This window comes from Gossypium arboreum, chromosome 4, assembly GCF_025698485.1.
Source record: "Gossypium arboreum isolate Shixiya-1 chromosome 4, ASM2569848v2, whole genome shotgun sequence".
Classification (NCBI taxonomy): Eukaryota; Viridiplantae; Streptophyta; class Magnoliopsida; order Malvales; family Malvaceae; genus Gossypium; species Gossypium arboreum.
Genome location: NC_069073.1, coordinates 101,108,892 through 101,180,980, shown reverse-complemented (window position 1 = coordinate 101,180,980; position 72,089 = coordinate 101,108,892). Strand labels below are relative to the sequence as shown.

General features: G+C 33.7%; 3 protein-coding genes across 4 annotated transcripts; 1 reads left to right on the top strand and 2 right to left on the bottom strand.

Annotated features, from left to right (window-relative positions):
• Positions 1 to 7,571: 7,571 nt before the first annotated feature.
• Positions 7,572 to 8,609, bottom strand: LOC108488163 (uncharacterized). Its single transcript, XM_017792461.1, has 2 exons — positions 8,179 to 8,609; positions 7,572 to 8,031 (listed from the first exon to the last, which is right to left on the bottom strand). The coding sequence occupies exons 1-2, from the start codon at positions 8,607 to 8,609 to the stop codon at positions 7,572 to 7,574; spliced, it is 891 nt and encodes a 296-aa protein (XP_017647950.1).
• A 12,495-nt stretch (positions 8,610 to 21,104) lies between these two features.
• On the bottom strand, positions 21,105 to 22,599 carry LOC108488404 (uncharacterized). Of its 2 annotated transcripts, none has more exons than XM_017792685.2 (2): positions 22,231 to 22,599; positions 21,105 to 21,924 (listed from the first exon to the last, which is right to left on the bottom strand). In XM_017792685.2, exons 1-2 carry the CDS (start codon positions 22,466 to 22,468, stop codon positions 21,656 to 21,658), a joined length of 507 nt encoding a protein of 168 aa, XP_017648174.1. In that variant the 5' UTR covers positions 22,469 to 22,599; the 3' UTR covers positions 21,105 to 21,655. The 2 variants fall into 2 exon arrangements, with proteins under 2 accessions (XP_017648174.1, XP_017648175.1); XM_017792686.2 differs by having other exon boundaries at positions 22,306 to 22,592.
• Positions 22,600 to 44,898: 22,299 nt separating this feature from the next.
• Positions 44,899 to 47,187, top strand: LOC108489309 (60S ribosomal protein L4). Its single transcript, XM_017793757.2, has 2 exons — positions 44,899 to 46,147; positions 46,852 to 47,187. The coding sequence occupies exons 1-2, from the start codon at positions 45,044 to 45,046 to the stop codon at positions 46,963 to 46,965; spliced, it is 1,218 nt and encodes a 405-aa protein (XP_017649246.1). The 5' UTR covers positions 44,899 to 45,043; the 3' UTR covers positions 46,966 to 47,187.
• The last annotated feature ends 24,902 nt before the right edge of the window (positions 47,188 to 72,089 follow it).

Below are 72,089 nucleotides of genomic sequence, written 5' to 3'. Positions count from 1 at the left end.
AGGGACCGCGCCTGTGGAAAGTAGACCTGAGACATTGAGACAGGGAGATGAGGCTCGGGATGCCTTTCTCCAAATGATGAACAATTGGTATACTGAATTTATTCGAGCAAATCCAAATGCTCAACCTCCCCCACCCCCTCCTATACCTCAGACGATTCCTGTAGCTGCTCAAGGCATAAATTTGGTAAGAATGAACAAGCCTCCAGTTGACAAGATTCGAAAACAAGGGGCTGAAGAGTTTAGAGCAAAGATCGATGATGATCCTGAGAAAGCAGAATTCTGGCTTGAAAATTCTACCCGTGTATTTGATGAGCTCTCATGTACACCCGAGGAGTGCTTAAAGTGTGTTGTATCACTTTTGAGAGATTCGGCCTACCACTGGTGGAAGACTTTGGTAGCAGTGGTGCCAAAAGAAAGAGTTACTTGGGATTTCTTCCAGGAAGAATTTAGAAAGAAATACATAAGTCAGCGATTTATTGATAAAAAACGGAAGGAGTTCCTTGAATTGAAGCAGGGCAAGATGTCTGTGGCAGAGTATGAACGCCAATTTGTGAGACTCAGCAAGTATGCCCAGGAATGTGTGTCCACCGAGGCCATTATGTGCAGAAGGTTTGAAGATGGGCTAAATGAGGACATTAAAGTGCTTGTAAGAATTTTGGAGTTGAAAGAATTTGTAGTATTGGTTGATCGAGCTCTTAAAACCGAAGAATTGAACAAAGAAAGAAAAAAAGCTGCTATTGAGGCTCGAGATGCCAGAAAAAGGCCAATAAGCAAGCCATTTCAATCTCAATCAAAGAGGTCCAAAGAGACAAACCCTCGAATGACAGTTTCAACTGGGGATTCACACAGAGATCGTGGTAAAGCATATTCGGGGTCTAAAGCTCAAGCTACTTCGGTGGCAAGTGTGGGTAATGTGGGACCTAGAAAGCCCGAGTGTCAGCAATGTGGCAGGCAACATTATGGTGAGTGTTGGGGAACCGAGCGAGCTTGTTTCAGGTGCGGTTCTCTCGAGCATTTTATTAGAGACTGCCCGGAGAAAGTTAAAGAAGAAAGATTTCAGAGTGCTAGACAGAATACCACCGCTAGTAGAGATAGACCACCGAGAAATACTAGAGGTGGGACTAGCAGTAAAACTGCGATGAAAGATTCAACGGCAAGATCAGAAGCTAGGGCACCTGCTAAAGCTTATGCTATACGTGCCCGAGAAGATGCATCATCTCCCGATGTCATTACTGGTACATTTTCTCTTTATGATACTATTGTTATTGCATTGATTGATCCGGGTCCACTCATTCCTATATTTGCATGAATTTAGTATCTAATAAAAGTTGCTGTTGAGTTTATGAGTTTACGATTAAAGTGTCTAACCCTTAGGCCAATATGTGCTAGTTGACAAGGTTTGCAAGAATTGCCCATTAATGATTTAAGGTCACTGCTTTTCCGCTAATTTGATCTCATTACCATTTGATGAGTTTGACATTATCTTGGGAATGGACCGTTGACATTGTATGATGCCAAGGTAGATTGTAAACAAAAAACACTAGAGTTGAAATGTGAAAATAGAGAATTATGTGGGTTGAAACAGATGAATCAAATAAATTGCCTATGGTGATTTCGCACATGTCTGCATGCAAATACATGAGGAAAGAGTGTGAAGCTTATCCGCTTATGTAATGAATCTTGAGTTGCCTCAATCAAGTTTGAATCGATCGATAGTCTGTGAGTTTCGGATGTATTTCGGAGGAATTGCCTAGGTTGCCTCCGAACGAGAGAGATAGAGTTTGCCATTGATTTGTTGTCGGTCGCACCGATCTCGATTACTCCATATAGAATGGCTCAATGAATTAAAAGAATTGAAGGCTCGGTTGTAGGAGTTAATGACAAAGGGATTTGTGAGACCGAGTTTCTCTCCTGGGTGCTCTGTATTGTTCAGAAGAAGAAGGATGGTTCAATGAGACTTTGCATTGATTACCGTCAGCTTAATAAGGTGACTATAAAGAACAAGTACTCATTGCCGAGGATTGATGATTTATTCGATTAGTTAAAGGGGGCCATAGTGTTTTCAAAGATCGATTTGAGGTCTGGTTACTACCAGTTGAGAGTTAAGGAGTTGGATGTGCCGAAAACCGCCTTTAGGACAAGGTATGGACATTATGAGTTTCTTGTGATGCCTTTCGGCTTAACAAATGCTCCAGCTATATTTATGGACTTAATGAATCGGATCTTTCGGCCATATTTGGATAAGTTTGTAGTAGTGTTTATAGATGACATTCTAATTTATTCTCAGGATGAGTCTGAACATGCCGAACACTTGAGAACCATATTGTAGATCTTTAGAGAAAAAAAACTGTTTGCTAAGTTTAGTAAAAGTGAGTTCTGGCTTCGTGAAGTCGGATTTTTGGCACATATAGTCTCAGGTGATGGTATTCAGATGGATCCAAGCAAGATTTCTGCGATCGTTGATTGGAAACCGCCAAAGAATGTATCCGAGGTTACAAGCTTTTTAGGCTTAGCCGGGTATTATAGACGTTTTGTTGAGGGATTTTTGATGATTGCCTCTCCTATGACTAAGTTGTTGCAAAAGAATGTTAAGTTTGAATGGACTGATAAATGTCGGAGAGTTTTGAAAAGTTGAAAGCACGATTGACTGAAGCACCAATTTTAGTACAAATTTTGAGCCAGGAAAGGAGTTCGTAATTTATAGTGATACATTATTGACAGGCCTTGGATGTGTGTTGATGCAAGAGGGTAAAGTGGTAGCTTATGCTTCGAGACAGTTAAAACCGCATGAGAAGAACTATCCTACACATGATTTGGAATTGGCCGCTATTGTCTTTGCCTTGAAGATTTGGCGACATTATTTGTATGGTGAAAAATGCCGAATTTTTACTGATCACAAAAGTTTGAAGTATTTGATGAATCAAAAGGATTTGAATCTGCGACAGAGGAGATGGCTTGAAATATTAAAGGATTATGATCTAGTGATTGATTATCATCGGGGAAAAGCAAATGTAGTTGCTGACGCCTTGAGCAGGAAATTTCTTTTTACTTTGAGAGCCATGAATACGGGGTTAGCATTGTCTGATGATGGGTCAATCTTAGCAGAAATGAGGGCTAAACCGTTATTTCTCCAGTTGATTTGTGATGCTCAAAAGAACGATAGTGAGTTGCGAACCAAGAGAACTCAATGCGAATCAGGTTACGACTCAAATTTTCGAGTTGGACCAGATGACTGTTTGATGTTTCGAGACAGGATATGTGTACTGAAAAACGATGAATTGATTGAAAAATATTACATGAGGCGCAAAGGTGGCATTTATCGTTCACCCGGTGGCACAAAATGTATAATGATTTAAAAAGTTGTATTGGTGGCGGTATGAAAAGGGACATTTCGAATTTGTAACCAAGTGTTTGATCATCAACAAGTAAAAGTGAACATCAAGTGCCTTGAGGATTACTTCAACCGTAATGGTGCCCGAGTGGAAATGGGACAAGATTACCATGGATTTTGTAACCGGTTTGCCTTTAACTCCTAAAAGAAAGATCTTTATCTGGGTAGTGGTTGATAGATTAACAAAGTCACCCACTTTATACCAAGACGTACCGATTACTCACTTGATAAATTAGCCGAATTATATATTGCTGAAATTGTGAGGTTGCACGGAGTACCTATGTCTATAATATCAGATAGAGATCCGAGATTTACCACGAGATTTTGGAAAAAGTTACAAGAAGCTTTGGGTACAAAATTGAACTTCAGTACCGCGTTTCATCCACAAACAGATGGTCAGTTGGAAAGAGTAATCGAGGTACTCGAGGATATGCTTAGATGCTGTGTCTTAGAATTTGCAGGTAGTTGGGAGAAATATCTATCTTTGATTGAATTTGCCTACAATAACAGTTATCAGTCAAGTATACAAATGGCACCGTACAAAGCCTTGTATGGTCATAAGTGTCGGACTCCTTTATATTGGACCGAACTTAGTAAGAAACAGATTCATGGAGTTGATCTAGTTAAAGAAACCGAAGAGAAATAAAAGTAATTCGGGATTGCTTGAAAGCTGCTTCAGATCGACAAAAGTCATATGCAGATTTAAAAAGAAAAGAGATTGAATTTCAGGTGGGTGATAAAGTGTTCTTGAAGGTGTCACCATGGAAAAAGATTCTGAGATTTAGCCGAAAAGGCAAGTTGAGTTCGCATTTTATTGGGCCGTACGAGATTACTGAGAGGATTGGACCAGTGGCATATCGGTTGGCCTTACCAGCAGAGTTAGAAAGAATTCATAATGTGTTTCATGTATCAATGTTGCGACGTTATCATTCTGATCCTTCACATGTGATTTCTCCAACAGAAATTGAGATTCGACCGGATATGACCTATGAGGAGGAACCAATAAAGATTTTGGCTCGAGAAATTAAACAGTTAAGAAATAAAAGTATAGTCTTAGTGAAAGTATTGTGGCACAGACATGGGATAGAAGAGGATACGTGGGAACTCGAGGAAGCTATGAGGAAACAGTACCCGAACCTCTTTACCGGTAAGATTTTTGGGGACGAAAATCTCTAAAGGGAGGGAGAATTGTGACAACCCGAATTAGGGCCTAATCAGAATAGTGGTTTCGTGACCGCAAATCTGAGATAGAAATAATTGTTTTATAATTATTTTGGGGTTTATGATATGATTTCATGATTTCGTGAAAATTTCGTGATGAAATTACATGCATTTCGCTTAAGTTGAGATTAGGGACTAAATCGAATAAATTGTAAAACTTGTGTTTTAGAAGTTTTTAGTATGAAATTGCTTTGGGATATTAACTAGGAGGTCTTAAATAGCAATTTGACCCATTCTTAAGTTATGGACAAAAGTTGGACATGGAGGGAATTTTTTTGAAAGTTTAGTAGTAAGGGCATTTTGGTCATTTGTATATTACATGAAATAAAATGGGAAAAATAACACAGAATTGGTTATCATCTTCATTAGTTGCTGCTGAAAATTGATCTCCTCCATAGCTAGGGTTTCTTCAACTTTCAAGCTTCATAGTAAGTGATTTCAAGCCCCGTTTTTAATGTTCTTCACATTTTGAAATCCTCGTAGCTCGGTTTACTTATTTCTACCATTAGTTCGAGTTAGGGTTTATGTTTAAAACTTTACCCATGAATGATAGGCATGTATTTTTTGTTTGATGGTAGAATATGAATGTTTGAAGTTAGGAGAACGATCTTTTCTAAGCGATTTTAACGAAACGAGCAAAAGCAAGATAATCGATAAAAATACCTATTGTTCATAACTATGTGTTAGAGTGAGAATTTGATGTTGCCATTGAAGAGAAAAATGATCAGTAGGTCATTAAACATAAGAATAAGGGCTGAAATTAAATTTCCGAGCCTTGGGGCAAAATCATAATTTTGTAAAGTTAGGGGCAAAATGTAATTTTGTATAATGTGATTTTGGATTAAAATAAATAGTTCGAGTGTTAAATGAGCTAAATATGTTGTTATAGATCAAGAAAGGCGTGGAATCGACCTCGAGCGGGGAAGGAGAAAGTTTTGGACTAAATTGCAAAATTCCCATATTTTGCACCGAGGTAAGTTTGTATGTAAATAATACATTAATTTCATTTACATTCTTATATTTCAGCCTATTATATATATATTAGCTGATGTTGAAGTATAAATCGACTATTGGAAGAATGGAAATAAGTAATAGAGAGAGATCCGGTTGAACATTGGAAAAATCGAATAAAATAGAGGGCGTAGCTAGGTCACATGTATGGTGCCGAGTGCACATCATGTGTACAAGAAGGCTACGAGATACTATATAGTAGCTAGGTCACATGTGTGATACGGGATGTATCCCATGTAGACAAGAGAGCTACGTGAAAGATAAATGTAGCTAGGTCGCATGTGTGATTCCAAGTGAAGGACACCATGTAGACAAGAGACCTACAAGAAAAATCGGCTAGGTCGCATGAGTGGTACTAAGTGTTCACCATGTGTACAAGAGAGCCGAATTAAATGAAATATGATGGTGGGGCTATGTGCTGAAACCATCAAGTATCGAGGATTAATCCGAATTGTTCAACGGGATGGTTTTGTGGTGACATTGTAGTCATGGACCTACACTGGTGATGCATGAAATGTGGTGAAAATGATTTGTGGTATATATATATGTAAGTTAAAATGAGGTTAGTATAAAGAATGTGTGAAAGAGTGAAATTAGCATTAAAACTGTTTTGGACAGTAGCAGTGACGTGATTCTGAAAATTCACCAAAAATATAAGGAATTTAATTAGAGGTTGAATGAGATGTGAAATTAAAGCTTAATGAGTCTATTTTCATATAAAATAAACAGATCAAGCAAAGGAGTTCTATATTTTGAGATATTTACAATTGTGTGAGACTTATTCAGGATGACTATGTGATCCCCTGTTTCAACTTTGAAAAATCATTAAAAATTGTACAAAACAAATTAAGAAATATAGTTTATATTCTTAAATTCCTAATTTAGTCTAGTTTTAAATGAAATAGGTTTCATAGTTATTTGAATTGTGTAATCAGAGAAATTCAATTCGTAATGAACAGAGGTCAGATTAGTTGAGCTGTGTAACAGGGGAAACTTTAACTAATAAACTGTACTAATTGGCCAAACCAAAAATTCTAGAAAAAAATTTGTATGAATTTTTATGAGTCTAGATTCAGGGAAATTTTACGGATTTGAATTTTGAGTTTCGTAACTCAAGTTATGATTTATTTAGTGATCATGACGCAGGAGGGACAGCTTGATCAAATTGGAGTAAACAGTAAAATTAAAAATATGATATAATTGAGTTATGTTGTAAACATATTAGATTCCTTATTTGTTATTTATATACTTACTTACTAAGCTATAAGCTTACTTTCTTTTCTCTCCTTTGTCTTATAGTGTCATCCACTAGCAAAGGAGTCGAGATCGAGAAGATCCGCCGCACTATCAATACTCTTGGTATCTGAACTCAACATTTTGAAATATGGCATGTATAGCGCATAAGTTATTTTGTTACGTGTCATAATTGTCTAGGTTTAAATTACTACTTATAGTATCAAACTAATCATTTTGTACGAAGCCTTTGAAGTTTGTTTGTATTGTTAATGGCATATGTTATAATGATCCATGATCAAATTTCACGCCATATTTTTGTTGGGTTTTATTTAATAGTATATACTATAATTTGTTAATACCTCGTACCCTGTTCCAGCGACGGATACGGGTAAGGGGTGTTACAAATGTCTTCCTTCTTGTTGTGACTACGACCCATAATGTATTGAGCATTCATATCTGGAAAATCCAACTCCAAAGTTTCAAAAAAAGATATCACATTTTTCAACAATTCATCCCATCCATCATATCTCAACTTTTGAATTAAATCTTTCGTTGTCAAAACTAAACTCATGGCATTTAATATATCTTGAGAATGACACTGCAGAGCTTGACAAAGGTTATCAGTAATCCCTAAAACTTCCTTCTTCACATGCAAAATAAAAATAAACTCAAAAGAACTCAATCTATTATATGTGTTATGAACATCTCATCGCTAAGAATAGTTAGAAGCGGCATTTTTTAGATTTTCAAGAACTGTGCTAGTAGCATTGTACATCTTCAGTAAACTAGTAACTGAATTTAAATGGAAACTCCATCGAGTCTCACCAGGACGTTGTAAAGTGCCAATCTGATTCATTCCTATTCCAGTTGCTAACTCATTGATGGATACCAAACGAGATATTTCAGCTGCTTGGGCTTTTTGTATTTCATCGTGTCGTTTGGAAGAAGTCGAAGCAATATTAACAATATCAGACAAGTCTTTAAAGAATTGATGCACTTCAACCACTTCTCTAGCTGCTGCAACCAATGCTAACTGAAGACGATGAGCAAAACAGTGAACATAATAAGCATATCGACAATCATTCAAAATCAAAGCTTGCAAGCTGTTAAATTCCCAACGCATATTGCTTGCTCCATCATATCCTTGACCTCGGATATTTTGTATGTCAAAACTATGTTGCAAGAGAACATTAAAAATCACATTCTTCAAAGTCAATGATGCAGTATCTTTAACATGGACTATATCAAAAAATCATTCTTTTACCTGTCCTTATTTATCAACAAATCTCAAAATAATTTCCATTTGCTCTTTTTTTGACTCGTTTCTCGCTTCATCCACAATAATGCTGAACTTTCTATCACTAATTTCTTCACGAATTACATTACGAACTCTACTAGCATAAATTTGCAATATCTCTTTTTGTATTGTTGAAGAAGTATAACTAGCATTTTGTGGAGCACTTTTCAAAACATTTTCAACTTTCTCGTCATACGATGCTAATAGTGATAACAATTCAAGAAATTTCCCACGATTTTTTGATCCCGAGCTTTCATCATGATCTCTAAAAGCACACCCTTGAAATGACAACCATCGAACAACATCTATACTAGTTTTCAGACGTAGACGATTAGCTGAAATTTTTTGTGTAGCTTGTCTATCAAGTGATACTTTAATATGTTGAGCTTGATTCATTAAATCTACATAAGCTCGTTGTGCATTGTTATGCAGTGAATTCGGATCTTTTCCCATATGTGTCAAAAAAGCACAATTGCATCCATCGTGTACCTTTTTCCAATTACTAAAGCAATTATGAGTAAATGTAGTTGATCCAAAATGACTATTTGGATTGCTATTAAAAAGAAAACAAGGCAAACAAAATACTGCATCTTCAGAAGGTGAATATTCTAACCAGGGAAATTGTTTAAACCATGATGGTTGAAAATAACGAGGATGCTTTTTTGAATTGGAAGTAGGATATTCTGAAAGAATAGGTTGATAAGGTCCAACCTTAATATAAGCTCTTCGAATTTCATCACGCATATTAACCGGATACTCATATATTTGCTTACGTAACCCAGGTTCACGTTCTAAGTTAGACAAATCAAGCGCCTCATCTTCAACTCTAGGAATTTTAGAAGGACGAGCATCAGAGCTTAAAGGAACAAAGTGGTACCTCAATTTGTGACGCTTTGTCCACACGGGTAGAGACACCGGTGTGTGTCTCAGCCGTGTGCTACACACGATCATGTTACATGGCCGTGTGTCCCCTGAGGTGCCCTTAGAATTAAAGTCAGTATACCCTATAGTTTTGACACGGCCTAGACATACAGCCGTGTCTATTGGCCGTGTGTGGCGCGCGAGCTGGCACATGGGCGTGTGGTCGGCCATGTGACCCAAGTCAGTAACCCCCTTAGATTTCACACGGCCTGGCACACGGGCATATCCTCAGCCGTGTGGTGCAAGTTAGTATGTATACCCTGTTTTCACACGGTCTGTGACACGGGCTTGTCTGGTAGCCATGTGAGGCACACGGTCTGTTCACACGGGCGTGTGACCCTTATATCTTTGAAAAATTTTTATGTTTTTCAAAGTTTGTGAACGTTATCGGTTTAGTCCTAAACCCCTTCTAAGCATGTTTTAAGGTCCCATAGGACCTTACAGGGGACAATGTGATTGATATGAATAGATTTTGGTTATGAATGTATGAATGTATGTGAATTGTGTGTGATTTTTGGTAATGCCTCGTAACCTTATTCCAACGTTGGATATGGGTTAGGGGTGTTACAGCTATCATGGTTGATGGCCAATCCAAAGCTATTGTGAGGTATTTTTCTATTACATTCTTAAACATCTGTATCCGAATCTCCATTATGAGATTCACCTAATATGGAAATTAGTAATTTACATAGGGGATAAAGAGAGGGAAAAGTTAAATCAGATGTGGCTAGGAAGATAAAGTTGGTGTAAATTATTGAAATATATGAAACCCATATATTTTGGGATATATTTTAAAGTTATTTAGGTAGATAAATCTTATCTAGGTAGATAAATCTTAGAATAAATCATTTGAGATATTCTAGGAATAATTTATTTTATCCTTTAGTAGTTTATTAAAATAAGGAATTATTTTCCTTGTATTTTAGTAGTTTATTAGAATAAGGAATTATTTTCCCAATTAGGTTATGACTCTTTTTCTCTATTTAAATTCAGTCGTTTAGTTAATAAAAAACAGAATAGTTTTATTAAATGCTCTCTTGAAAACTTTCATGGCATATGAGCTAGGTTATCTTTAGTAGCATCATGGTTAAAATAGCATCCATTAGAGATAAGAAATCTAGCAATCAAACAGATGAAAAAAGTTTTACCGTTGAAACAACTAATGAAAATTATGAAGGCCAAAGTTCTCTAGAAGGGTCTCCATTCACTAAGGAACAACTAGAGCATCTACACAACTTTTTCAATCACCACAATTTCGGATGAATTCTTATGTTCCCAACTCATCCAATAATCATTTTTCCTCCTTTTCCCAATCAGGTACTGGTTTTCTATTTTTTTCAGTGCCAAGCCTTGTAAAACAAACATGTAAATCATTGATTCTGGAGCTAATGATCACATGACTAGTATTCATTTTCTTTTTTCAACTTACACACCCTGTGCAGGAAACAAAAAAAATCAAAGTAGCAAATGGGTCGTTCTCAGCAATAGCTGGAAAAGGCAATGTTAAAATTTCGCCTTCCTTGGTTTTACATGATGCTTTATATGTGCCAAATCTAGCTTGTAATATCATATCAGTCAGTAAATTATCCCAGTCCTCGAATTGTCATGTTATATTTGACTCCTCTATGTGTAAATTTCAGGACATAGTCTCGGAGAGGATGATTGTAATGGCCTAAATTCAAGGTTATCGGAACAGTGGTTTCGTAACCACAAATTTGATTTAAAGAGAAATTTATTTCAAAATTTTTTCATGAAAATTGATATGATAGGAAAATCGTATGAAAATATTGATAGAAAAATTTTATCGATTTAGTGGTTAGTTAGAAAAAGAAATTATTGAAGAAATTGGGTAAAAACAAGGTATCGGGACCTCTATCTCGTAAAACCAAGTCGAAAATAATTTTATAAATATTTATGAAATGTTAGTAATGTGGTATTAAAATTTCTTTAGGAAATTTTAATGTTTGGGTAGTCAATTAAATGAAAAGGACTAAATTGCAATAAGTGTAAATGTTGCTAGAATGATTAAATAGCTTAAGCGTCTAATGAGAAAGGATTTAAAAGGAAATTAGACCCAAAATTTATTTGGGCTGGACGGCAAGGGCATGAAATCAGCAGGAAAATTGATAAATTAAGGGCAAAATTGGAATATTGCAAAATTAACTAAATAAAACTAGGACTAAATAGGAAATATCTAGATTTCTCTTCATTTCTCTTCAATTCCAGCAGCTAAAAACGCCATAGGAGGGTTCTCTAAGCTTTTATTCCATAATTTTTGCACCAAGTGAGTTAATCCCTGCCTTTTTCTTGTAATTTTTGTGTTTCTAAGACTTTTACAACTAGGTCCTACTATTAAATTCATTAGTTTTTGATTTCATGGATGAAATTGAAAGTCACCATAGTTTAGTGTTGTAATTTTATGATGAAATAGAATGAAATTAAAGCTTTAATTTGTTTATTAGATGATTTTATTAGGTAATTTTAATAGAAATTGATTTTTAGGACCTAATTGTGAAAATGTTTGGAATTAAAGTCTATTGCTTAAATTTTGATTACTAAAGGTTGTTAACTAGTTTAAAGTGATAGAATAAAATATTAATTGAGAAAAATCAGCTCAATAGAGAGGCTAATTGAGTAGGGACGAAATTATCATTTATTAAAAGCTTAGGGGAAAAATAGTAATAAACAGCTTGCATAAAAACAGTTTGGACAGCAGCAGTAGACTAATTTTGAAAAATCACCATAACTTTTAGGAATCGAATTAGAAGATGAAAAAAATATGGAATTAAATCTTATTGAGTCTAGTTTCTCATAGAATAAATAGTGTAAGTAATGGATTTGTAAATTTTGAGATATAACGAATTTTGTGAGACAAGGTCAAAATGAATTTGAGTTCCCCTATTCTAACTTTGAAAAATCATAAAAAAATCGAATAAGAATAATTATGGGCTTAAATTAATATTTCTAGAATCATGAATGAGTCTATTTTTAATAGAAACAAACAAGAACATCATTAGAATCATGTATGAAGAGATAATTAATTTTTAGTGAAGAGAGGTCAGAACTATTGGACAGCAGAACAGGGGTGAATTTAAAGAATAAAATGTACTTATTGGCTAAACCAAAAATTCTGAAAATTTTATGGTAAGAATATATATGAGTCTAGTTTCAGGGAAAATTAACTGATCTTAATTTGGAGTTCTGTAGCTCGAGTTATAAATAATTTAGTGACTATGACTCAAATAGACAGCTTTGAATAAACTATAAATAATAATAGTTGAATTATAGAGAATGTTGCATATGAACATGAAATGTATTAAATTGATAATTAAATTTATTTATTTAGATCCAGAAGATTCAAATACGAAGCTAGATCGAGGAAAGGAAAAAGTTCGGGATTAGTAGTTTTTTTTTTGTTTACAAACAAGTATCAAGGTAAGTTCATGTAACTTGAATTATATTCTTAAATGCTTGAAATGTATGTTACTGATGTGAATATGATTTGAAAGTTCATTGTATGAAAATTTATGAAACATTGATATATTTGATAAAAAGGGGAAGAAATCCCGGTTGAATGAAAAGAAATTTCGATGGATCTCTGAAAAGGAATTGACGGTAAAAAGGATCTAGCCTGGACGGGTGATCCTATCTTGATATAGCCCTCCCGAAGAATATGTGTAAAATGGATTTAGCCCGGACGGGTAATCCGAATTAGGGTCTGAATTTAGCCTAGACTGGTAATTCAGATCCAAGCTCATTAGAGTAATTGTTGTTGCGGGATTTCGCTGGACTGTAATCCCACAATACTCTATGAGTTTATATTGCGAGGATTTAGCTCGACTGGTAATCCATTTGCAAGGTTGAGGTTCATGAGTGTGCTCTCTGAAATGGAAATGTGTGCACATGAATATGAATTGACGGACCCGGAATTGTACACTAAAAGTGTACCTCTAAAAAATCCATCGAAATTTCGATAAATTCAACGAGATAATTATGGAAAAATAACAAGGAAATAGAAATCATGGTATTGATGAGCTCATCAATCATGGTATATATTATTGGTACATGGAAATTATTGTACTAACTTGAATGTTGAGTTTGTGCATATTAGGGTAATAATGCATTAAATGGATATATGAATGTTTATTGTATTGTATTGAAAATATTAGGTAAGTATAATTCTTGTTACATGAGCTTACTAAGCACAAAATGCTTACCCTGTTTCCTTTTTCCTTGTTTTGTAATGTTAAGAGCTCGAAGGTCGGATTTGGTCGGAGACACATCACACTATCAACCTCAGGATTTCGGTATATAAAGAAACTTTATTTTGGAAATCAATGGCATGTATAAGCTAATAAAGTAAATGATTCTGTGAAATGAAGGTAGATTAGTCATTGGTATAGCTAAGAAATCTTGGTTTTGGGTATGTGATGACGTTATTTTATAAATATGCATGAATTTATCTTGAAAATATGTTGAATTGGATTGGTTGATGTGGATTGTTTTTGGTTTAAAATTTCAGGGAAGGTTAGATATCTATAAAGGGGTTGTATTGAGTTAAAAAAAAATTAATTCGTAAACTCCGGTAATACTTCGTACCTTATTCCGGCAATGAATACGGGTAGGGGTATTACAATGATTGGCAATGCTAAAGAATCTGGTGGAATTTACTTTCTTGACGACGACTATCTAAGTCAACCAACAACTACTTTATGTTTAAATTCTGCTCCTAGTTTTGATAAGGTTATGATTTGGCATTATAGGCTTGGACATCCTAATTTTTACTATTTAAGATATTTGTTACCTGATCTATTTAAAAATAAAACTCCTTCTTCGTATCACTATGAATTTTGTGAATTGGCTAAACATCATCGGTCATTCTTCCCACCTCAAAAATATAAAGCTTCCAAACCTTTTTTTGTTAATTCATAGTGAAGTTTAGGGACCTTCGAGAGTCTCAACTTTTTCTGGAAAATGTTGGTTTATAATATTTATTGATGATCATACTTGCATTTGTTAGGTGTTTTTATTAAAAGATAAGTCTGAAGTTAAAAATATGTTTCAGTCTTTTTATGCTATGGTGAAAACAAAATTTGGTGTGAGAATAGAAGTACTTCGAAGTGACAATGGTGGGAATTTTTTTAATGACCAATTAGGGTTTTCTTAACCAAACATGGTATAGTCTATCGAAGATCTTGTACAAATACACCACAACAAAATGGGGTTGCAGAAAGAAAAAACTGACATCTTTTGGAAGTAACTAGAGCCTTGATGTTCACTAGTTAGGTATCACATTATCTTTGGGGCGAAGCCTTGTTAACAGCTACATATCTTATTAATAGAATGCTTAGTAAAACTCTAAACTATAGAACTCCTTTCCATCTTTTTAAAGATAACTTTCCTAACTCTAAATTGATCACAGATTTATCCTTCCGAGTTTTTGGGTGTAGTGTTTTTTTTCATCTTCACAACCAAGGTAAACTAGATCCTAGAGCGAAAAAAATGCATCTTTGTTGGCTATGCTTCAAATAAAAAGGGTTACAAATGTTATGATCCAATTTATAAGAAGATTATTGTTACCATGGATGTCACGTTTGTTGAAACGCAATTTTACTTTGATTCTAATCTTTAGGAGGGAATTATAGTAAGGAAGATTTTATAATTGATCAATAAAACACTAAGAATATACAATATAGGGATTCTAATAATGGCGAAAGTGAATTTATGATTAATACAGAAATTAATGATGTTAATGTTGTTAATGAAAAGGAGTATGAAGGTGTAGAGTCTGATCATGAGAATAAAGAACAAACAAAGAGTTAATTGTTTACTCAAGAAGAAATCAAAATTAAGAAAGTGGACTCTACCAGACTCATCACCAAGAATCCAACTCGCAAGATCTTGTCAAAAGTCCAGGTAAAGCTTATAATCCAACCAATGAATTTTTTTTATTTAGATATTCCAATTTCTAAAATAAAATGTGTTAAAAATGTTGTCAAATATCCCATGTCTAACTTTGTGTAACAGACTGATTTTGAGGCAAATCGGAACAGTGGTTACGGAACCACTATTCCAAAGCCGTAGAAATTATTTTAATATTATTTTATGTGTGAAGACATGATTATAAAGGTGCATGAAAAATTTGGTGAATTAATTTTAGCGTTCGAGAACTTAATCGCAAAAAAGGACTAAATCGCACAAAGTGCAAAAGTCCTATTTTGATAGTTAAGGGTGTCAAATAGCTAGAGAAACAAAATTGGGGGTCTTTAAAGGGCAACCCTAAAAGAGTACTTGGCTGGCCATGGGGACAAGAATGGTCAAAAAGTCAAATTAGGTGGGTTTTAGTAGCTTATTTTACTAAAATAGAGATAAAAAAAAAAGATGATATCATCCCTTTTCACCATTTCTTCTCCACCGAAAATTCAGCCATTGTTGGGATCTGAAAGCTTGAAAATTTTAGCAACTTGTAACATTCAAGTAAGTGATTTTGATGATCTTTCTTGATAATTTTTGTATTTTTAGAACCCTTGTTGCATGAGCTTTCAAATGAAGGGACTATTTTGTAAAATGATTGAAAGTCTAGGATTTTTCCATGAGAGTGTTCATGTTTTTTTCTGAAATTTTATGGAATAAAATGAATCATGGTTGTGAAATAAACAACTTTTGTGAAAGGACTTCTCATGAAAACCCTAATAGGACCATTTTGTAAAGTTTGTAAAATAGATAATAATGTTGTGAAATATTATGAATTTGAGGTTGTCATTAGAAAAATAAATGGTCTGTTAGGCTTGGCTAACAAGGACATTCGATAAAAATTGATTTTCGGGTTTAGGGGTAAAATGGTTATTTTGTGAAAGTCTAGGGGCAAAATGGTCATTTTGCCTAATTATGAATTGTTGAGTATCTAGATCGATAAAATAATTAAACTTGTCAATTTTTATCATTTAGATCAAGAATTACACAATCCAGACCTAGACCGGGGAAAAACAAAGCTAGCGGACTAAAACCAACTAGTCACCTACACTTTGATTACTGAGGTAAGTTGTGTGTAAATAATGCAACTACATTGTTATCAATTGTGCATGAATCTTTACAGTATAAATTGCTTAATTGTGGAAATGAAAATACATGATGATAATTGAGATAATAAAACTCCCGGGTGTACCTTAGGAACAAATCGGATATTCATGCCGTGACATTTGGGTCATATGTGTGCTAGTGTAAGACTGTGTCCGGGACATGGAATCGGCATTGAGACTAGAACTAGTGTAAGACATGTCTGGGACATGCATCGGCCTCAAGATATAAGCCAGTGGAAGACATGTCTAGGATATGCATCAACTATGAGAGGTGTCATTGTAAGACCATGTCTGGGACATGGCGTCGGCCTCGATTTCGATAGTCAATGTAAGACCATGTCTAGGACATGGCATCAACTTGATAGATGAGCCAGTGTAAGACCATGTTCGGGACATGGCATCTGTATTATACCCTATATTTAAGGCTTAGTGAATATCCGATAGCATTCCAAATGGTTCAACAGTGAGAGTGACAGTTTAAGTTAAACGAGAAGAGTATAACCATGTTGTGAGTGGTACAGGTACCTATTTGAAAGGTATGAGATGTGAGCTCAATAAATGCTATGTGAATTGTACTGGATAGTGATGAGTAAGTTGTGCTTATGCCTACTTTAGTACTATGAGTATGATGATGAATGGTAAAGTTGTTGTTATATTTATTGCATGCAACTTACTAAGCTTTATGCTTACTCCCTCTCCTTTCCATTTTCTTATAGTGCCGCCTAATTAGCTCAAGGACCATCGGACGTCGGAGGCATCGATCACACTATCACCAACAGCATTTGGTATAGTTAGATATTTTATTTTGATTATGGCATGTATAGGACCCTAACTTTTAAGTTTTGTGTCATTGTTAATTGGCCAAATATGTTGGCTTACTTTAGCATTTGATTCATTTTGTATAAGGCCATGAAAAATGGCTAATATTGAAAGTTATTATGTGAATATAAGTCAGCTTGTCATGAACGTGAATTTGTTGGCATGGTTAAATATATGTAATGTATATAGGTCTTAATTATGGTTGTTTGGTTGAGAACTCATATTAAGTAAATCTTTGATATATTGGTCGATGTTAGATTGTTTCTCAGGATGGTAAAAGCTTTGTAGATAGCCTTATATTGTCCACACGGGTGTGTGTCTAGGCCGTGTGAGACACAAGGTCAGCCCCATGGGCGTGTTGTTCAACTGTGTGTCCCCTGCACATAAAATTTGCAAGTCAGAATGTATGGTAGTAAACACACGAGCAGAGACATGGTCATGTGTCTCAGCCGTGTGGAGGACACGGCCTATAGCCACAGGCGTGTGCCTTGGCCGTGTGCCCCAAATGGGGTACTGACGTCAGAAACAGAATGTCAAGATTTTTAGACACGGGCTAAGACATGAGCATGTCATGGTCGTGTGAAGGACACAGGCCATAGTCACGGGCGTGTGCCCTGCTTCAAGAGTTATTTTTATTTAGTCGGTTTAAGGACCCGAGTTGGTTCCAAATGGTTTCCAATTAAAGTTTGAGGCCTCGTAGGCCTACATTAAGGAGTTTAAACAAAGTTCGAAAGAGTTTTACATTTGATCAAGTCTTGGTGACTAGGAAACGATTGTACGCATTTGATTAAGTATAGTAATGCCTTGTGCCCAGTCCCGGCCTCGGACTCAGGTAAGGGGTGTTACATTTTGTGTCCTATAAAGCCTTGTCTTCGACATTCTCAACCTTTATTTCATATCTCGGTACTATGAAAATACCCAAAAATTTGAAAGATGCTTTTCAAGTTCCTGAATGGAAGGAGGCTATTTTAGAGGAGATGCACGCTCTTGAAAAAATAGGCACATGAAAAACAGTGGAATTACCTGTAGGGAAAAAACTGTAGGCTATAAATAGGTGTTCACAACCAAATTCAAACCGGATGGATCTTTCGATAGATACAAAGCCCGACTGGAGTTTGAGATCAAAGACTTGGGTCCTTTGAAATCAAAGACTTGGGTCCTTTGAAATACTTTCTTGGAATGGAAGTTAGTCAATCAAAGAAAGGTCTTGTGGTTTCTCAGAAAAAATATGTTATTGATCTTTTAAAAGAGGCTGGGATGAGTGGTTACTGCATAGCTGACACACCAATTGATCCAAATGTAAAATTCAAAAATAAAGAACGTCGATTAGTTGAAAAAAGGCAATACCAAAGATTAGTCGATAAGTTAATTTATTTATCACATACAAGGCAAGACATAAATTTTGCAATGAGCTTATTCAATCAATTTATGCACTCCCCAATGGAGGAACATGAAGAAGCAATGTTTCGGATTCTAAAATACTTGAAGAGTTCACCTGGAAAAGGCTTATTCTTCAAGAAATCCGAACAAAAAGGAATTAAAGTTTATACAGATGCAGACTGGGCAGGCTCCATAACAAATAGAAGATCTACATAGGATATTGTCCATTTGTTTGGGGAAACCTTGTAACTTGGCGAAGCAAAAAACAAAATGTTGTAACAAGAAGTAGTGTAGAGGCTGAGTTTAGATCAATGGCTTAAGGAATTTTTGAAATGATGTAGTTAAAAAGAATTATGGAAGAGCTAAGGAAACCATTAACTTCACCAATGAAGTTGTACTATGATAGCAAAGCTACCATTAGTATTGCTCACAACACAGTCCAGCATGACAGAACTAAACATGTTGAGATTGATAGACACTTTATCAAGGAGAAGATTGAAGAAGGCCAAATGTGCATGCTGATTGTTCCTTCAAAACAACATATTGCTAACATACTCACCAAAAGGCTCTCTAAAACAAGTTTTGATTTTCTTGTAAGAAAGTTGGGCATTATTGATATACATGCACCAACTTGAGGGAGGGTATTGAAATATGTGAAACACATATATTTTGGGTTATATTTTAAAGTTATTTAGGTTGATAAATCTTATCTAGGTACTGCTTGGTACTGAATTGCACTGCTTGGTACTAAATTTTAACGTATGTGAAGTTTGTAAATATTTCTTGGAAGCTATGGAAAAGAAACAATATGGTTGGTTTTGGGTTTGCCCAAATTTTGGTAAAGGTTCTGTGAGGAAGAGAGTGAAAAAACACCAATTGAGGAAGAGATTGAGAATCAGGTAATAATCAGATGTGCTGCAATCAACCTGTTACCCTTTCTATCTCCATAGTTTATTACTATATCTTCGTTAAGCATTTGGGTTACCTGACTAATTCATGTATTTGTTGTAGCGTGCCAAATTAAAAACTTCAACTCCTATGACTCCTGAGTTGTTTATGGAATGGAAGAAAAAGAAAATAGCAGAAAGAGATGAAAGTTTGGCTGCACAGAGGGCAGAAAGGGCTAAGAATGACCGCATGAGGTATGACTTTCACTTATTATTAGAGTGTTTTGCTCATGTGTCTTATTTTTTTTTTTAAACTAATTTTCTAAACTTGCTGTTCTTTGTGCTTGGTGGCAGCGGTCGTGAACTGTTTATGTCAGATGCTAGTTTATTTGTTGAAGATGCCAAGGCATATGAGTAATACCAAAGAGAGGAAGAATATGATGTTCCAGAAAATAAGGTACTCCTTTTCTTGGCATCTTTTATATTTTCCTTGAAGCTCCTATAAGCTTCATGAATCACTCTGGTGAATGAGAGGTGGAAATGCTGGTATACTTATTTGGATGCTGCTACTGCTGAATAGAAATGGTAGACAGAGCATTGCACTTTTTAAGTTTCTTAAAAGAAAAAATCACTATTAAATAGTCATACACTAGTAATAACAGTTTCCATATTCTAATGTACATAAATTATTGTTCATTGCTTTCAGGAGTAAAATGTGACTACTGTCACCATGTACCCTCTACTGCTGTGAAGTTGCAAGTATTTGACATGACCTTACATGTAACTTTTTCCCCAGAATCATGCCATCATTGTACATGTTTTTGACAATGAAACTGATATAAACCTGATCTCAGAGCAAACTGGCCCTGCTCCCGAGGATCTTTATGCTTCCTTATCTTTCCCTACCTTGATTTTAGGAGGGAGGCGGGATTGAAATATGCACCTTGCTGAGTATGTTGGGCCTAAATTATCTCATCCAACTCGTATTTTTCCTCATTTTAATGTCTTCATTGGGGAAATTTGTGGCCCTTCTTTTTTGTGCTTGATAATATGGCAAAGCTTCGGGATATGATTACTAGGTGCTTAGAAGTGCATTTTAGTTATATAATTGAATTGAATGCATGCAAATTATTTACACTTTGGATGCACAAATGTTGTGGGCATACTGATATGAGATGGACTAGATAAAAGTATTTGTTGTTTTACGCATCTTCAGGCCAATAATAATTCAGCTACTGATGGACCAAGTACCTCAGCTACTTCTGCTGCTGATGCTGATTCCCTTACAGATGATGATGATGAGTAGGACATGAACGAATTAAATGAACTAGAAGCAAGCTTAGCCAAAACGTCAATTCAAATTCAGGAGCCTAATTCTAAAGCTTGAGGTGCAGTCTTCAGTCCACATGCATTTTAGAGTGTCGACTCTATGATCCTGCTTCAGATTAGCTTAAGACTACAGAGCTTGCTGTTATCCATCATTATCTTCTTTTTAAGGTTCACGTATAAGTGCACTGCGGGATGAGCATATGGTATTGCATGGTTGTGATTTTCTTGTTCTTTTAAGCTTTGAAGCACTTGAGCATGATTCTCTATTGAAGAATAATGCGTTACGGCTCCGATTGATGGATATTGTCATTAGACAAATCATAAGCAAATTATTTGTCATAGCAGAGCTTTTTTCTTGATTCTTATTTCTTTGTCGCAAATGATCTAATCTATGATAAACAAGTGAATGTTGAATATTAGAATAAATTCCGACTTAATTTTATTGTCCCTTAGACCCGTAAAGAAAAGACTCCTAAAACTTAATACCATAAAAATAGACGTGTTAAAAGGTATAAAATACTCATAAATATAAATTTTCTAATAAAATAATAATACATTACTTTAATAATAATTAATTGACATGTAACATAAAGTCTCTTAAGTTTTGCCATAACATGATGTACACTGATGTCTAACTATTTCCGTTGCTTTACATCATCATTGGCTGTGTCATTGTCCGATCAGAGTTGCATGCATTTATGTATCTGTTCTGCTTTCATAGAAAAAACTTAGCTCAAAATCCCAGTTGAATGTCTACTTTGCTGCTCAGCATCTGCAATTTGCCTGCCATCCTGAAGTGATAAAAGCATTTTCTATCCTATGATGTATTGTGTAGAAGAAATATTTTTCTCTCCAGACTCCGGTGTTAAGTCATTTGACCTTGAGAATACTAGCTAACATGATTACTTCAACCATGGATTTTGGAACTCAAACTTACTTTTCAGGTTGATCTCATTTAGTTTATGCTAAATGTCAACACATTCGCAATGAAACTTGAGTTGTCTTTCTGCATATACTCATTTCCTTCCAACACAATGTTCCTTTTACAGCAAATGGACAGACATTTCTGATAGGGAAAATTAGATCACTTAACTGGTGCAAGAATGGTATACAACAAAAGGAATGAGACTATTATTATTGCTCCTACTAAAGTAAATCCTGGACTCGTCCATAACATGAGATTCGACCTCTCTGTTCTCTTTATTGGATCTACCTCTTCAGACAAGGGATAGTTCGATTGTCTAGGATTCCAGGTAACATACTTGTTAGGAGAAAACCCTGAAAGGAAGGACCTTTTGGTTTGCTTCTTGAAATTCGACCATGCCTTATCCCAGTCGGTTGAGAACTTATCACCTGAGTATGTTCAACAGTAATTTGGTGGAAGCATCAATGTTAGGGCAATCTAAATTAAGGAGGAACTGTCTGTATCATAAGAAACTGATCTTATACCAACATAGAGAAGTTAATCCTAATCCCAGAAGTTTTTTTCATATCAACAGAGATATAATACGCAATGAGGACTGCATTATGCTGCAATACCGCTTACTATCATACAAAAGTTGTATTATGTTCGTCTTTACCTTCCAGGCTTGCAAAAAAAAAATGTACATACTGGATAGACATGCAAAATTAACAAAAACCAAACAAAGAGCAAAATACCCTTTTCGATATTTAAGTGAAATTCAAGGTGGGTTGATAGATATTGAGCCTTCAAAGCTGATCGACATTTCATACCATTGTTATCATCACCGTTCTGTTGAGGTTGCTGCTGAGAGTCCTTTTTGGAGCAGAAAGTTTTGAAAGAGGAACAAGGAAAATTACATGAAGAAATAGATCTCTGGAAAGTTTTCCAAAAACTTTGAGATTTTAAGCTCCCGATTCCAGCTCGAATATCCATTAGCGTCTGAAAATTGTAGATTCCAGTCACACTTAGCTTCAGCCTTTCTCTCCCACAAAAAAGAAGAAACAAATTTTCATAATTTTTGGCTCCTTTATTTTCTTATCCCTTACGAGAAACTGACACCTCAAATTCTTCCAGTCATTGTTTAGTGACACGTGGTGTATGAACAGTTTTTGGCCTAATATATCCTTTGGCTCTTGTACTAGTTAAATTATCACTTTGATACTTACATTTTCTTTTTATCAGTTTGACTTTTGTAGTTTCATTCTGTTGCCCATCTATATATTTTGTGTTAAAATTTGAATCAACAATGACATTCTGCCATGTATCAATTAAATTTAATTTTTTAAATATAAGAAAGTTTTAAAATTAAAAAACTTAAAAATTATTAAAACTTCGAAAATTATTAAAAAATTTAAAAATTCATAGTCTACATTTTGAAAATTAAAAATATATTTTTAAATTATAAGTATATGAAATTTAAAAAATCTTTGAAAATTTTAAAATTTTTCATAAAATTTTAAAAAATCGGATTCTAAGTTTTTTATTTAGAAAATGTTAAAATTTTATAAAAATTAAATAATTCTATGATTTTTTTCTTTTGAAAATTTTAGGGTTTTTTATTCTTAATGAATTTTTTATATTTTAAGGAAATTTGAAAAATTTTAGCAAAAATACCATGAAATTCTTTGAAAATTAGTTTCGGTCTGCAAGCACCTCTGGTCCTAAGCACCCCCGGTCTCCAGGCTTAAGGCAACAGGGAGACAAGCTTGAAAGCCACACTTGCACACGACACTTGCTCGTTTCTTTCTGACTTGGTGCTTTCAGTCCGTCCTGTCGAAATTGATTTTTCACTTCTTTTGTTTGTGTAAGCCTTCAAGCCAAGTGAAAATGGAGAGCGTTTTTCACTGATTTGATTGGTGGATCGGGTCTGGTTCTTGCTTTAGTTTTTTTCTTGCGCACTTGACCATGGGATGGTTGAGTGCCCTATTAGAGAAGGCCGATGGATAGACCCAATATCTATCAGTACTCGCGATCTGGGGAGTACCTAGGCAACTTATAAGGCCTCTACATTGAGGGAAAACCTGCTCTACGTGAAAAAGATTTGTTGTGTACTTTTCTTTTTAAAAAAAAGTTATTTTATTTTTTGAATTTTTATTCTTTGTTAACAACCACATTAGTGTTACTGTTAAATACTTATGATCAACATCATCAAAGGGCTTATTTAGCCAATTATGTGCTTTAAGGGTTCAATTGAGTGCTAAAAGTTCATAGATGTTTAATTGATTGTTTTGAAAAAATGAGAAGGTTTATAAATTAGGCCAAAAGGAAAAATTGGGGGTTTGATGCTTGAAGCTTAAATAGGTAAGTCAATTTAGCCATTTTTACTTAATTTTTATGTTTTAGAAATTTTAGAACAAGGTTTTGATGAAGTTAAGTTGATATATTGTAAGATAGTTGATTATAAGACATTGTTCTTGTTGAACAAAAAGATGAATTAAGGGCTAAATTGCTAGAAATTCAAGTTAGAAATGAAATAAGGATTGAATTGTAAAGTGATTCATAAGTTTTATGCTTTAAGGACTAAATTGAAAGAATTTCGAAATTATGGTTTTATGATGAAAAATAGATAATTATGTCTAATTTTGGTTAAAAATTGAGTAGAAATAAAGTATGAATTAAGATAGAAAATAAGTGAATTTAGTTAGGATTAAATTGAAATTAAAGTAGAAAATCAACATTTTGCATTAAGACTGTTTGGGACAGCAGCAGTAGTCTAAGTTTGAAAAATCACCAAAAATTGTAGAAATTGAATTAGAGGATGAATAAAATATGAAATTAAAGCTTATTGAGTCTAATTTCTTATAGAAGAAACGGTGTAAGCAATTGAATTGTAAATTATGAGATCTAATGAGTTTTGTAAGACAAGGTTAGAATGAATTTAGGCTTCCCTGTTCTGACTTTAGAAAATCACCAAAAATTGGAGAAAAATAATTAGAGGCTTAAAGTTATATTTTTAGAATCCGTAATGATTCTATTTTCAAGAGAAATCAACAGGAATATTATCCGAGTTCTGTACTGTGAGATAATTAATTTTTAGTGAAGAAGGGTCGGAACTGTCAGACAGCAGAACATGGGTGAATTTAAAGAATAAACTGTACTTAATGACTAAACGAAAAATTCTGAAAATATGTCTCGTAACCCTGTTCCGGCGACGGTATAGGGTTAGGGGACGTTACAATATTAACTTAGGCCTCATAAATATGCTCTTTATTAATATTATAGTTTGTATAAACCAAGATAATCAATTCATTTATTTGCCAACATTTTTCATAGTAATCTCGGAGAAGGGATGTTATGACCTCTCATATCTAACCCAAATTTCCAAATTTCATAACTATACATACGTTTCCACATTTTTAGTCCACATTTAATAATGTGTTGACTCTATCGACAACTTACAAGGTTAGCAAATATATTACCCAAAGTTCACCAAAAAGTATTTATAATTTTTTCCATATTAATATTATTGTTTCAACCGCTTTTTTAGCATGATTCAACAGGTTATGAGTGGTTTGCTCAAAATTTGATTCAAATTTTTTATCCAAATCGATATAATGGTTGGTTCTTAATTCAACTGATCCAACTAATTGATCTAATTTGGTTTGAATAACCATGGCTATTATAGTCAACTAAACACGTTGTTAGTAATATTTTAAGAGATTCGATAATTTTATAAAAAAGAAGAAGTAATTTACAATAAATTAGGTAAACATTATAATATGATAAGAGATTCAATAATGTTGGCACCCAGTGCCTCATTGAATAAATCCGAAGTAATAACTGTACCTAGTGCTACCATAAATTGACACCCAGTGTCTCATCGGTTAAATCGAAGTAAATTGGCACCCAGTGCCTTATCGACTCAAAGTCGAAGTAATCCCTGAACTTTTCCTATCCTATGGCATGCCATCTATATTTTACTTAGCCCAAAACAGTGAATAGGGTTTTTATTTCTTCTTCAATTATAGCCAATGTATCAAATTCACATTTATACTATATATAATTATACATATATATATATCCAACTCACACAAATATAAAAATGCACATACTTTTCAATTATGTATCATTTGCTTTCATAAACAACAATCGATTCTAATAATCCAATCGAATCACAAATCGCACATTAATGCTTACCATGACAATTATATCAATATGCAGCAAATTATAGGTTAGTTCAGATTATAAAAATACAAACCGTATATTCTGAGCTACTCGGCGTTGAACTTGTCTTTCCCCTTCTTACTCGAGGATTCCGGGACGATGTTAATTACTGAATAAAACAATAAAAATAAATTAATAATTACACAATTCAATTCTCATTAAATTTCAAATTTTATACCATATTTGCTAAAACTTCAATTTAGTCCCTAAATTGAGACTAATTTAATCTCCACATTTAACCTCAAATTTATATACTAATTTCATTCTAAGCTAAATTTAGCTCCCTATTTTCAATTCTTCCCCTTATTTTTGAATTTTTCAAAATTTGGTCCCTATTACTCAAAATCAATAATTAACTCCACAATTTAGTCTTTTTTCACCTCTAACTTAAAAATCTATCAAATTAACCCCTAAAGCTTTAACTACTCAACAATGGTAACATCTAAAATCTCAAATAATTCTAAAATTTATAACATGAGTCGACTAATCTATAGTATCGGGACTCCAAAAATGTAAAAATTACAAGAAAATGACTAAATTGCACTAGCCAATTTTGGATTTGAACCTCAAACCCCCAAGGCCGTTCGATTTTCTCTTTTCTTCTCCTAACTTTCGAACAATGGTTGTATGAAATGTATTTCATTCTCTTTCATTCCACTACTCTTCACTTTTCTTTTATTTTTTTCATTTATTATTATTATTATTATTATTATTATTATTATTATTATTATTATTATTATTATTATTATTATTATTATTATTATAACATATGCTTCATAATTTAATTAATAAATTTTTATGACAATCATCATCATTAACTACCCACCATTGTCCATCAACATTTACTTAGTGGTGTAATTATTACTTTAGTCCCTTAATTAATTTCAATCTATAATTCAACTTTTAGCACTTACGCGATTTAGTTCCTGTACCTTAATAACTCCTAATTCGTAAAAATTACTTAATCAAAATTTAATTCGCCTCCATTATAGCTCTGTAAATATTTTATGAAAATACATTTTCTGTCACCTCTAACTATTGAGTCGTTACATCACCATAAGTATAGGACCATAACAAGTTAGTAGTAAAAAAAACTACAATTCCATGGGCATTGGTACCTATGCCCAAGGTACCAATACCTTATTGCTTGAACAGGGCTCTTGCACTATTTTGGGTGTTTTGACCCCTCCAAGGCCTAGAAGTGACCCCGAACATCTTCGATCACCCACAAAAAGCTTTTTAATGATTGAAGGTGATTTTAAAGTTATCAAGATGATTTTTATCGTATTCTACAATTTTATTTAAATTTTTTTATTAAGTTATCATAAAATTCCAATTTTTCTTAACTTGAATGACATTGATTTAAGTCGATAAACTTCAAACACTTAGTATATGGTTTAGATATGTCCAAACCTTCAAAAAAATTATTAAAAATAACTTTAAAAATGTACTCAAGCTTCTTGAATGGTTGAAATATGTTTTAAAGAATTTTTATTAAGCTTTCAAATGATATTTCTTAAAAGAAAATGTTTGTACAAGTAAAGAAAATGTTTCGAAACATGTCCTAATTATACCGATGGTCGAGACTGAGTATGAGATATTACAAATTAACATAATTATTATTGCTATGAATAAAAATCTATAAATCTAGGATTATTGGTATTTTCAAACATAAGATGATGTTTCTGATCTAGTGAAAGATACTTAAAAACTTGAAAAAACATTTTTTTTTCTTATGGAATGGTAGCTTATTAATTCTTTCCTTGACCAATGAAATGCTGGCATATGTTAAAAGATCTTATAACTAATCATTCTTCACTAGTCTTTATTTTTGAACAATGTCATTATAGATTCCAGTCATATATACTCTTTTTTGACACAATACCTAAAACTTACCTGTAACAGCTCGTTTTTAGTCAAATCAGAACAGTAGTTTCGGGACCACAAATCTGAAGTCAAAATAATAATTTTATTAATATTTTAATGTTTATAGCATGTTATTATAATTGTGTGAAATTTTCGTTAAGAAATTTTATCGTTGAGTGCTCAATTTGATAAAAAGGACTAAATCACGTAAAGTGTAAAATTTGAGTTCTATTAGCTAAAGGTGTCTAATAGCTATAAAATCTTAAATTAGAGGTCCTTATGTTGTAATTATACCATGGTTAATATGAGTGGACATATTTGGACATATTATTAAGTGTTTTAAATGTTATAAATTAAGGTTAAAATTGTAATTTAATAAATTAAACTAAGTAAAATATGGAAAAAGATGTTGTCATCTTCCTAAATGGTTTTTCATACACCAAAAATTGAAGCAAAAACCTTCCATGGGAGATTGCTAATTTGGCTAAGCTAAATTTGGTGCATGGTTAGTATTTTTCAATCCATTTTTAATAATTTTTATGTTTTTGAGATCGTTGCAGCTTAGTCTAGCTAGCCCAGGGATTATTTTGCAAAAATATTAAAAGTCTAAGGTTTTTCCATTGATGAATATTGATGTATTTTGATGTGTAATGGTAGAAAATGCATGATTGTTGTTAGATAAACAACATCTGTTAAGTGATTTTTAGTAAAATGTCCAATTAGGGATTAATTTGTGAAATGTTAAAATTTGGTGTTAAATTGTGAAATAAATGAAAAATATCGGCTTCTATGGACTTAATTGAAATTCCGCTAGCATGGGTTTTGGTTGAATTGCATGAATTTGTGATTTTATGAAATAAGGACTAAATTGTAAAAATGTTAAAATATTAGGGGCAAAAGTGTAAAAGTGCCTTAATGTGTGTTTTGGATTAATCGACTTAATTTACCATTTTTGCATTCGAGGTAAGTTCATATGTAATAAGTATTGTTATATTTGTGTTTTAAATGCTTTAATATTGCACAAATTGTGAACACGAATTTGACGAAGATTCGGCATTGCAAATCCCGGTTGAACCTTAGGAATAGATTAGGATAGGAATGGCATGTCATTAGGGGTTATTATTTTTTTGGGTGCTAGTTCGTACGTCCTACCGGTGGTTGAGTTATCCAACATGTGTTGTGGATTCTAGTCAACTTGTGTGAGCAGCAACACCGTGTAGTTACGTCATGACCATCAGCTTGTGTGAGCAGACCGGTTGATAGCTCAAGAGTGAGCATTATTGAGATAGCTTCGGCTATGTATTGGCACTTCAATGAAGATTTGTTGAGACAGCTTCGGCTATATATATTAACACTTAGGGTGCGAGATTCCCGAGTATCTTATATTATTCCAAATGGTTCAATGGGTATATCGAAAATATGAAATGGTGAAAAATAGATATGTATCAATATAGGTATATACGGAAACTATATATGCATCGAACATATGGAAGAAATGAGTTCATGGTTAGATAGGTGATTTGAATACATGTTAACATTGTGATTAAATATTTTATAGTATGTTATATGCATATTTTGAATGATAATTAAATGGTGAGTTTTGCTTATTATTTTCATATGGACTTACTAAGATTTATATCTTACTTTTTTTATTTTTTCGTGTTTTATAGTGAAAATGAAAGCTAGCTAGGATTCGGGAATCATCGGAGACTTCATCACACTATCCAACTATCACCTTGGTACTTTTGAACTAAAGTATTTTGAGTATATGTCATGTATAAGAGTTTGGTCATTTTGATATATGTGTTGGTAATGAATTTATCCATTTGAATTGGCTTGTAAGTGTCTAAAGTTTGGTTTTGTATATAGCCATGTAACACCCCTATCCCGTATCCGTCGCCGGAATAGGTAAAGGGGCATTACCGGACTTGAAACTCATATCAGAACAGTAAAAATTTTGATTTTTTTTTTTTTTAGAAATAAAGAACATTCCTTTAGATAAATACTAAAGACAGCCAGGGATACAATTTAAACTTCTATAAGTACACATTCAAAAGATGCCATTTTCACATGGCTTATATACATTAACCAAAATATTCTTCTGCCACTAGTCTATTCTACACATGCCATAAAATAACCCAAAACATAACAGTACCAAGCAGTGGATAGTGATAGTGTAACAAGTTCTTGACGATCCCCGAGTCTGTAGCTTCCAAATGAGATCTATAAAACAGAGGAAACAAAGTAAGCGAGTAAGCATTACAATGCTTAGTAAGTTTTAAGCAGTGTCAACAGATAACAATCAAATTATAATATGGTTGTTCGTATTTTTTATTTCACTCTTCCTTTGGGTATATCATCCCTTTACCGAATATGCACATCTCATCATATACAATAGGCAGATAGACTTTCACCTAAAAGTGAGCTCATGTAACATAGATATATTGTATAATTTCACATAACCTTTCACACTGATCTGATGCCACATAATTATAGGAATAATCTCATAGATTGCTCACGTATGCGTCACATAACTACCTTATGATTTAGATCAAATCAAGCTCACATATAGACTCGGAGTACATACCTGTTTAACCTTTCGCATTGAATATATTTATAAGCAATTCTTATTGCGAAGTCTTATAGCTTTAAACTCTACTCGGATTATCGGCGAGACCTTTAGCTCCGATGAAATCTCCACACGAAGCCAGCAGGTCTTAACCCGGATATAGTCACCACATATAGTCCTCGGGTCTTAAATCCCGGATTTACATCACAGAATTTCATGCATATTTATTCACATGTTACAGCATTCACATCGACTATCATATTTGTAATTCATTTGCCTCATCAAATATCTAATAAAACACACCTTCCACAGTTTGTCATTTGGCCACAATATATATATACACTTTCACGTTCATCACATTGGCCATTCGGCCTTATCTCATATATACACATTCACATTCATCACATAAAATCCTGAATCAAAATATAAATTTTCATATATTCACATCACAATTATCCAAATATTTTCATATCCCACATATACTTTCATGTATACACTTTGTCTTGGCTGAATCTACATCTATCATTTTCCAATGAATAATTCAATTTCAAGCCATACTATCATTTCATATTCGAATACTTATAAACTTACAATTTCACAATTTTTAATATCAAAGATCCATCTAACACTCATATATCATTTTATAATGTCACAAATTAGAATTCACGTATGGGTTTAATCAATAGCTTATGAGCAACTAAAACAAGTTTTATCAATGTTTACAACATAATCACAAATTCTCTACAAGCTGTTTTCCTGAGCAACAGTCATTAAATTATTTGTAACTGGAGCTACGAAACTCCAAATGATTTCTCGTTAATTTTCCATGAAAATAGACTCGTATATCTTCTATCCACAAAATTTTCAGAATTTTTGGTTTGGCTAATCAATACCAGATTTTTCTTAAAGTTTCCCCTATTTTACTGCTTGACTATTCTGACTACTCTTCACTAAGAACTGAATTTCTCATTGTACAGAATTCAAAATATGTTTTCGTTTATTTTGTTTGAAACTAGACTCATTAAGGAGTTAAAGCATATAAATCTTATCTTATAATCATTTTTGTACGATTTATAATGATTTTCCAAATAATGAACAGGGGATTTCAGAGCCATTCTGACTCTGTCTCACACAACTTTAAAAAAAAAATCTCATTATTGGCAACCCCTTTACTTACACGATTTCTTTTATACGAAACTAGACGCATAAAGCTTTAATTACATAATCTATTCAGCCTTTAACTCAATTCCCACAATTTATGGTAATTTTTCCAAAACACGCTATTGCTCTTTGTCCCGAAGCAGATTTATACAAATTTACTCTGTAAAGTTCTCATTCACATATTTAAAACATAATATCATATATGCCATCATTTAGAAAAGTTATTGACCTTAACGTATATACTTAATTCATATTCATCCCATTTAAAAACTTAAAACTTACAAAGGAATCAAACTCAAATACTTAAGAACTTACCTCGGAAGTTGTCGAACGATTCTGATTGACTATTCCTTTAGGTAGCTTTTCTCTTATCCGAATTAGACTCCTAAGCTCTTGAGCTTGAATAAACAAATTTAATCTATTACAAACCAATTATACAAACTCATGGCCGAATACAACAAGAAGACTAACTAGATTCTACTAGCCACTCATTGCTCTATTATTAACCTTACTTAATTATAAACACATTCGGCAACTACCTCAACCTTATTTAATACAATTAACACCGAATTCCTCATGTAAAAAGTACCATTACCGAATATCATTTAGTTCACAAGGTCCTAATTTCAAAATTTTGACAAGCTCATACCCATTTCCTACTAATTCCATCATTTTAACACAGGTACGGCAAAGCTAAATTCCATTCTTCCATTAGTTTGCATTTAACTAAATCATGCCTTAATGTTAAGCACATTCGACAATGGTGAAAACATCAATTAACAAACAAACATTATCAACCCATTTTTTTTTATTACACATTTTCTCCAATTTAACACCCCCAAATTATCAAACTTTAACAAGTTTAAAACTCATCTAATGACCATTTATAAACTAAAGCATCAATCATTCAAATTCAACTCATCACAACATGGCCGAATACACATTTCTCCTACTTCCATTCTAAATAAAATTTTATCAAGCTTCCATCTTCATTTAACTATGTACCATTTAGAATTATCAATACTTTACACCCTTTAACAAATTATAATCAATTGCCAAATGCATCTTTGACAATTTAAACCACACAACTCAAATTCTTACAATTTAAGCTTAGAAATTTCTATTCATGTAAATTTTAGCAACATGGAGTCCATTAAACACTCCAAAATTCCATTTGAACAACAATTGTTCAACCTTCTAGCATAATTTCAATCTGGACAGCAAGCATTATTTAACATTCAGACATCAAAGAACGAATTTAATCCTCATCAATTCAATCAATATCAAGTGTCCTAATTTGGACATTGGTAGTCTTAAATAAAACCACAACAAATCAAACGTGAAAATTTTCACAGTTAATATCATAAAGAAAAATTTAGAGAACCAACAAGCTTACCAAGATTTTCCCGCTTCTCCTACCTTCTACCGTCTCTATTTTTCTTTTTGTTGTAGCCCTCTTCTTCTTCTTCGATGGATTACCGAGTTACTTGAAATTTCAGCTACCTAACTAGCTAAAATCATAGTTTTTCCTGCATGCATGCGACACCAAGCCTTCTTCCAATCGGTTTTCCAGCAGAACAAATATGGAAGAAAACTAAAACTCCATTCCCCCTTTTTTTCCAAACGGTAAAGAAAAATAAAGAAAGTGGAAGATGAGACCAGTTTTTATGTTTTATTCATTTCATATTATAAAACCAATTATCATTATTTTACTAATATAAAAACCACAAAGATACAAATTTCCCTTCATCATTGCCGTCCACTAAAATAAAAAGGGTCTAATTGACATGCAAGCCCCACATTTTAGCCATGTTAACAATTGGTCACTTTAAGAAAAAGACTTCTAAAATTTTCCTTTATACAATCAAATCCCAACTAAATAATTTAGCATCCAATTAACTAAATTAGACCACTCAACTTTCACAATAGGTAATTCACATAACAAAAACACTGAAATTAATATTTTACAAAATTTTTGACTAGGTTTTGTGGTCCCGAAACCACTTCCCGACTAGGGTCAATTTAGGACTGTCACAAGCCATGAAAGTTGGGTTAATTTGGTTGGTTTGGTTGTGTATATATATTAGTGCTTATTTCTTGTGTTGTGAAATTGATGATGTATATGTGATGCTTGTGGATAATAGGTATTGTGGATGTCAAATGGTTGCTAATTGAAAATTAGTATGCTTATTTGTTTAGGAAAAATTATGCATGTTTGAAAATGTCCATTTAGTTGAGTTGAGAATGTGAATTTGGTATAAAATGGAATAGCATATTGTTGTATATGTGTGCCTTGTTGTTGTTGGTATTGAAATAGTATAATTTATGCTTGGTTGAGATTATATGAATGCATACATATGCTATGTTTTGGTGTCAATTGGGTTGGTTTAGTTGTGTGCAAGTTTGGGTGGCAAAATGGCTTGGTAAATAGCCTAGTTTTGTCTACACGGGTAGAGACACGGGCGCGTGTCTCAACCGTGTATGACACACGGTCAAGTTACACGACTGTGTGTCCCCTAGTGTTGAATTAAAAATCAAGTCAGTATGCTCCACACGGCCCAGTGCACGGGCATGTAACTTGGCCATGTAGCATAAGTTAGTATACCCTACAGGTTTGGCACGGCCTAGCACAAGGCCTGTGTAACACCCCTAACCCGTATCTATCGCCGGAGTAGGATTATGAGGTGTTACCGATCAATACACATTTTATAGAATACATTTATCAACCATAAAGTATTTGTAACACCCCTTACCCGTACCCGAGACTGGGACAAGGTACGAGGCATTACCAGACACAATACTCAGATATTTTCGAAAAATACAGGTTATAAAATTTCATTCTAATTTAAAAACCGACTAAACAACATCATAGTGTCCCGAATATACACCTACAAGGTCCAAAACATACATTAAAAACGATCCGGGACTAACCCGAGGACTATAGAAAAATTTCTAGGGTTATGCCTTACACGCTCGTGTGGAGGCAAAGCGCATGCTCGTGTGCTTAGAGACACGCCCGTGTGTCCCACTCGTGTTGAATCATTTGGATTTATTTTCCATTTCGAACCTACAGGTATTTTCACATGGAAGCACACGCCCGTGTCCTTGACCCGTGTCCTTCACACGGCCTAGACACGCCCGTGTCCAAAAACCCGAACATTCTGTTTATGACGTCATCATTCATTTTGAGGCACACGGCCAAGGTACACGACCGTGTGCTAAGCCGTGTCCTCTACATGGTTGAGACACATGGCCGTGTCTCTACACGTGTGTTTACTACCATGCAAACTGACCTAAAATTTTAGGTGCAAGGGACACACGACCAGACAACACACCCATGGGGCTGCCCGTGTGTCACACACGGCCTAGACACATGCCCATGTGTCTACCCATGTAGACCTTTTTAAGGCTATTTTCCAAGCCTTTGGTCATCCTCTATCATCCATACACACTTAAAGACTTCAATGGTATTTAACATGGTCTAATCATACTCTTAAACAACCTTAGCATAACCCAATTGCATGTCAACCTCGTCTCATCGATTTAGTACACATGCTAAATTATCCTTTTTGTATTAGGGATTAACATAGCACACTTTACATTTAGGTCATGTTATAACCATTTACCATTATATGCTATATCCACTCTCAAATTATTAGGTTCTATTTCAATCATTCAGTCATGATAAACCTCATTATCATATCTCATGAAACATTTAAACATAGATATGCATTATTGGTAGGTTTACTACCTACATCGATATGAGCCATATCTCATGGCCTTATACAAAAGAATAAGTATACCATTTAGGCCCTTACATTGGCTAGCCAAATGACACATATAACAAAATAACCAAAATCCTATACATGCCATTAAACAAAATGGAAGTATCTATTTACCAAAGCAGGACAAGTCGATAGTGCGTTGATTCTCTAACCGTCTTCCAATTTTCATGAGTCCACGAGCTCTGTAAGACAGGGAAAGGAGAAGGGGTAAGCATTTATATGCTTAGTAAGTCTGGATAACTAAAAAGTAAATTTACCGGTTAATTAGCATACAATCATATTTAGGAAATAATTCCAACAAGCATGAAATAGTTTCATTATCACATGCACTCAATCATCAAGTTAGTCTCATAACGATACATCATATCATTAGTCTTAGATGAGCTCATCAATTCAATATTTCCATTCTTTATTTCTCATGTTAATCCCATTGAATTTCTCAGAAATCTCGATGTATAGTTCAATTACCGTCAAGTCACACAAGTGATCATCTCGAGTATGCACTCCCATGAACCTTACATCTTACGGCGGCGGAATTACCAGTCCAGGCTAAATCCCCCGTAGTAATAACTCATAGAGCAATGTCAGGATTACTATTCTAGGTTAAATTCGCTTTAATGACAATTTCTCTCATAAAACTTGGATTTGAATTGCCATTCTAGGCTAAATTTAGTCCTCAATCGGATTACCCGTCCTGGCTAAATCCTTAATGCACCCATATTCTTCAGGAGGCTTAATCACTCAAGGAACACCTGTCCGGGCTAAATCCTTTCCCATTTTGAGATTATCGGATTACCCGCCTGGGCTAAATCCTTTTCTGCAACACATGTAGGATCTCATGTCATGTAAGCCATAATTTATCCATCGGATTCCCCTTTTTATTTCAACCGGGACATTTATCATCTTTTCAATTACACTACCACATTTCATGGTTTATCATGCAATGAATATCTAAATTTCCATACATTCAAGAACATGCATATTTAAGTATATTTAGAGTTTACTTCGAGTTATACAAACTTACCTGGTAATTGTTTCGGTTTCGTAGTTCGGTTATTTCGAAACCTTTCGTTTTCCACGGTCGACGTCCAGAATTGATTCCTCGGGGTCTATATCAATAAAATTTGATTATTAATACATCACATTTTTTATTTTAGGATTTAAAACTCACCCTTGAGCAAAATGACCAGTTTGCCCCTAACCTTTCACACTTTTACAATTTAGTCCTAAAGCTTGTATAATGAAATGCATGAAATATATAAGTTACCCAAGCCTAGCCGAATATTTTTCTTGCCTATAGCAGCCCACATTTTCTTTCATTTCACATTTTTCTACCCATTTTCACAACTTTTACAAAATGGTCCCTTAAGCCATTTCCATGAAAAACTACTTAGTAAGAGTTGTTTACTATCCTTTAAACTTTCATATTCCTCTATAAATCATCAAAACACAAACACCTCATGCATGGGTAAATTTTTGAACGTGAACCCTAGCTTGAAATATGGGTAGAAATAGAGAGAGCATGTTACGAGGATCTAAAAAATATGAAGAACGTTAAAAACGGGGCTTGAGAGCACTTACTATTGAGCTTGAAAATGTTGAAAACCCTAGCTATGGAGACCCTTGGAATTTCGGCAGCATGGAAAAGTAAATGAGCTGATTTTAGCTTGATTTTTTCCTTTTTATTTAGTTTATTACCAAATGACCAAAATGTCCTCCCTTACTAAACTTCCAAAATTTTGCCATGCATGCCCATTTTTGTCCAAATAAATTTCATACAAATTGCTTCTAGAATCCAAGTTTTGCAATTTATTCAATTTGGTCCCTAATTTCCAATTGGACACCTTACACATAGAATTTCTTCATGAAACTTTAACACATGCTTACTTTCATATCCTAGACCTCTTAATGATCATAAGTTAATTATATTAACGTCAGATTTGTGGTCCCAAAACCACTATTCTGATTAAGCCCTAATTCGAGATGTTACAGTATTCATTCTCATAAATCATTCAATACAATCAATTTGTCCCTTACAATGGCCTACGAGGCCTTAAACATGCTTTAGAAGTGGTTCAGGAGTAAACCGATATCATAAGAAAATTTTGGAATCTTAATAAAATTTCAACCATATAGGGGTCACACGCCCGTATGAATAGGCCGTGTACCTCACACGGCTTTAGACACGCCCGTGTCATAGGCCGTGTGGAAATAGAGCATACATACTGACTTGCATCACACGGTCAAAGACATGCCCCTGTGCTAGAACGTGTGAAAACTGGAGAGTATACTAACTTATGCAACATGGCCAAGTCACACACCCGTGTGCTTAACCGTGTTGCTAGGCCGTGTGGCAATTAGAGGGTATACTGACTTGTACCACACGGCCAGTCACATGCCCGTGTGTGAGACCGTGTGGAGCATACTGACTTCATTTTAATAACTACACCAGGGGAAACACAGCCGTGTAACATGACCGTGTGTCACACACAGCTGAGACACACGCCCGTGTCTCTGCCTGTGTGGATAAAAATAGGCTATTTGCAAGGCCAATTTGCCACCCCTTTTCATGCACACCTAAACAATCAAAATGGTACCATTTCATCATTTAATTAGGCAGGCAAAAACATCAACCAAAATGCACAATTCATATCACTATAATCTCATCTATACCAAAACTCAATTTACTATCATTGACTTAGTCAATTACATGCCAAAACAATACCAAACAACATGAATCAATTAGATGCCAAAACAATACCAAACAATATGGATCATTTACCATAATTCAAATAACCATTTGAACAACTATGAAACCTTAACCTCATTCATACAAAACATATCAAAATAAGCCATTACTCATGGCTATATACTTACATAGCAAACCATGTACAATTACAAGCCATTTCTAATAGCCAAACACACATCAATATTAACATCAATTACAAGCCAATTCTCATGCCTATAATCACAACCAAAATACCACATCTAGCCTACACATGCCATATACCAAAGATATTTAACTCAAAAGTACCAACTTAGATGTTTGATAGTGCGATGATGTAACACCCCTAACCTGTATCCATCGCTAGAAAAGGGTTACAAGGCATTACCGAATAACACATCCCATTCACATACATTTATACATTCATTATCAAAAACCATTTGCAAACATTCATATTGTCCCTTATAAGGCTCTATGAGACCTTAAAACATGCCTAAGAATGGTTCGGGACTAAACTGATCACATATAAAAAATTTCAAACTGTTAGAAAAAATTTACATTCCTAGATCACACGCTCGTGTAAGCAGGCCGTGTGCCTCACACGGCTACTAGACATGCCCGTATGCCTTGGTCGTGGTCAAAACTGACTTGGGTCACATGGCTAACCACACGCCCGTATGTCTAACCCGTGTACCGTTCGAAATAGCCACACACGCCCATGTGCCAAGGCTGTGTGCCTCACATGGCCACCAGACATGCCCATGTGTGTAGGCCCTGCTCAAGACTAACTTAAAATTGTAGGACTACCCCAGCGGACACATGGCCGTATAACATAGTCGTGTGTCACACACAGCCGAGACACACGCCCGTGTCTCTGCCTGTGTGGACAAAAATAGGCCATTTGAAAAGTCAATTTGCCACCCTACAATCATGCATATAAATCAACCTATTTGGTACCATTTCAAGTCATTTATAAGCAACAAAAACCCACCAAAACATATACATAACATACCATAGATAATCAACCATTTCAACTAATCATTTCCATATTCAAATTATACCAAATCATTATGCCAAAATCATCGCAATTTACCATTTCTCAAACATTGATAACTAACTAAAACAACATCCATTTAACTATACCTATCACTATGGCAAACATACCAAAACAAGCCAACATATAAAGGCATTATTTGCATCACATAGATCATTTTTCAAGAACTTAACTTAAGCCAATTTAATTGGCTAAAACATATCAACATCTACACCATTAACAAGCCAAATCACATGGCTAACATCATAGTTCAAAACATACCAAAATGACACTAGCCTATACATGCCATATACCATATATACAAGCCTCAAAAGTACCAACAAATGATCGATAGTGTGACGATGCTCTTGACAATTCCCGGGTTCAAGCTAGCTTTGATTATCTATAAAACATAGACAAATAACACACATTAAGCTTCATAGTTTAGTAAGTTCGTAATTAAGCAATTCAATTCATCAGATAAATATAATTCAATCTTATAAACATTACCAAAACAATATCTCATTAACACAAACCTTCCTATCATGTCTCAAAACATGATTCATTAACATCTTATTGATCTTTCTCAACACAATGCTCAAATAAGTTTCGTACATACCTGTACCACCCCATACTAATCTCTTCCTTAAACAAGTTATTCTTTTATTCGTTGTACCATTAGGGATAGAAATCGGTCACTCACGAATCACAAACAATAAGTACCTATACCATGGCCCATAGCCAAATCAAGGTAACTTATCCCGGAGTACCTATACCATGGCCTGTAGCCAAATCTAGGTAACTCCTCTCAAAATACGTATATCATGGCCCGTAGCCAAATCAAGGTATTATTCACACCCGAAGTGCCGATATCATCGCCTGAAGCCAGTGCATTAACTTAATGACATTACATTATTATCATCACTATACTTAAAGTTTAGCCAAGAAGTTTCGCTTGTCGATTTCATCGTTGAACACTTCCGTATAGTATTATTCACAATTCAAACATTATCCGCAATCTCATAAACACATTTGATGCAATAACAAAGCATATAACATTCATTTATAATGAAATGATCACCTACGAACTTACCTTAGGTATGAAAAAGGCGAAATGAATCAATTACTCGATTATCTTGCCTTTCCCCCGATCTAATTCTGGATTCCTCTTTTCTTGATCTATATGTATTCAAAATTAACTCATTTAATCACTTATTCTCTCAATTTCATCCAAAAACACATATTTAAGCCAATTTACACTTTGGCCCTTAACTTTCACATTTCTTACAAATTAGTCCCTATTTCATAAATACACAAAATTCAATATAGCCCATGCTTAGCCGAAGTTTCTATATCTCCCTAGCAGCCTATATCTTTCATTTATTTCACATTTCAACCCTTCAATTTAATCCCTATTTGACATTTTTGTCAAAAATTACTTTACAAAACATTAAAATCTATCATTAAACTTTCATATTTCATCATCAAACATCCAAAAACTCAAGCACTCATCAATGGCACTTCACAAAATCTTCAACAAATTTGAAAATTAAGATACGGGCTAGCTAGAACACAAAGCAACGATCACAAAAACATAGAAATCATCAAAAACTGAGCAAAATCCATACCTTAATTAAGCTTTGCAAGTGCCAAATGAAAACCTAATATTTTGGCTCTTTTCTTTCTAATTTTTGGTTGAAAAACAAATAAAGATGAACATCTTTTCATCTTTTATTTTATTTATGTTTCATTAATTAACATTTTACATAATTAACCTTAATTAAAAACCATTATAAACATTCATTTAATGCCTATATATGTCAATTTCCACTATCAATGGTTTAATAACAACCTAAGGACCTTTGGTTTAAATAGCCATAGCATTTAAGCATTTTTAACATATAGCAGGTCACTTTTGCATTTTACGCGATTAAGTCCTTTTATAAAATCGAGCACACAGACGATAAAATTTTCACACGAAATTTCACACATATCTTATCACATGTCGTAAACACATAAAATACTATTAAAATAATTTTCTAACCCCAGATTTATGGTTCTGAAACCACTGTTCCGACTACGGTCTAAACTGGGTTGTTACAGATGATGTTCCCGATGACTTCTGGATCCGAGCTAGCCTTGATTCATTATAAAACATAGAAAAATAATACGAAGTAAGCTTCATAGCTTAGTAAGCTCGTATGTAAATAATTTAATTCATTGAATAAATGTAAATCAACCAATTTCACATTAATTACAAACCTTTCTCATGTTTTAAACATGATTAAATACCATCTTATTGAACCTTCTCTATTTAATACTCGAATAAGTTCTATACATACCTGTATCACCTCGTACTAACCTCTTTCTCAACCACATCATTCATTTATCCGTTGAACCAATCGGAATAGAAATTGGATACTCAATAGTCTCATTTGATAAGTACCTATACCATGGCCCGTAGCCAAATCAAGGAAATTTATCCGAAAAACTATTTTCATGGCCCTAAGTCAAAACATCCGATATGCATAGCCCGAAGCCAAATCGGTACAACTCGCACCCGAAGTGCTAATATCATGGCCCGTAGCCAACTCATCCAATATGCATGGCCCGAAGCTAAATCTGTATATCATCTTATAACATGTCACAAGTATCCAAATCTATTCCTAAAGTTCAACCAGGATTTTTATCTTGTTAATTCCATCTTCGAATAATTCCGTAGAGTCGTATTTACAATTCATACATTAATAAAAATCTCATAATCACAATTTAGGCAATATCAAAGCATTTAACATACATTTATAATGAAATCGTCACATACGAACTTACCTCGAGTATGAAAACGGCGAAATGAGTCAATTACTTGATAATCTTGCCTTTCCCCCGATCTAATTTCGGATTCCTTTTTTCTTAATCTAAATATATTGAAAATTAACTTCTTTAATCAATCACTCATTCAATTTAGTCCAAAACATACATTTAGGCCTATTTCCACTTTAGTCCCTAAACTTTTACACTTTAACAATTTAGTCCCTATTTCACAAATACACAAAATTTACATATTTTCAATAAACCAAGCTTGGATGAATTTCATATAAGTCCTTAACAGCCCAAAACTTTCATTTATTTCACAGTTTAACCACACAATTTGCACCTTTCACAAATTAATCCCTATTACGCATTTTCATCAAAAATCACTTAACAAAACATGTAAAACTATCATCAACCTTTCATATTTCAACATTAAACATCAAAGAACTCATAGATTCAACAATGGAAACTCTCAAAATCTTTAACAGTTTCAAAATCTAAGGTATGGGCTAGCTAGATTGAGCTGCAACGATTACAAAAATATAGAAATCATCAAAAACTAAGCTAAAATGGACTTACAATTGAGCTAAGCAATGACTGGACCCTTCAAACCCTACAATGGTGTTCTTTCCTCTTGAATTTCGGCACTTGAAGAAGATGAAAGAAAATTAAGTTTGTTTGTTTTATTTATTATCATATTAATAACCAAATTACCTAAATAAACTTTAATAAAACATTTAAAAACACTTAATCATATGTCCATATAAGTCTACTAATGTTTCAAATGGTTTAATTACCATTTAAGGCCATCATATTTAAAAGCCAAAGCTATTTGACACCTTTAACAAGTAGAATACAACTTTTGCATTTTACGCAATTTAATCCTTTTTCTCAAATTAAGCAATTAAACGATAAAATTGGCTCACGAAATTTTTACACGTACATGCTATCATGCTGTAAACACCAAAAATAATATTAAAATAATTTTCCAACATCGGATTTGTGGTTCCAAAACCACTGTTCTGATTTAGCTAAAACCAGGTTGTTACAGCCTGGTACACTAGCGTGTGTGGCCATATCTTAGGGCACACGGGCTAGCCATACGGGCATGTGTGTTGGCCGTGTGACCAAGTCAGAGAGTTACACGGGGTAGGACATGGGCTGGAACACGGCCATGTGCTTTCATTTCGAATGTCTACACGACCTGTGACACGGGCATGTCTTTGGCCGTATGAGACACACGTCCGGGCCACACAGGCGCGTGTCCCCTGTATTTTTGAAAATTTTCTAAGTGTTTCAAAAATTTCTTGAGCTATCGGTTTAGTCCCGAACCACTTCTAAAGTATGTTTAGGGTCTCGTAGGCTCGTATTAGGGACAATGTGATTGAGTTTGAATGATGATTGCATGAAATTTGAAAATGTATGTGAAATGAATGTTTAATTGTTTTATAAGTTTGGTAATGCTCCGTAACCATATTCCGACGTTGAATACGGGTGAGGGTTGTTACATTACCCACGCCGTCCTGCATTGACAATAATACTCATGCCAATCGACCATTTTTCACTAATTTTAAATTTATGTAACATACACATATTCCGAAATATATAGATATAAATATATATAAAAGGGCATAATAATTGTTTAGGGCTTGAAGGCGTATGTGTTGTACAGTGATTGAATTTAGAATTGATGTTACCTAAAGGGTTGATATCAAGGTCTTTACCATTTCACTCAAGATATAGTTGACAGTTTAAATTTATTTTTAAATATGTGAAATGTGGGATATACTGCTCTTCTCCCTCCCCGTATGAAATTATATCCTATTAATCAATATTTTATTTATTTCATTATAGTTGTTTATTTTAAAATAAATATTTTTGGTAGATCTTTTAGCAATTTTAAAATGTGTTTGTTTCGTCAAAAATGATTTATCGAAAATAATTTTAATATTTTTTATGTTTATTTTATGAAAATAATTTAGTCAATAAAAATAACTTACTAATTAACGAAAAATAATCCATATTTTCTAAAAGTTAGACTTCTTATTTTGAAGAGCATGAATCATTTAAAAAAACTTATAAATAACTTGATTTTTATATAAAATCTAATTTGAATAAAGTTGAATATTATTAGAATAAACTTTTATTTTGAAATTTTAATATATCTAAAGAAATAAAATATTATAATTTTCAATATTATTAAACATACATATTTATATTTAATAATATTCTAATAAAATTATTTAAAATTATTTAAAATTATAATTATAATTTTAATAATAAATTTTAACATTAAAAATAATTTTAAATTTAAATATATACTTAATATTTTATATTAATATTTTAATAATATATACTAAAATTTATAAATATTTAATAGGAAATATTTTTTAGATTATAATAAATTTTTAAACTATAAAATGCATATTATAATTTAAATTCCAATTAGCTTTATGCATCATTTCGAGCTCCAATGCATTGTTATCCATTTATTTATATAATAATAACTTCATTTTTTTTTGTAATCACATGTGTGAGTTTAACATCAATTCAATTCGGGTTGAAGTGAAATTCAAATAAAATATTCCCAACAATGAGAACTACGAGAGTCAAGCTTAGTCCAAATATTTGGAAGGAAGAACTCTACTTTTACTTCTCTAACCACCTATTGGTACTTCAAATTAAATTTTAATTAGACATTAATTATTATTAAATGTATACGAGATATTAGTTATTATAAAATATTATCTTATTATAAAATAAATTTATGCTGTCAAATAGAAATATTTCTATAATATTTTGTAACAAATATGATTTATGTTATATTTATTTCATTGAAAATTACTTAAAATCTTTTTACCAAGCATGGAAGTTAGGTGAGATAGTAAGAGTCTCTCCTACCTTAACCAGTGGTCGAGGGTTTGATCTTCGCTCTGGGTATGGAGCAACTTTAAAACTTGTGACCAGCATTTATCCCCGTAATGGACCTATAGAATGTGGAAGATTGGTTACAAGACTAGCTCGAGTGGATGCCTTAAGAAATGAAAAAAATACATTTATTAAAAGCATAAAATATTTTAAGTAAAATTATTCAAACATGAGAAGATATTAAAATTTTTAAAAAAGTAATATATTTTTTAGAAATAATTTTTAAGGAAAGAAACAAAAATAATTAATTAATTTGGACGGGCTGTCCTGTGATGGACCCATAAAATACATTAAGCTTTGAGTCAGAGTTATTATATTCGGGTCAGCAGCCCAAAATTTGTTAACCATCGGCCCTTTTCCTAATAAAATAGAATATAAATAATCCATACTTCTCAAAACCCTAGCGCTCCTCCCGTTCTTCATTCTACTCCATCTTCACTCCCCCACGTCCCCCAAACCCTACAAAATGGCCGCCGCCGCGCGCCCTCTTGTCTCCGTCCAAACCATAGAGTCTGACATGGCTACTGATGCCACCCCAACCGTTCCTCTCGCTGATGTGATGAAAGCCTCGATTCGACCCGACATCGTCACCTTCGTCCACGACAATATATCCAAAAACAGCCGTCAACCCTATGCCGTCTCCAAACGCGCTGGTCACCAAACTTCAGCTGAATCCTGGGGTACCGGTCGTGCCGTCTCGCGTATCCCTCGTGTTCCTGGTGGGGGTACTCACCGTGCAGGCCAAGGTGCTTTCGGAAACATGTGTCGCGGTGGACGCATGTTTGCTCCTACCAAGATCTGGCGCCGCTGGCACCGGAAAATCAATGTTAACCAGAAGCGTTACGCCGTTGCTTCCGCCATCGCCGCCTCCGCTGTTCCTTCCCTCGTCATGGCACGTGGCCACCGCATTGAGGCTGTACCGGAGATGCCGCTGGTCATTTCTGATGCTGTTGAGAGCGTTGAGAAAACCTCGGGTGCAATCAAGGTTTTGAAACAGATCGGAGCATATCCTGATGTTGAAAAGGCTAAGGACAGCCAAGGAATCCGACCCGGAAAAGGAAAAATGAGGAATCGGAGGTACATTTCCCGTAAAGGTCCTTTGATTGTTTACGGGACTGAGGGAGCTAAGCTTATTAAAGCCTTCCGTAACATTCCTGGAGTGGAGGTTGCCAACGTGGAGAGGCTTAATCTGTTGAAACTGGCACCTGGTGGTCACCTTGGAAGGTTCATTATTTGGACCAAATCGGCTTACGAGAAGCTGGACACAATTTACGGGTCATTTGATAAGCCTTCTGAGAAGAAGAAAGGGTACGTACTGCCTCGATCTAAGATGGTGAACGCTGATCTGGGTAGGATTATCAACTCTGATGAGGTGCAGTCGGTTGTGAAGCCCATTAAGAAGGAGATCAAGAGGGCACCTTTGAAGAAGAACCCACTCAAGAACTTGAATGCTATGCTGAAGTTGAACCCATATGCGAAGACTGCTAGGAGGATGTCTCTTTTAGCCGAGGCACAACGTGTTAAAGCTAAGGAGGAGAAGCTTGACAAGAAGAGGAAGCCCATTTCTAAGGTATATCAAGTTCGTTTTGGTTTTGAATGTTTCCTGAATGATGATAATTGTGTAATGGCTTTGTATGTTTGGCTTCTTAAATTATATGTTTTTGCTTATTACTGCTTCATAATTGTTCCATTAATTGCAATGAATATCGTGGTTGTGCTTATGAGAGTACTCTGTTTTGGTGTAGGCCTCCTAGAAATAGTGTATATAGTTTATTGTACACGTTTCGTTTGTTGAGATATTACCTTTATTGGATGTTGCTTCTTTATACCATACTCGGTTTGCTTGACTAACATTTGGCAGATATTACACTTGTATGAGATATTACACTATCTGGTTTAAGTTTAAACAATTTGTTAAAGTGCATCAGTCAAGTTCTATACTTTATAAGTTTTTATGCATTGATGATTTTATCATTTGTTGATAATTAATTTGGGCATAAAATTACTTGGAATGGCTTTTGTTTTTGCTGCTCTGTGCCTATTGTGATCATTTGTGCTATTCAAATTATACTTGTTTCATTTATTTTTCAATTCTTTCTCAGGCTGGATATATTATCTTATCAATCTTTATATCTGGCATGCCATTGAATGTTTGTTCATGTTTAAGAACTCCTAGTTGTATTATAGATTCTAGCTGTCTTGTTATTTTGTATCGTAATTCTAAGAATCCCTTGTTTTTTTTTTTTTTTGAATGCTATCTTGTGGACGATTCAGGAGGAGGCAACAGCAATCAAGTCAGCAGGCAAAGCATGGTATCAGACTATGATCTCCGACAGTGATTACACAGAGTTTGAGAACTTCTCTAAGTGGTTGGGTGTGTCTCAGTAATTTTGGTTTTTGATTTAGATATTTGTTGCAGACAATGTTGTCAACTTTGTTATGGTGTTGTCTTTTTAGTTATTTTGATGTTTTGAGTTGTGGGTGGAAGGAAAATTAGTGAAATATCATGCTCTAATACGCTTCTGTTTTGTCCTCCTCCCCTGTTTTCGCATTCTATGGCTAGTGGAATAGTTTCTATAATATGAGAACAAGAAATTAATCAGTTTACAAGTCTCGTTTGTCATTTTGATATTGAAATGCTTGTTTTGCTTTGGTCTATCCTGTTAACTGGGATCCTGAATAAAGTTTTGATTCATTTCTCATTTTCCTTTTGCTTTGGGGATTAAAAAGTAGACATATTTGACCGTGCATAGGCCTCTTTTTGGTATATGTACGAGGGAAGCCCTTGTACTTGGGTCAAATTGCATTTTGGCCTAGCTTTTATTCCTTTTGAAATGTTCAAATTAGCCTTTTAATTAAAATTTAAATTTTATCCTGGAACATGAAATTATTCTTTTTGATAAACTAAAGAATTGGTCACCTAACTCTGCCTTTTGTTCTTTTTTGGTCTTCAAGCTATTATATTTTTTCAATTTAGTCTTAAAATATTTAAATTTTTGAAATTAAAATATTTTAGTTAATCAGTTCTGATTAAGGTTGTTTTCATAAAAATATCAAAGAAATACTTGTATTTAGGGGCTGATTGCATTTGTGCCTTTCTATTGAAAAAATAGCAATGTAGTTTTATGTTTCAAAAGGTGTAAAGTAGCTTAAATGATGATGTGGTGTATTAATTTAAATGATTAATTATTAATTTGATGTTCAAATTATAGCTAAAATACCCTTTTGATTTTTTTTAAAGTTTTATCAACAATAATTTTAAAATATTAATCATTAAAATTATTAAATTAGTAAAAGCAAAAGTAGATCCGATGCTGAATCAGATTCAGCAGCAACAGCAATGGCTAGACGAGCATCACGACTTATTCTGTCTTTTGCTTTCCAGGATTTCTCCTGACAAACCCCTAATTTCCCCACTTCTCCCTCTTCCTCATCTTCTCATCTTTTGACTCGGTCACAATCTTTCTCGGCAGCTCCGGCGTCTAAACCGGCGGTTTTTGTAGACAAGAACACTCGCGTCATTTGCCAAGGGATCACCGGAAAGAATGGCACTTTACACAATGAACAAGCCATAGAACATGGCACTAAGAAGGTAACTTTAAAAGTTCCTTCAAAAGTTCACCTTTTTAAAAAAATTAATGGATGTTTTTGGTTTTTTTTTCCCTGTATTTTTTAATGGGACTCTTTTATTCCCTAAATAATATGGGTTATTGAGAAAATCACGGAAAGTAGGACCTTTATAAAATTTGTTTATATATGCCAGAGAAGTTTGTTTTAGTTTTGTATACTTGAAATGATCCAATGTTACTTATTGGTCATATATTTCTAATAATTTATATTTAAAATTAAATATTTTTAAAAATATATTAGAATTGTTGTTTAGAAAAATTTAAAAAGTACAAATCCTTCAAACTTTTTCAAAAAAGGCAATTAATTTTTTTTTGCACTGAATTGAGTATTTGAGCTTTTAAAATGCATCAAAAAGCCCTTCAAATTTTTTCAAAAAAAGTAATTAAGCCCTTTTTTTTTTGGCACTCAATTGGGTACTTAAATTGTTAAAATGCATTAAAAAGGTCATTTGCTTGTTAACTTATTTTTTGGTGAAAAAAAACATACAACTCAAAATTAAAACACTAAACAAAAGACATCTGAGCGGACTCCTTCATCAACCATAAACCAGTTCTTCTATCCCATACTACCTTCGGGATCTTGTCTGCAAATTTATTGTCTTTTCTAGAAATATGCTGACTATTCCAACGACGAGGCAACTCTATTAGGTTAGCTGGAAATACCAACTCCATTAGGTCTGTTTCTAACTTCCTCCAGCACTCACCCGGATGACACTTCCCACAGTCTTTACAGAGCTAAATCTCGCTCACTGCAGTTGATGCCTCGATCCTTGGAGGCCTATCAAACCTCACTCGTTTCTTAAGGCGCTGTCCAGAACCAAAAAGTTCCTAATCCCTTTTAACTTTACTCTGATCTCTCTTGCGATCATGCTGCTTGCGCTCATTGCGCTTCACCTCTTCTACAGTCTTCACCTTATCAACCAAAATTGTAAAAACTCGCTCCTTCTGAAGAGCTATCAGAACCCTCAGATCATACCATAACCATTCCTCAAATCTCACACATTTATCATAATCAGACACTACCAAAGCCCGCGCATACCTGCTCAGTCATAAAAACTCGGCCTCATATTCAGCCACAGATCGATCATCCTAAACCAGACTCATAAACTCGTGTCAGCGAGCCTCCACATAACTCGCCCCTACATACTAGCTCTAGAAGGTGTTTTTTAAAATAGTCCCAACTAACTTGCTCGGGCTAAGCACCTTACTCAATCATCAGCCACCATTGATAGGCTTTATCCTAGAGCAGGGATACAATACCCTTTAATTTCTAAGCAAAAGTGTAGTCAATGTCAACCATGATACGCTCAGTGGCTTCTAGCCAATATTCAGCAACAGTAGGGGTGACTCCAATAACGCCCCTGAACAGTTCAACACCGTTCAACTAGAGTCATCTAGTAACCGACCCTCGGCCTCCAGATCCAGAATGGGTCCCGGTGACCAGCTCTAATGCCCGAATCATGGCCTGAGACAGTGTGTTGTCCCCAACCGTCGGAGTCTAGACCCCGTCTCAGCAGTAGGAGGACCAATTGTCTTATTGGGCTCCATATTATGCATACTGCCCATAGATGATGACTTCGTTCGAGCTCTTCCTTAGCGTCCACAACGTCCATGAGTTCTCCATCCACAACTACCATACGAACTCATAATAGGAATCTATCTATAATGTCAGAGCGCACAGATCAGTTCAGAATTTCAACAAAGTGACCTTACTAGCTCATATCAGAGTATTTAACCAAATAACAATTTAATTACTACAGTGTTTCCGTTAATCATCATAACAAAACAAAAATACTTACAGGTTTAGTATCGAATGCTCGGTCATGTACGAGAAAATCAGTTTTAGATTAACTTAGATATCGTATTTTCATTTAATTACCTTTTTAACACACATTATGAGCCCAAAACACAATTCAAGTTTTGACTAACCTGACTCTAATACCATTAAATGTAACACCTCAACCCCATCACGGGCATCTAGACCAAATCCGGAGAGTTACATTAACACTACTAAAGAAACTCATATTATAAACATAAATAGAGGAAACTGTTTGACAATTAAAGTAGTTACAAAGATCAACCATTAATCTAACAACAACAAGGTCATATTACTAGAGTATGTTGAAATTACTTATGATAATAATAAAGATAAAACGAGTTGGCCAAGCTTCCGCCACACCGACTCGCTCAAGACTGTGGATTACCTAAGATACCATTAGAAGCAAAATGAGTTAAAACTCATCATAGAATCGTAATATATTCAACTAAAAGTACCATTGCAATAGTAAACTATTGAGTTTCATATGTCAATCAAAATTAGAGAATAGCTAGTACAGATTTAATGTATCAGTATTGTATCAGAAATATTTCAGTTCCTATACGGCACAGATTAGAAACAGATACAGCTACCCCCACCGCTACACACCATCTCTGACCATCCCAACATACCATTAAGGGCATTTAATACCCATCCAACCCTACACACCAGATGTGTCATTATGACACGTTCAAAGAGGTGCAGACTAGCTGTAAGATCGAGATGCAATAAGATGCCAAAATCACATGTAATCGTGGCTTTAGCCACCGAATCAAAATAGATCACTTCCTCCTTTTCACATTTCCTGCCTAATGCAAATGTAAATTATAGATGTCAAAATGTACATATAGTCATGCATATTCAATTCATAAGCAGATAGTACAGGTCAATGTCATCAACAGTCATGATATTTTGTATCCATTTGCATATCAATGTCATCAACAGTTATGATATTTTGTATCCATTTACATACTCACAATTCCATTTCAGATTTATCAGATAGCAATACAAACAGTCTAATATAGGTCATTAGTGCACTACAGAAACTGAAATTCGCATTGGGCAATGCTCACAGCCTCAGAAATAAACTTCGGATCTGACCCACATGCCCTGATAACCTCACATGGCCTGGTATATGCCCGTGTGTCTACCCGTGTGTCCCACACGGCCTGACACATGCCCTTGTCATCGACTCGTGTGCCCTAAATTTACAAATAATGAGTCATATAGCCTGGACACACGCTCGTATCTCTAGCTTGTGTAGACTTCAAAAGTAACAATGAGTCACACGACCTGGATATACGCCCATGTCCCTAACCTATGTGATCCTTATCCTTTACTCAGTAAGTTACATGGCCTAGACACACGTCCGTCTCCTTGGCCGATGTGAACTCTACACTAACCTGACCACACACGACCTGAGCATATACCCCTGTGACTCGTATTTGTTGAATAGTATGTCACACACGGCCTGGCATACGACCATGTCGCGTCAAAACCATGTTTTTTGGCTTCTAAAATTAGCAAAAAATCAGGTTTTCGGTACACACCTGCTATAGTTTCGGAGTAAAAACAACGTAGAAGAATTTTGGAACCTAAAATGACCATCTAATAATAATCAATTATACAATTATTCTCAAATCATTGTTAAGATTGTCATATCACCAATTATGTCAAAAATTTTTGACACAACCTCAACTCAATTTTGCACACTCACCTTGCACGTAAAAAAGGAAAATTGGATTAACGCGATGGAGGAGTGTCTCCCATAAGATCCTTACCTAAAAAGGTAACCAATTGAGTACTTAAACGGATAATTCGAGTAAAACAAGAAAGAATCTTGTTTTAAAAAAATAAACAATAACAAGATGAAAACTCACAGAAACGGAATGAAATAATGATAGAACTTACATAACAATCGTACAATCGTCGCAATGAACAACGAAGAAATCCCGATTAACCAAGTGTCAATTATGGAAATAAGCGAAAAGAAAAATAAGAAGAAAAAGAAAAAGAAAAGAGAATGGAAAGAAATGAAAAAGAAACGATAGAAACTAGTTCAAAAAGAAACTAAGTTAACCACCAAATGGATTTCTAGCGATTAGCAAAATTATTCCCTTATCGCACACTCTGAGACTCGAACACAAGATCAAATAGAATACAGGTGAACCAACAGGCTCATTCTTGACATAGGTTTGCATTAAATTAAACTTAATTATGGAATCCAAGGAGTGGGGTTGCTTAGAATAAAATAACAAAATTCTAAAGATGCGACTCGAACTCCTGACCTCGCCCACAGAAGCAGAGCACAAAACCATATATAAAAATATTTAATTACAAAAAAAATCCAACAATCAAGAATTCAAATTTTGGGGAGTTATAGGTTTTCTTGCATAACGTAAAATAAAAAATTTGAAAATTGACCCGATTTGTGATATTTATAGCAACAAACCCTAGACCGAAATCATACCCGTGTTTTCGAATAAACAGATTCTTGTCATTCCCAGCTTTCAACCAAATGATATTTTCTTTTATTCTCGTACCACGAATTACCTTGAGTGTGAGCTCGATCAAATTGAATAATTTTCTTTTCTTTTAGGATGAAAACAAAAATTCTCTTATCAAATAGAAACTGATAGAATCGTTATTTCAGAAAATATATTTAATTCTTAGAGAATAAAAGTCTCTATACTCTTTGAAAGAATAACGATATCTTAAAATTGTGTAAATGGCCCTGCCGATGTCATTTATTTATAAGGAGAGAAGGTAAAACCCTTATTAAATTAGAGAATTTTTTTTTAAATAGAAAAACACTCCCTACTTATAGTAGGATTATGATGGGTGGTACACCCCTAGTATTCTTACTAAGGTTGTCGTCCCTTCATATTCCATAAGGAAATTTGGGTCTCTCTCACATCGGTCCAATTACGAGTACTTCTTAGGCTTTTCGACCAAGTACTTTTTAACTGATCCAACTCGATTCTATTTTATATTTCCCAAAATAAAATTTAATATTTATATTTAATTAAATAATTTTCTCATCTCAATTTTACCCTATATAAAATTATGACGATTTTACCCCCGATAAAATTTCCAAGAAAACATATTTAATATTTCACCATTCAACTTGTTCACTATGATTGTATGAGTTACTTTCATTTTTGGGCTTTAAAATAGCTCAAAAACATAAACTCAATCTTTTGATCATTTTTGAGAATTTATTGTCCATTTCTAAATGAATTCATTTCTTATTTTCATTTCTATTTCGAGAAATCAAATTCATTTTCAAATGATTTCATTTTCTCTATTTTCATTTTCATTTAGGAGAAAATCATAATCATTCCCTGAATGTTTTCCATTTCTCTATTTCTATTCATTCTGTTCAGTTTGATTCAACATGCAATTCATTTCTGGATTCAACAAGCTAGAAGAGGGACTGATTTGATATATGCAATTGAGGCTCAAATGATTTATAATTAAGTTCCAACTTTTCGCCTATTAATTATAAACTCATTTAATCACAAATTCATTCTAGTATAGTATCATGACTGAGGTCTCCCTAATGACATACCATTGTGAAAGCAACTCAATTAGTGCTCGTCCAATAACCTTGCCATAAGTTTGTTACCCTAATAGGATATCCTTAATCTCTTTAGGTTAATACCTGTTCTTCCAATATGATCATATTTTATCTCTTGGTAACCATTACATCTTCTTTCATGAAAAGTCAATCATTATCAAATAGTGAACAAGTCATCCATCACAAAGACGAATGACCCTTGGCCACGTTTACTTTTCATCAACCATATAATTCCAATAAGAGGATACCATTTACCCATGTTTCAGGCTATGAATTCCACTTTTGTGAATGCTGCTACATACTACAAAAGTTGTACACCCAACACACCAGCATTCAATTCCTTATCTATTCAAACTTAGACTTTTACTTACATCAAAGTGTAAGTGTCACACATATATAGTCCGTCATCCACTCAGGATTTAGATATGTCACACTATGAACTTTGAAAGCGAATAAATTTATAAATAGATTTAGGGTCTATTTTTCTTGGGTCCTGTCCGATTTACTATCAATCTAGTCAGTCACATCTATGTCTCTATCTTATGGGAGTCATCCGTTCTGATGCCCAAGATAAAACATCTCCATAATTGGACTTGATAGACGACATATTAGTTTTTCAATCAGTTTGCTTGTTTTCGATTAGACTAAGAACATGTTTAGGTTCGTCTATTAATACAAACTGTCTTTCCATATTACGATTCAACCGCGTAATACCACTTAGTATTAGTTTAAACGTTAGACAACCAATGAGCAACATTTGCTACCATTACCAATGAGCAACATTTGCTACCATTTTGCTTTGTGTGCAAAAACCATACAAGGACAACCACACAAAGTATATTAATGTAATCCATGAATTTGTTTTATTATTCAATCTGTTCGAAAAAATTACAAGTTTAGAAACGAATATACTATACTCAAGGCACCATATTCAATAGGTGTTACATGTAAGATGTGTTCAGTTGATCAAATGGAATAGTTGGTTCAAAGTTTAGTCTACCATGCAATTTCAATTAATTTTAACATGTTTTTACTAAGTGAAGGTTCATTCGTAAGACACTTTCATTTATGCAAATTGATTTCCAAGGTTATCAAAATCTAAAATATTTTAAAAATAGGGAGATTTTTGTAATATTTTCAAATATTTATAATGTTTCAATTACTATAAATGAAAGGGTGTAATTAATCAAAATTTATATCTTTTGGTTATTGATCAAAAGTTTTATCATTTGATTTTTGAAAAAAAGTATAATTGATTTTGACAAAAAGTATAACTATATTACTTGAATAGTTATGTTTATTTAAGAGATATTAGTTGAATAATTATCTCCTTTAAAGATGTGATTATTCAAAAAGATACCTATTGAAAGATATGTCTCTATAAAGAGATATGATAATTCCAATAAATAAGAATGAGATTTCATTTGAAAAATATAACAAAAAAATTATCAAAAGTTCTTTCTATCCTTCCTCCATCTTCTACTATTCTTAGATTATTCTATAAACTCACTACACAAATTCTCTATAGAAATTGATTTTCTTTTTATACTCTGGTCAATGCTTAGTGGACTATTTTTGTCAGTCTAATAGAAATCGGGCTTCATTATATCCTTGAGGTTCATTTACTTAAAATTAATTTGCACACCGATTATAGATGAGGGCGAATAGAATCTTAAAGTTAGTGGCTTGATACACACATTGGATGTAACAACCCGAATAAGGGCCTAGTCAGAATAGTGGTTTCAAGACCACGAATCTGACGTAGTAAAACTTGTTTTTATTACATTTTTATGGTCTACAATTTTATGGAATTATTTATTAAAAATTTAATTCGAAAATTTTGACGTTTGGGCACTCAATTTAGCCAAAAGGACTAAATTGTAAAAAGTGCAAAAGTTGAGTTCTACATGCTAGATGTATCTAATTGCTATGAAATTTTAAATTGGAGGTCCTTAAATGGTAATTAGACCATTTTTTAAGTTGTTAGAAGAAAATGGACATGGTTAGGTGTAACAGCCCATTTTTTTTAGGGTTGATCGAAACAGTGGTTTCAGAGCCACCAAATCCGAACGAGTAGGTTGGTAAATATTATATTTAATATTTACGAGTTAATTGTGATTTTAAAAATGTTTTTGATATTGTGATTTTTGTTTTATAAGCGATTTATTAAGTTCAAATGGTATGACCCTAAGGTCAAGTGGGTTTAAAAAATGAGGTATCGGGACCTTGTTTCTATAAACTGAGTCATAAATATTTTTATAAATATTTACGTAGTGGCAATAAGATGGTATTAAAGTTTCGTTGAAAAATTTTATCGTTTCGATAGTTAATTAAACAAAAAGGACTAAATTGTGTAAAGTGCAAAAGTTGTGTTCTATAACCTAAAGGTATTAAATAGATATAGAACTTAAAAGTAGAAGTCCTTATTTGGTAATTAGCCCATTAAAGAGATAGTGGGATATGATGGCTTGGCATTTAGTGTAATAAATAAAGTGTATAAAGGTTAATATTGTAAATTGGTTAAAAATAATAATAAAATGAATATAATAAAAGAATCAAGGTGTCATCTTTTTCATTCTCTTTTTACCAGCCGAATATGAAGGCTTGAGAAGCCATGGAAGAAGCTTCCAACTTTCAGCTAATGCATGGTAGGCATTTCTAGTCCGCTTTTAATTTTTTATATTTTCGGGATCGTTGTTGCTTAATCTATCTAATGAGGGACTATTTTGCAAAACCATTGAATAGTTTGATATTTTCCATTGATGAGTATAATAGGGCTTTGAAGTTTAATGGAAGAATATGAGTCCTTGTTGATAGTTAAACACTTTTTGTTAAGTGAATTTTTGTGAAATTGACAATTAAGGGCTAAATTGATAAATGTGAAAACTTTGTGGTTAAAATGTCAAATAAATGAAATGTGTGGGCTGCTAGAGACACTAGTGATATTTTTCTATAGTATAATTTTACTCAATTTCATGAATTTGCATTTTTATGATATAGAGACTAAATTATAAAGAAGTTGAAATATTAGGGGCAAAACTATAATTTTTCCATAAAGTGAATTATGGACTGTTTTGATACCATGAACATTTGGCTAAGCTTAATTATGGTTAAAAATGGTTAATTTGCATGTTTTGAGCTCAAGGACTAAATTGAATAAAAGTAAAACTTTAGAGGTAATTTTGTAAAAATGACCAAATTGTATGAAATGAGGTGTTTTAATGTCTAAATTAATATACTGAATGAAATTATTAATTTAGATCAAGATCGGGTGGAAAATCGAGAAAAATGAGAAAATTACCAAAATGCCCCTGAACTTTGGTATCTAAAAAATTTAGCCAGGTAAGTTCGTATGCAATAAGCATTGTTAAATTGATGTTTCTAATGCTTTAATATTGTATAAATTGTATATCGTGAATATTTTAATGTCGGCGACATATCGACAAAATGTGGCACTTAGTGTGCGGGGCAATCAAATATGGTACTCAGTGTATGAAATATTGAGAATGGCACTTAGTGTGCGAGATATTGAGAATGACACTTAGTGTGCAAAATATCGAATGATTCAAAGGGAAATTATAAATTGTGATTGAATGATTAAATAGAGCAAAGTGAACAGGTATACATGCTATATTATATGAATTGTTTATGAGACGACTTTATAATGGTGATATTTGGGCTTTGAGCCTAACAAGCTTTAAGCTGGTGAATAATATTATCGGGTTTAAAACCTAGTAGGCTAAATGCCGGTGATTTGATAAAAGTCTAAGACTATAAGACCTTGTGTTCAATCGGCAATTGAATTTGTTCAATGCATTAAGTTGGCCAAGTATGTGATATATTCTTATGCATGTTAGATCGATTGAAATTGAATCATGAGTGTGAAATGAGAAGCATAGGTGAAAATGCCTATGTCATATATGTAAGTAAGGGCAAAACCATCGTAAATTATCGATAAAGGTGGACTATGTGCGGAATCATCTTATAATTGCTAATTTGAATGGTTGTGTGCGAATCATTGAGCATGATGTATTGTGTTGAGATTATGTTTGAGTGAAATTATAGATATGTGATGAAATTGATTGGTGATATACATGTTTAAATAATGTGAATGCAAAGAATGTGTGAAAGAGTAAATTTGTAATAAATCTGCTTGGGACAACAGCAGTAACGTGATTTTGGAAAATCACCATAAATTGTTGGAGTTGAGTTAGAAGCTGAATAAATTATGTAATTAAATCTTAATGAGTCTAGTTTCTTATAAAAGAAACCGTAAGCAAAAGAATTTCTGATAATGAGATATTTGAAGTGGCGTGGGATAGAGTCAAATGACTTGGGTCCCCTGCTTCTGTTTTTAGAAAATCATTATAATTTGTACAAAAATGGTTATAAGATAAAATTTATATTCTTAGACTCCTTAATTAGTCTAGTTTCAAATGAAATCAAGTAGAACATATTTTGAATTCTGTACAATGAGAAATTTGATTCGTAGTGAAGAGTGGTCAGATTAGTCAAACAGTGAAACATGGGAAACTTTAAGAAAAATCTGGTATTGATTGGCCAAACCTAAAATTTTGAAAATTTTATGGATGGAAGATATATGAGTCTATTTTCAGGGAAAATTAACGGAAATTGTTTTGAGGTTTTTTCGCTCCAGTTATAAATAACTTAGTGACTATTGCTTAGGAAGACAACTTGTAGTGAATTTGTGATTATGTTGTAAACATTGATAAAACTTGTTAATGAGTTGCTTATTGTTTTCTTATGAACTTACTAAGCGTAAAGCTTACTCCCATTTTCTTTCCCATATTCCCTAGGGTTGCCAAGTTAGATCGGGTTGGAGGCCGTCAGAGATATTATCACATTGTCAAGTCTACGCTATTGGCGTAAGTAAATCTTAGTGTTTCGAGTCTATGGCATGTATAGGGTTGTAAAGTTGAGTAAGTAAATGATACAAGACTAAGATATTGGTAAATATTTAATAATGCCTCATGAATATTTTGGGCCTTGTAAGCCCGATTAAAGGATAATATACGTGTGTATGAAAAGTTTAAAATTGATCAAAAATTTTACTATGCGGTTTTATATAAATGGATGAGTTTAAATCTGGTAGCACCTCGAACCCTGTTCCGGCGAGGGATACGGGAGAAGGGTGTTACATTAGGTATGTTTTTAAATTTTTTCATTAAGGGTATTTTAGTAATTTAGTAATTAAATGAATTAAAAAGCCAAATTAAAAGCCATTTTTGCTTATCTTCTACTCCATGACCGAATGTACCAAGAAAAAACCATGGCTAGGGTTTTTCAAGCTTCCAAGCTCGATTCTAAGTCCGTTCTAGCCCCGTTTTAAATGATTTTTATGTTTTTGAAATCCTTGTAACATGGTCTATTTATTTCTACCATTAATTTAAGACATAATCAAAGTCTAAAATTTTAATCATGATGGATATTTGTTTATTTTGATGTTTAATGGTAGAAAATGCATGTTAGTTGTTAGATAAATGACTTTTGCTAAGTGATTTTCGATGAAAATGCCTAAAAGGACCTATTTGTAAAAAGTTATAAAATGGGTGTTAAAATTCAAATAAAAGAAAAATTTGGTCTTTTATAAGAATGTATAAGGTTCAGCTAGGCATGGGTATTGAAGAAATTGAGTACATTTCATTTTATGAGGCTAGGGACTAAAATGTAAAAATGTCAAACTTTAAGGGCAAAAATGTAATTTTTTTAAAATGTGATTTTGGGATGGTTTGAATAGTATAATGACTAAATAAGTTAACTGTGATATTATAGATCAAGAAAAACGAGGTTCGAAATTAGAACGGGGGAAAAACAAGTATTTGACGGTTAGGCCATTTTCGCCATTTTTATGTCGAGGCAAGTTCGTATGTTTAATAAGCATTAAATTATACATGTATAAATTCTTAATTGATATAATTGTCGTAAATGCTAAATAATTGAAATGAAATGTGAATGCTAATGAGTATGATACTACGGAAATGACTGACATAGATTCGATACAGAGAAAGTCCCGGTTGAACCTTAAGAATAGATAGGATACAAATGTCATGACATTAGGGTTACTGAAATTATGTGCAAGACCATATCTGGGATATGGCATCGATTTGAGACTCCGTGTAAGACCATATTTGGGATATAGCATCGATATGAGACTTCGTGTAAGACCATAACCGGGCTATTGGCATCGATACAAGATTACATGTAAGACCATATCTGAGATATGGCATTGGTACGGTACTGTGAGTACGAGATTCCTGTTCAACGGATAATTTAATAGGTATGTCAAAGAAGAGAAAGAGCATGTAAGTAATATGAATTGGTACAAGTATGTACGTAAAGTTTATAAGCATTGACTTTATGAATTGTAAGTTCATGATATCCACGAGAATGACTTTGTGAAAAAACTTGTGATTATTGGTCTATACTTGTGATGTATGAAATTCATGATAAATTAGATTGAAGATCATGTGATTGGCTTTCAGGCCAAATTGAGTTTTGAAACATCATGATTTTGTAATTTATCGGGTATGAGAATAAGGAAAGATTGGCATATGTGCCTATTAAAATGGTTATGAGAGTACTGGAAGATAAAAGTTTAGGTAATTGAAAGATATTAAGATATATGCTTGGAAATATGAGTACACATAATTAAGGTGCATGTTTATTATGAGGTTTGAAATGATTTGTTAATTGCTGTAATATGCTACAAAAGAGAGTTTCAGTTATTAGGCTAATGTCAAAACATGTTAAGTTATGCTTGCAAATTGATAGAACAAACAATGTGACTGAATAAGTTATAACTATGAGTTTTAATGAAATTTATATTATCTTGTGTTTATATTATTGGATTTGGTAAATGATTGGTAAGAGTTGCTTATTATGTTCATACGGACTTACAAAGCTACCCCCTTTCTTTCCTATGTTTTATAGTGCTGTCAAGCTAGCTTGGGTTGGAGATCGCCGGAGATCCTATCACACTATCAAGCTATCGTTTTGGGTACTGATGAATTCAAGTATTTGGAGTTATGGCATGTATAGAGACTTGGTCATTTTGTTATATGCATCATATGATTTTAGTCAATGCAATGACTTGTACTCATCAAAGGCTTGTTTTGCTATTTGGCCATGTAAGTTGGCTTATATTGGCTAACATGGTTGTAAGCCTAAGTATATTCATATATGTGTCAATGTCTATGGTGATATGATCATGGTATGCTTGGTGAATGTGAAATGTTTGGAATTGTGACCTATTGATGAGATGAGGAATTTGAGTATAATTTGGTAACCAAATAGTAATTGAATGAAGAGTAATGAATGTGAAACTTGTATGTTTGATTTAGGGCTTAATAAATGTAGTGAATATGTTAGATAAAGACATTAAGTTAATATGTTTTAACCATGAATGTGGATGTTTTGGTTGCCCAAGTATGTATTGTTTTGTGCCTTTGAATTGGATTAAGTGTATGTGTGAATAAGGATGGAAAAATGGCTTGGTAAATAGCCTTGTGTTTGTCTACACGGGTAGACACATGAGCATGTGTCTAGGCCGTGTATGACACATGGTCAGCCTTATGGGCGTATGAACCGGTCGTGTGTCCCCTACACCTAAATTGTTGCAAAACAGAATGCTCAGTATCGAGCACATGAGCATGAGACACAACCATGTGTCTCAGCCGTGCGAAGGACACGGCTTCAAGACACGGGTGTGTGCCATGGCTGTGTGACTTCAATTTGCTCTTGGGTGACAAACAGAGAGTTACATGGGTTAAGGACACGAGCGTGTGTGACCACACAGCCTGCCCACACGGGCGTGTCCCAAGCCACACGAGCGTGTGACCCCTGGTTTAGCAAAAATTCTCTAAGTGTCGTAAAATTTTCTAAGGTTCTTGGTTTAGTCCCGAACCTCTTCCAAAGCATGTTTTGGGCCTCGTAGGCTCGTTTTTGGGACGATGTAATTGATTTTTAAAAAGTTTTAATTTGGTGCCAAATTTACAACTTGGAATGTATGTTTGCTTTGTTTTTACGATCAAGTTGTTGTTTATGTTCTGTTCTAGTGTTCTAGATTTTCCTCACTGAAATTCTACATTAACAATATAGGGTTGGAGGTTTGATCCGTGATGCTAATGGTGATTTTATCACTGGTTTCCATTGTAAGTTGGGTATTTGTTTGGTTTTAGAATTTGAAATTTTGCCAGTGTATGATGGATTTCGGTTGGCATGGCAGAAGGAGTGGAGGAAATTGAAGGTGAAGAGTGATACTAAGACTGTAATAGATTCAGAATGACGCTGCTCAGGAGTTAATCAACATTTATGTGAGCTTGACCTATGGTCTTGTTCATTTTTGTTAGCAGAAGATCTAGATTTGGAAGTAGTAATGGTTAACATTTATAGATTATAAATGGACTCCCTAAAGACTTATTGTCTATCCTATTGTGCGATCAAGCACATTCTTGATATTTTTGAGACCCTAGGTTAAACAATAAATTGGGCCCGTTTTAAAAAATTATAAAATGTAATATAATAAAATAAAAATATATACTAGTAGTTTCATTAAAATAATACATTTTATGACATTAGATGAATAAGATATTTTCTAACAAAATTAAAAAAAAAACAATTTTCATTCAATCTACTATAATGTTATCAACTACAAAAATACAAAATTATAAAAAGTGGGTTCTACGAGCATTTTGAGATGCAAAATCATTAATGATAACATCAACATCAATGTTCTCCAAAAAAATCTTTCTAGGTTGATAAAATTGCCAAACCATTCAATCGTTCTTATGACATTGATGACTTCAAGTATGTTTTGATTAACTTTAACTTTGAAAAACTTATTTTAGCTGATGCCACAGTCACAAGGATCGTTAAAAATTTTCTACAAGCAATTGAAACATTCAGATAGCAATCTACAGATTTGACAAACTCAAGAATTTTAGTGGCTGGCATTAATTTATTCGGTAAAGTAAATTGCAACACTTTCAATTCAGAGAAAAAAATCATTTAAATCAACATCTGATAAATTACCATGAGAAAAGGTAGAGTAAAATGTAACACAACATTCTCTCAATTTAATTTCATCCAATGACTTTAACTTGTTTGAATTAAAAAAAACTGAAAAGTACTTTCAAATGTTTTTAGTTGCTCAAATCTGCTCTTCAAGGAAGTAATTGTTATGTCTACAATAACTAAAAAATAATCAATTCTAAATAATTCATCAGTTGACTGAATTTCTTCATCCTCTTGATTATTCTTGTCAAATTGTTTTTTTTTTTCTAATAACACGACGCTTTATTGGAAGGGTAGGCTCTACATTCATATCAAGTGCAATACTTTTAGCAATATTCATACTAGAAGTAAAGTCTTCATCTCTATACTTTTTAAAATATGACAATACACCTTACAATTGATTTATGGTGGTGTCAATGCACATAGAGTTAGATTGCAATTTCTTACTCACCATATTTATAGCAAATAAAATTTCATACCAAATTACCATACCAAGCAAAAACTCAAAACTCTCAAGTGCATTGACCAGACTCTCCGCTTCACTTTTTGATTTTGCATCATCACAAGATTCATATGATACCGACAAAGCCAATCTTATTTGGGGAGTTTGAAATCTAATAGCTTTAACATTTTTAATTCGAGTCTCCCAACGAGTATTAGATAAAAATTTCATTGTTAATTTAGGGAAATTATCAAGTAAAATTTTTCATCTTTTTGTAGAACTCAAAAATAATGAATATATGCGTTGAAAAATTCAAAAAAAATGAAATAGCTCTAATGCAAGAATGTGCTATATCACTAAGAGTAAGATTCAGACTATGACAAGCACAAGGTATATATAGTACTCTCGGGTTTATTTCAAGAAATCGCTTTTAAACACCTTGGTGCTTCTCTTTCATATTGGAACCATTATCATAACCCTGACCCCTTACATCCTCAACATTAAGATCAAAAGACTTCAAAACATCTTGTAATTCATTAAAAATTCCCAATCCAGATGTATCATCCACCTTAAAAAATGATGTGTCGTTGAAGCACCAAATATATCTTATCCCTATAGAAAAAATAAAAAGAATAGTATAAGGGAAGTAGGGTCAAATCCTCAAGGATTAGATTTGCACAATGTCTTGTTTCGTGAGATCCTAGACAGAATCGTACCCAAGAAAACCTACATAGCTAGGGAAAAAAAATAAAAAGACAGAATTAAAAGTTGATTGAAATTGCGAAATTAAATAAATAGCGAAAATTAAAATAGAGAATATAAAAATAAACAGAGTTTGTGAAAGAAAGAGTTTCTAATGTGGCAAGATTCTGGCCTCCGGTTGTCTTGATCAACCTTGGGTTCAATCCTCGACGTTTAGGTGATCCTTCTCGAATTGAATAAGCCAGTTATAGTGGAAGAGGACACCTACGACCACTAGCTCCACTTAGGGTTTAGACTTATAATTTAGAGGAACCTGACTCTAGCCAACCGTCGCTCCTGTAGGATCGTCTTACACTAGATCATCACTTCCCAATGGCAAATCCCACGCCATTTTGTCTTTTGGGCTCGACAACCACTGGCGTAGTAAGCTAACGAACCAGCTGTGCAACCTTCCCAAAATATACAAAGCGGTCGTTCCTTGCACGAGTTGGAAAGATCACTTTTGAACGGACATGGACGGAAGCGTCAGCCCCATAATGCGGAGAAGTGATGAATACTCGTTGAGAAGGCTAAGCATGGATTCTAAGCCTCATGAACCTTTTTTGGGGATTTTTGACAGCCTTTGGCTAGATGGATTTAGTGGCTCATGCTTTTTGGAAAAGAATTAAAAAAATAGAATTTTATTGAATAAAGAAAATAACAAGGCTAAGCTTTTTTTGGGGAGGGAGTGTTTACAGAAAAGATATGATCTCAAATTTGAGTCACTCCATCCCCTATTTATAGTACTAGGAAACCTAGTCTAGTCCTACTTAAGTTCTAAAAGATAAATACAGATAAATAAAGATAAAAGATAAAATAAAATCTAAATAATAATATCTAACAATTATCTTAATATAATTAAAAATTAAATAGAGTTTTGTGTTTATAAAATATCTCTTCTTTGCATTTTTGTCCTTATGTCTTTCATACTTGCATTTTCGGCACCACCTTTTCTCCTATGTCGCATGTTGGCCCACTTTATCTCCAAATTCACGTTTTTCGCCCTTAAATTTACTTTTGCCTTCAATTTAGTCCCTAAAAGATAAAAGACCATAAAAAGCCCAAATTAGTAGGATTATACTCAAAATAAATATATAATTAACACATAAAAATATTTCGTTCTAGATTATTATTAAAAAACTCTAAAAAGTACTCCTCAATTTTTATTTTATTAGTTGACATATTCACACATCATACTATTAGAGTCATTTGTTCTTGATGACCAACATCAGTGGTACAATCAAGAATTATAGAAAAATGTTTTGCCTCTTTGATAATCTTAATTATAGAACTTTTAACACTATCAGCCAAAAGAGAAATCAATTCATTTTGAATTTTATGCCTAAGATAATGATAATGAATTTCATGGTTTTGAATGCGTCTAACATCTTGAATTATCACATCGAATTTCGCAATCATTTCAATCAATCCCAGGAAATTACCATTGCTATCTTGAAAGAGTTTTTCATTAGATCCTCGAAAAGCCAAATTATGAGTAGCATGACAATTCACAGTTGAAAATATTCTAAGTAAAACTTGTTTCCATCGCTCTTTCTCTTTCATAAATTGTTCTCGCAAGCTTTTATCAATTGTTTTATTTTTATCCAATCTTATTCTCATTTCATTCCAAGTATTCATATTAGTCATATGCTCAGAACTGTTTTCATGTTGTTTGAGTCTCTCACTAATATGCCTCCAATTACTTAAACCCTCATTTGCTAACAAACTTTTGTTACTAATAAATTTGAATAACTTACAACAAAAACAAAAAACTTTGTCATACTTTGTCAACATGTTTGGAATAAACCAACCATTTCTATCGCTAACCTCACCATTGCTCAACTTCCTAGAAAAATGTTTATTATTATTTTCGAGAGGAAAATCAAGATTCATTTCTCTTATAGGCCCCTTTTCAACTAAAATGTCCCTTTTTTTTTTATCAAGATTATCCCAATTTCTAGGATCATAAATATCCAAATAAAGAATTATTTGTTCTTCATCAATGCCAATATTATGAGGAATTTTTTGTTCTTCATTAAGACCAAGATTTTCAATATTGGATACATTTGGAACATCATTAGGCTCATTTGGATCATTAATCTCATCATTCTCATTGACATCATTATTCAAACCTTTATTTGATTGATTCAAAGTTTCATTAAAAACTACTTTTTTTAAAAATAAATTTATCAATAGCACATTCTTGTGATTTTTTTAACTCTTTAACGTGTTTTCTCTTTTTTTTCACTTCCATATAAATGCTTTTTAGGCAACATTATATATAAAAGATAAACCAGACACTCAAGTAACATAATAAAATAAAATAATAGCACCTAATAGAAGAATTCTAAGTTGAATATTTGCTTTTACATTTGCTAATTCCAAAAGTCAAATCGAGTCACTAGAATTCTGTAAATATAATTATAATAGTCAATTACAAATAGACACAGTAATTAACTAAAAAATTAAATGAAATTCAAGTAAAAAATTAAATGAGTAACAAAAACATAGCCTCAAGTAAAAAATTAAGTGAAACTAATGTCACATTGTAAGTGTGTTTATTTGGCAAACAATCATTTTTCTGCATTCTTGAAATCAATCTAAGAGCTCTATTAACCTCAGAATTTCCGCAATGATAAGCCAAGATCACATTGTAACTCCATGTATCTGGATTAATATTCCTCTCAATCATCTCAGTTAGAAGCTAGTAAGCTTCATCAATTTTATCATTCTTGCAAAGCTGTAATAACCCATTTTCAATTAAATCAAAACAGTAGTTTTGGGACCACAAATTTGAGGTCAAAAAATTTATTTTATTATTATTTTATGGTCTACAGCATGGTAAAAATAACATAAAAAAAATTCGTTAAGAAATTTTACCGTTTACATGTTCAATTTGATAAAAATAACTAAATCGCATAAAGTACAAAAATTGAGTTCTAATAACCAAAGGTATTAAATAGCTATATAAATTAATGTGGAGGTCCTTATATGGTAATCAGCCATTAGTATGTTAGTGGATGATAATGGCTTGACAATTTTGTAATTTGAATTAATTTTAAAGGCTAATTAAGTAATTAATTAATAAATGATAAGTTAAAATAAAATTAAATTGCTGTCATCTTTCTCCATCTTCTTCCATCAATTTGCAAAAGGAAAAAAAGCCATTTTCATCCTTAACATTCGACCATCTTTAATCCTTCAATTAAGTATGCACTTTTGTCCCGTTTTTAAAGATTTCTATGTTTTCAGGATCGTTGTAGCTTAATCTAGCTAGCTCGGGGACTAATTTGTGAAGCTGTTAAACTATTAGGGTTTTACCATTGATGAATATATGTGATTTTTCAAGTTTGATGATAGAAAATGAATGGATTTTGTTAGATTAATAACTTTTGTAAAGAAATTTTTAGTGAAATTATCAAATAGGGACTAAGTTGAAAAATAGAAAATATTAGGTGATAAATTTGTGAATTTATGAAATATATATTAGCTATTAATATGTGTAAAACTTTTCTAGGCATGGGTAATGATAAAATTGCATGAATTTCATTTTTCGAGCCTAGGGACTAAATTGCAAAAGAATTAAAAGTATAGGGGCAAAATGATAAATTTTCCAAAATTACATGTTGGACTAAATTGAATTTGAATTATATTGAATTGGCTTAAATTCATTCATATAGATCTTGTCAGACCTCGTATTGAGTTAGATCGAGGCAAAGAGAAAATCTCGGATTAGTCGCCTTCGTATCTACATACACTCGTCGAGGTAAGTTCGTGTAATTAAATTGTATACTTATATGTTTTAAATTGAATAATATGTTTGTAAATTCTATAATTTCCATGAATGAATATCGACTGCATAGTCGATGAGTACAACAACTATTGAACCCTGTTTGAACCTTAGGAATTTGTAGGATACAAATGACATGTCATTAGGGTTACCGATTTTAGCTCGTATGAGCTTACTGATACTCAGCTCACATGAGCTTACAGTTATTCAGCTCGGAGGAGCTTACCATTTATAGCTCGTAAGAGCATACCGATTCAGAGCTCATATGAGCATACATGTATAAGAATTGACAGATTATAGTTCAGTACACCTCGTGTGTACTACTCAGATATCCAATGATATTCTAAATGGTTCAACGGGCATAGTTCTGTTACGAGATTATATGAGTTTGATATGAACTATTATAAGTATTTACATGAAATACATGAAAGTGATGTTACATGATACATTGATATATGAAATGAATAATTCATATATATGAAATGTGATTACTTGTTGAATTCATCCATGTGTATTGGATTTTATATATGATTTACATGGCTAAAATGTTGATGAACATGTGCTTAGGCTTTTGGCCAAATTGGTTGGGATATGTTATGTTAGCTTACCTTAATTATGATTTAAAATGGTAAGTTAAATTCTAAGTTATACGAACTTACTAAGCTTAAATGCTTACTCTATGTTATTTTTCATGTTTTATAGTGATTCGAAAACTCGTTCGAGTTGGAAGCTTATCAGAGCTATATCACAATATCCATCGGGTCTTTTTGTACTTTTAGTTGGTTACATTTTGGTTATAATGGCATGTATAGGTTATTTTGACTAATGTTGGCCTATGTGTGATGTTGTGGTTGTGGCCATATGCTTTGGCTTGTGTTTTGATATATTTTGCTACGTGTATATATAAATGGCCTTATCATATTTGGTGTGTGGCTTGATTTGTGATAGAATGATGAAAGGTAAATGTTAGCTAAATGTGCATTTTGTACATGTATTTGTGATGTGAAGAATTGGTGATGAATTGGTACCTTGATATGTAAGGTATATATATGTATAAATATGTTAGTATTTGAAATGCGTTTTGGTATCAAATGGTGCGCTTTGGTAGATAAATGAATTGGTATGAAAGGATGCAAATTATCTTGGTAAATTGACGGTTTATTTGGTTAAAAAATATATATGAAAATACATGTTTGAATATTTCCATTTGAGGTGCCTAAGGGCATATTGGTTGTATGTGAAATATTACATGTTTAAACTTGATTTTGGCTTGTTTTGGATGCCTTGTTATGGCTTGTTGATGTACATAATATTGAGTTTAGGTTGGTACTAAAATGGGTGAGAAATGTGGCTTGGAAAATGACTTATTTTCGTCCACATAGGCAGAGACACGGGCGTGTGTCTCAGTCGTGTGTTACACATGACTAGGTGACACAGCCGTGTGTCCCCTGGAGCTTTTTTAAGGTACAAGTCAGTATGCTCACAAGGCTTAGCACACGGGTGTGTGGCTTGGCCATGTGACCCAATTCAATGAGTTATACGGGCACGAACACGGGCTGGGACACGGCTGTGTGTCCCTATTTCGAATTTCCAAGCAACTTAAGACACTGACGTGTCTCTTGGCCATGTGAGTCACACGTTCTAGCTATACAACCGTGTGACCCTTGCAATTTTGAAATTTTTAAATGTTTTCGAAATATTTTCTGAGTTTCTGATTTAGTCTTGATTTTTTTCTAATGCGTTATTTGAGCCTCGATGGCTCGTATGAGGGACAATATGTTTGATTTGTATTGGTTTATGACTTGAATATTTTATGATATGAAATGTTTGAAACTCTGTCTATTTGATCTGTAAACTCCGGTAATGCTCCATAACCTAATTCCAACGATGGATACGAATTAGGGGTGTTACATTTATTGGTATCAAAGCTACGATTTAGTCGATTCTCGGACTAACGTAGTGTATACTAGTCTAGCTATACATGCCATTATATAACTTGTGATAGTGTGCTGACTGTTTTGAAACATGTTTTTATATAGTAATGACATCTAACCGAGCTGATTCTGATGAAGTAGAGAGTAATGCTCAAGCCTCCATTCACGAAGTAGCTTCAAGTGATGTGAGGGTCGTATCTGAGGGTCGGGGAGGAGAGGCTAAGGAAGCTTTCTTTTAAATAATGAATGAATGGTTCACTGAGTTTGTATGAACGAACCTAGCTGGTCAACAACCTCCACCCCCTTCTATTCCCCAACTAGTTCCCGTTATTCCTCAAGGTACAAAACCAATTTGAGTTAGTAAGCCTTTTGTTGATAAGATTCGTAAGTACTGGGCTGAAGAATTCTGAGCTACTCCTGAGAATGATCCTGAGAGAGCTAAATTCTGGTTAGAGAATACCATCAGGGTTTTTGACGAGTTATCCTGTACACCGACTGAATGTGTGAAGTGTGCAGTATATCTACTAAAAGATTTGGCTTACAAGTGGTGGAATACATTGACTTCTGTAGTGCTGAGAGAGCGTATCACTTGAGAGTTTTTTCAAACCGAGTTTCATAAGAAACACATCAGTCAGAGGTTTCTGGATCAAAAATGTAAAGAATTCCTAGAGCTCAAACAGAGTCGTATGACCGTATCAAAATATGAGAGAGAATTTGTTCTTTTGAGTAAATATGCTCTAGAGTGTATTCCGACTGAGACTATAATGTGTAAATGGTTTGAAGATAGATTAAATGAAGATGTAAAGCTATTAATCGGGATCCTTGAGTCGAAAGAATTTTTCGTACTGGTCAATCGGGCACATAAAGCCGAAGAGCTGAGTAAAGAGAAAAGACACGCTGAGATTAAAGCCAAAGATTCGAGAAAGAGATTGATGAGAAAGTCATACCAGTCAGCATCAAAGAAATCTAAAGAACATCCCTATCATTCTATTGCTTCTGTGGGACATTCTAATAGAGACAGAAATACCAGATGCTCCAGTCCTAAACCTCAGGCTACATCTATAGCGAGTGTGGGTAGTGTTAGAAACACTAGACCCGAGTGTAAGCACTGTAATAGGCTACATTATGGTGAGTGTCGAATGAAGAACAAAGCATGTTTTAGACTTGGTTCCTTTGGCCATTGTCTTAGATATTGCCCTGGGAAATCCAAAAAAGAGAAAGTTCAAACTTCAAGGCCGAGGAACATAGCTGCAAGAGGTAAACCACCTCGTAATCTCGAAAATGTACGTGGTAGCCATGGTGTAACGAAAGACTTTACTATGAGGTTTGAGGCCCGAACACTAGCTAGGGCTTATGCTATTCGCGCACGCGAGGATGCTTCTGTGCCAGATGTTATTATCAATACTTTTTCTCTCTATGATACTGATCTAACTACTTTGATTGATCCCTGATCGCCATTCTTATGTATGCACGAATTTAATGTCTAGTAAAAATTTACCTGTTGAGTCCACTAAATTCATGGTTAAAGTATTGAACCCCCTAAGCCAGTATGTACTAATTGATAAAGTCTGTAAGAATTGTCATTTGATGAATTGGGGTTACAGTTTTCTGATTGATTTGATGTTATTACTGTTTGATGAATTTGATGTGACTTTGGGCATTGATTGGCTAACTTTGCATGATGTTGTGGTAAATTGTAGATGAAAGCTTATTATTGAAATGTCAGAATGGTGAGATGTTTTGTATTGAATCAGATAATTCGAGTGGGTTACTTATTGTTATATCAGCTATGTCAGCACAGAAACATGTGAAAAAGGTCGTAATGCTTACCTTGCTTATGTATTGGATACTAAAGTGTTTAAATTGAAGCTTGAATCAGTACTAGTGGTTTGTGAGTATCCTGATGTGTTTCCAGAGGAGTTACCTGGATTACCGCCAATCAGAAAGGTCGAGTTTGATGTAGATATTGTACTTGGAACATCACCAATATTGATAGCACCATACAGAATGGCTCCTATTGAGTTAAAAGAGTTGAAAGCACAATTGCAAGAGTTGACAGATAGAGGTTTTGCTCAACCCAGTTTTTCACCTTGGGATGCACCAGTTCTGTTCGTTAAGAAAAAGGACGGATCGATGAGATTATGCATTGACTACCGTCAGCTCAACAAAGTTACAATTAAGAACAAATATCCACTACCTCGAATTGACAATTTGTTTGATTAGTTAAAAGGTGCCACAATATTCTCAAGTATTAATCTCCGTGTCGGCTACTATCAGCTACAAGTGAAAAATTTGGATGTGTCAAAAATTGCATTCAGAACCAAGTACGGACATTATGAATTTATTGTAATGCCATTTGGTTTAACGAATGCACCTGTAGTATTTATGGATTTTATGAACAGAATCTTCAGACCATATTTAGACAGATTTGTTGTTGTATTTGTTGATGATATTTTGATATATTCCCGAGACGAGACTGAACATGTCGAGCATCTGAGAATTATTTTACAAACTCTGCTAGATAGACAATTACTAAATTTAGCAAAT

Bases quoted from the DNA above. Each gene is read 5' to 3' on its own strand.
- LOC108488163 (XM_017792461.1), bottom strand. From the start codon at position 8,609: ATGGGAAAAGATCCGAATTCACTGCATAACAATGCACAACGAGCTTAT. The intron at 8,032-8,178 runs GTCAAAAAAAGA...CTTGCAACATAG, and splicing joins GTGGATGAAGCGAGAAACGA to TTTTGACATACAAAATATCC.
- LOC108489309 (XM_017793757.2), top strand. From the start codon at position 45,044: ATGGCCGCCGCCGCGCGCCCTCTTGTCTCCGTCCAAACCATAGAGTCT. The intron at 46,148-46,851 runs GTATATCAAGTT...TGGACGATTCAG, and splicing joins AGAGGAAGCCCATTTCTAAG to GAGGAGGCAACAGCAATCAA.
- LOC108488404 (XM_017792685.2), bottom strand. From the start codon at position 22,468: ATGGATATTCGAGCTGGAATCGGGAGCTTAAAATCTCAAAGTTTTTGG. The intron at 21,925-22,230 runs GTATTTTGCTCT...GAACATACTCAG, and splicing joins TCACTTAAATATCGAAAAGG to GTGATAAGTTCTCAACCGAC.